The sequence below is a fragment of the Triturus cristatus genome, chromosome 4_2 (assembly GCF_964204655.1).
Source record: "Triturus cristatus chromosome 4_2, aTriCri1.1, whole genome shotgun sequence".
NCBI classification, from domain to species: domain Eukaryota; kingdom Metazoa; phylum Chordata; class Amphibia; order Caudata; family Salamandridae; genus Triturus; species Triturus cristatus.
In genome coordinates this window covers 724,012,042-724,084,130 of record NC_140586.1, presented here as the reverse complement: position 1 = coordinate 724,084,130, position 72,089 = coordinate 724,012,042, and positions in this window count along the sequence as shown.

Genomic DNA, 72,089 nt, shown 5'->3' with positions numbered 1-72,089 from the left:
TAACCGCTGGGCTCCCATAGCGCTGCACTACCCGAAATGACTGCCTACCCTACTGCTGGCGCTGTGCTGGTTAAGCGCTGCCCCGAAGGGGATTGCCGTTTGCTGAGAGGGCTGTGTCCGGCGCGCTCCTGCTGTGCCCCCTCCACGTTGTGATGATGAGCGTGGTAGGCCCAGGATTACCGCCGCTGCCCAGGCACCCTTGATTGCATGCTATTGGGCCGACAATACCCCCCCCTGCCGCCGCGGGTGAACCAAGAAGCGCTGCTGGGGCCAAATCACTGCCACGGCCCGGGCGCTGCTGGAGAAGCGTCACTGTGTGCCCCGATCTCCGAAGCGTGGTCGAGCTCCAAGGAGAGGGAGACGAGCTGCTGTGGGGCTGCACTCACCGCCATGGCTCTAGCGCCGCTTGAAGAGGAGTATTTCTGGCCCCAAAGTCACCGCTGCCACCCCGGCACCACTGTGAGGGAGGACGCCATCGCCCTGTCACCGTCGCGTCCCCCGAAGCCTTGCGAGGGGTGCCGCGGTAACGGAGCAGGCCGCGCTGGACCCGGGCCGCTCGAGCGCACGTTGCCCGGCAACCAAGGAGCCGGCCGCGTCATCGGCCGTGCCCCCTGTGAGCCGTGCTCGGATTGGTTCCTGGGCCAAGCAGGAAGCTCGGAGCCCTCCGAGAGGAGATCGCGGAGGAAAAAGAGCCCAGGAATTCCCCCCGCAGAATATCCGCCAGGCAGAGGAGTGATCTGCACCCCCCCAGGCAAGGCCCCGAGTGAAGGGAGGAGCGGGCTGCCTGAGGGTCGGAGCGCCCAGGGCCCGCTGGCGCCGGTGTTGCTGCAGAACGGACTACCCTCACAAGGACTGGCTGGTGAGTCAAGGGGACCCCGGGGCCTGACCATGTGACAACCGACTCCCAGGCAAGCATAAGGACTGTCTGGGGACTGCCCCTGCGGGAGGGTCCTCTCCAAATCTGCCAGGAGCCTCTGTCTGGGAATTGTCCCCTGTAATGAATCTCTGCCCGGAAAATGTTGGCTGCTTGCCTTGCAGACATGTCGACCTAGAGCGGGTTGCCCATAGTGAACATCTCTGTGTAGGGCAGATCACCGATATTGAAGACATACCCACAGGACCCTGGTTATCTGATTACCTGCCTAAATTGGCCTGAATACCCGGGCAGGATAAGGTTGTGTACTGCAGGATGCAAATACACAACCTTATCCTGCAAATATTTTTCTAAAAGGTCTGACCTGCAAGTCGCCGGAGGCCCCTTTCCCCTTTCACCAACACTCTGCAAACGTGACTCATGGTGCACAACTGGTTGGGGGATAAAGTCCCCTTGGCTGCAGAAGGTCTTTGGGCGCCAACAACCCCTCCTAATATCTCCAGTCAGTCCCCCACAGGGGAATTGCTGAGAAGTGATCGGAGGCTCCGCACCATTTATCCACCACTCTGCAATAACGCCTCCAGGCACACAACCGGTTGATGCTGAGGGTCCTTAGGGGCCAACTACTCCTCCTGTTACCTCCAGTAAGTCCCACACAGCGGGATTGCTGAGAGGTCTTCTGAGGCCATGCCCCTTTTATCCACCACTCTGCAAAGCGCCTCCTAGCACACTACTGGGTGGTTGATGAAGCCCTCTTGGAGGCAGAGCAACCTTGGGGCTCAAGAAACCCTTCTGTTACCTCCAGTAAGTCCCATGCAGCAGGATTCCGGAGAGCTGGTTGGAAGCCCCACCCCCATTCTCCACTACTCTGCAAATGCAACTTGAAGTCCCCCTTGGATGCTGAGGATTCTTGGGGGCCAACAAGCTCTCATGTTACCTCCGGTAAGTCCCACAGAGCACGATTGCTGTGAGGACTTCGGAAGCCAGGCCCCTTTTTCCACCACTCGGCAAATGTGCCACCTGGTGCACTGCTGGTTGAGAGATGAAGCCTCCTTGGGTCCAGAGGGTCCTTGGGTGCCAACAATCCCTCCTGTTACCTCCAGTAAGTCCCATACAGTGGGATTGCTGACAGGTCCTCAGTGGTGAAAAAGAGGCGTGGCGCCTCTTTTTCACCACTTTGCAAACGCTCCTCCTGGCACACGACTGGTTGGGGGATGAAGTCCTCTTAAATGCCGAGGGTCCTTGGGAGCCATGAAGCCCTCCTGTAACTTCCAGTAAGTCCCACAGAGCAGGAGTTCTGAGAGCCGGTCAGTGGCCCCACCCCCTTTCTCCACCGCTCTGCAAGCGTGACTCCTTGTTAAAAAAGCATAGAAATTCACTTTAAAAAACCAAAGTGTACAGGGACATTATGGTTAAGAAATAGAATATGAAAAACCTTAGAAATTCACTGAAAAAAACAAAGGTTGCAGGGATGTTATGGCTAGGAAATAGAATTTAAAAACACCTTAGAAATTCACTGAAAAACCAAAGGTTACAGGAACATTTTAGTTAGGCTCAGATTTCACTCATACAAATCCAGTGACGTTTGGCACTTATAGTTACCGGAGCTAAGTATAACTTACGCCCCCGCAATGCACTATTTATGACCTCACATATAATATCTCTCATAACATGGTCAGTGACATCACAATTTATGATTGTTAAATATATATACGAAGGTACTACAAAAGTTACAATCGTTTACTAGGTTTATGGCTCAAGGTTGCCCCGAGCAGCCTCCAGCTGTGGGCCTAGCTCTGACCAAGATGGTCAGGGGCCCATGGCACTAGGCCTCACCTAGCTAGCAGTGGAAATCAAAATGGCTGTGACTGGGAGTGGGGAGGGTCGGTCTTAGATGGGATAGACATCTCCTATCCACCTCCTTTGCACTCACACACGTTCCCTGCATCTGGCAGTGTCGCAGCAGAGGTCACTCCTTCTCCTACCTCGCCTCAAAGTCCTGGAACGACCTTCTGCTCCACCACCGAACCTCCCCCTCACTTCCGACTTCAGGAAGAGACTCAATACCTACCTCTTCGAATAAGGCCCTCCGTTTCTCAGCTCCTGGATACTCGGGGTGATGAGCCACACTATACAAATGCTGATGGTTTGATTGATAGCTGGATGGTGAAGAAGTCCTTGTGGAAGCTGATAAGGGTTGCAAGGGGAATGTGTGGGCCCGGAGAGGGGAATAAGGAGCGATGACAGAACCTGAAGGCAGATGATGCTGAGCAAAGACTCAGAGCACTAAGGCAACTTAACACAAGAGGCAAAGGGCACTAGTACTCACCAATTTCAGGTCATGGCTCTAATTATCTTTCTCCCAGAGGTGTCTCCCAGCTGCAGCTTGTAATGGAAGAAGTGGTACTAGACATGATTGTATCCTCCCAGCTCTGATAGCAGGTGAGTTGAAACCGATCAGCCAGTCTACGAGAAAAGACTAAGGGCTGGAGATAATTGAGGAATAAGAGGACGAAAAATGCTTTAGTAACAGCTAGGAAGGAATGTGTGAAATACTTTGTACCACTAAAATTGCACCTCCTATTCCAATAGGCTGACAGCATCAATGGTCAGCCACTCAGAGGAGGAGGTGTGATCCTGGAAGTATGTACTCAACCTATGTAATAGATCAGGGTGAGTCGATTACTCAACCGATGCCATAAAAAAACTGCTGCATTAGTGAGTGCTTCACTGCCCTCACCTCTGCCTCATAGACGTTCAATGCGCATGCGAGATTTGAGCGATATTGAAGTTGTCCACCTCACATGCGCAGCGTGTGTTTATGCACTGTAGTGCTGCACTGCTACTTCCAGACTGGGCAGTTTGACTGCCTCAGGTCACTCTTCCAATCTCCATCTTCTTCCTCCAAAACTAGAGGGGCTTTGCCCCCAACGCCCTCATACAGGAACCGCCCCTGTTAGATATCGCTGGCACAAACACAGGTTGTTAGGGTGTGAAAAAGCTGTCACTCAATTGGTATTGCCTCGCTGGGAGGCTAACCTGGCTTGAAATTGCAAATTCTATTTCATTGAGATGTCCCCAACAGTATTGAGAAGATTGTATTATGTGATTCAGTAGGGTGTCCAAATACAGGCCTTTGTGATTTTTATGCCGAAGGTGCCAAACCACTACTGGCTAAACCTTGTCCCTCTCTTGCAAATTAACCAATATTATGCTTCAACGGTTACCCGGGCTTTCACTGTTCGCCACTGTACTTTCAACACAGTAGAAAGTAGTTGCGGCTCATTTTCCTAAGACGAAATATAAGAATTGTTAGCAAAGTGCATGATGTGCTACATTAATGGAAGTTGGCATCGCATTTTGTCTGGGAGGCAGAAGGAAACGGAAACATCCTTTTATCATTAATTGCTTGTGACAATTTAGTTTATTGAAAGCCGGGTTCGCAGTCATGTCTAGGGTTTTCTTGCTTTCTGTTTTAGTACCACTCGGTTTTTTTATTGGCTGAAACGTCTGCTTCACCTCAAATAGCCGATCCCTGCTGGCAAAGGTAAGACAAAAAAGGTGAGGCTTCGCTAGAGTCCTAAAACCCATGTCATCACCAGGGTCCTCCCCCCCCCATAAGACATGCGTTCGGCGCCATATCTGTTTGGGAAGGTGCCATTCAAACAGCAAGGAAACCATGCAGAATGAGGCTTCAAGGCAGCAACCACACCACGAGGGGCCCAAGCAAGTGACGAGGATACTTGTGAATTATTGGGAGGGTTTGAATTCCAAATCACGGAGACATTCTCACCCGAAATGTAAAAGAAGGGCCGTAGATTAAATAAAAGAATACATCTCTTTACTATCACTATTAAAACTGTGTGTCAGCGCACAGTTGTGTTTATTGAAAGCCTCATTTTGCTGTGCTGCATGGATCTTTTGTTTGTTTCCTGTTTTAATACTACTACGGACTTGGATTGGCTAAAAAGCGTTCCTCTCCTTCCATAGCCCTTCCGCATCATGAATCGGAGAGCTTGAAAGGTGAGGCTACGTTGGAGTCATGTGATCCATTTGGTTAACCAAGGACTCCTGCCCCTGCACGTCCTGCAATCAATGAAACAGCTTCTCCAAGACCCCTAGTCCAAGTGTCCAGCCTAAGGACATGTTCCTATTTGGGCCTGTTAGAACCTAGGACCAGATACTCTGCTTCTCCTCTAAACATCACAGGAGCCATATATCACTGGAGTATCTCCCCTGAAGCTGGCTTGATGGGATAGCTACCGCTAGTCACAACGAAATGAAGTAATGGGTCCTGAAGGCAGCTCCTACTTCCCTTCTGTGTAAACTTGTTTCTGGGTACAAACATTAACCACGTGGGTCGGATGACTGCTCATGGCTACAGGCCTTATCTACCTGGGCAGTATAGTTGCTCCTGAGTACAGCTCTTAGCAAACTTGCCCAGGTACTTCTGGTTACAGTTGTTAGCTCAATTCTTTTATGCCCTCATTTCGTTCCAGCATTATAAGACAACTTCAAACCAACATTACTTCATAAACATCATTACATCTGCTCATTATTGTAACCCACACCTTGTTCCCTGCTCTCTCAACCTACCCTAACAACTTTAGTCACCTCTTCAACCATCACCTCTTGCCCCTTACAGCATCCACCCTATCTGAGCTCTCTAACCTATCTATCTCCAAGCTTTATTGCTAACAGTACCTACCTTATTTCCTTCTTAACCAACATATTATGCTTACCTCTAAGTGTCCTCACTCCTACTCATCCAATAATTACTACTCATAACTTACTGCCTAATTCCACCCACTTGTCTTCCACTGTCAAGGCAAATGCATGTTTCTTCAAGCGCTCACTATCAGGGTCATTCAAGTACACACCACAGCTATCAACCTACTATACTCCCCTTTCAACACATACCATCTCCTACCTGTATTGCAAGCCCACTGCCCCACTGCCTTTAGCACATGTATATTCCAACATGGAAAACATGTTAAAATAGACCAAGCATCCTCACTCTCTCATAAAGCATGTGTCAGCATGTTGTCCAACAGAATAAGAAAGCTCCATCAACTCATCTTAAAAGGAGCCAATGCCAGCTCCTCCGAATCATAAACACTCTCCCCTACAGTTCACCAGCTCCATACATCAAACCAAGCATCCACAAAAAATCTCACCATAACAAGATTTACCCCCCGTTCACCTTTGAAGACCTTTGAACCCCACTTCAATGGCAACCCAGAAAGAAGCACACAGAAGACTATCAGCCATGGCAACATTCGGAGATAGTAATATGCAGATCACCCTCTCCCCACCATTAACACATACTCCATCATCCTATGGAAGAAAGAAAAGTAAAAGCGAGAGATCTTCATATTCAGTCAACACTGTGGCCTCTCCTTTGTTGCATTCCAGCAGACCAACCCCACACCAGCAATTCTCAATATCGTAGGAGCTGAAAAACCCATGGCTCTGAACAACATAATACACTCTCCTACCCAGGGAAACCCCACAACATCACTGCTAAGTCTCTTTGAAAAGGATGGCGACATGATAGATCTTAAAGACTGATGACCTCTCCATAGACAAACCATTCAATAGTTAAACTTACTATTACAAAAAAACCTGGCTTGCACGTGTTTCCTCCCACCTAAGATAAATGCATCAATGTCAGATTGGTATCCCAAAACAAAGAATACATCTCCGACCCACCACCTGACAAAAAATTGGACCTATATTTCATAGAGGAAAGTTGGCTGGGCAGTGATATGTCTCCTGTACTCGTTGCCAGGATATCGGTACTCGACTCAGAATCGTTAGAGCAAAGAGGAGGGGGTCTTGCCGTGATATTCAATGAAGACATTTAATATATATATAAATATCAGTATGTGAATCTCTACTGACAAAATGTAATTTTAAATGCAATTTTATCCTAATGTTCTCATATGCATTTTTACTACTTTACAAACGAAATAATGGAAGATTCACCAATGTCTTTCTGGACATTAAATAATACTTTCCTGTGAATACCAAAATGGTAGTAAGTTTAGGATTTTGCCTTAAGTTAGTTCTGTGAATCGAGCCCTAGAAGTGAAACTGAAGATCTTCTATCACATGATATCAACAAAGACCCAAACACCACCAAAGTAAAGTCGGACACATTTGAATACTCATAATATCTGAGGGATACAACTCTGCAATTACAAAACAACCAGCAACAAAAAGACATCCTCCTTAGCATGACAAACGTACTCCTTGTCATGACACTCCATGCAAGTCATCACCAGAATACTTTCCAAATTATATTGGTTTCATCCCTCTAAACTCACTGGCTCATCATATTTAAACATGAGGCAAAATAAGTTATTTATATTTTTAAACAGCACCAAATAAAATTGTGTATTAGCAAACAACAGTTTAGCACACATTCTATATGGTATGCCCTCCATTCTCTTTAATCTCATAGATTCAATTAGGAACGCAAATTTATGCAAACATGAGGCACCTGCACCAATGAAAATAACAATTAGCAATTAGCTCTAGGCTAAAATATGCATGCAACAAATTGCTATATAAATTCTAATAATGTTGCATAAATTACGACTAACACTATCTGCAAATCATTGTATGCCTTGCCAGTGGCATTACGAAAAAATAAATGCACTGTACAATACAATCTAATTTGACTAAAACTGTATTTCTGATGCATGATAGTAAGGGTGTCTTTATTTCAGTGTTATGGAACAAATCAACAATACTTAAATAAATTACATTTTTCTTATCACTAACTTGATCCCTGGTTTATACCTGATTAACTAAAGCGTTCAGCCATTGCTCCATTTTGTCTATATGGTTATCTGATTCTTGTGTGCTACATAAATAAAATGTATCCCTACCACTGCGTTTACCACAACATGCTTTGATGGCTTCAAAGATAACATTACCTTATGCGCTCTGTGTAATCCCTGATGGAGACTGAATTTGTCTGTTATAAAATGATAGTGGACCACAATGTCGTAACTAGGGAGGCATTCTGGGATATCAATAAAAATGGTAACATTTCTTCTGCTACGCTGGGATATCCTGAAGGTATTCCTGTGGGTCATTTCATTTGAGGTCCAACGAAGTCGAACAGTGCCAGGTCATGGAGGAGATGCTGCTAAAGATGTTAAGGAGGTCGAACAGAAGCATAAAAAGGAGGTGATAATGTGCCAGACTGAGTAACCTTTGAAAGAATACTAACAAATGTAAATAATACAGCCGTCGGGGTCAAGAACTAATTCACAGAAAGCAGAGGACTCGAGTCCAAAGTCAGACGAAGCTTTGCATATTCCTATATTGGTCAACAACAGACAGACATGGTCAGAGTATTCATGATTCTGTGGCGACTACAGGAACTGTTGTGAAAAGAAGCATTCCAACACTACAACTAACACTTTGGGGCCGAATCCGATCTCGGTCGGAAGGGCACCGAATCGGGTTCGGCCGAAAAAACTACAAGCCGTACGCGTGTTTTCCAGCCGACTTGTACAGCTGTACAAGCGAGCAAGTACGATGCGAGCTACATGAAATTCACCGACCGAGTCGTTTCCGGGTCCGAACCGCTCCGTACGTCCCAGTTGGAAGCTAACCGTGGCGTGCAATGGATGAGATTTACAAACGAGCCAGTACGATTCACGCGTCGGACAGCCTTTGCGAGTCGGAGTGTCCGGCTCGCAAAAGCTCCCGGAGTCGGACTTTGGGGGTCCGCGTCGGACCCCCTGACGCCTGCAGCCCTACGACTCGGACACAGGGGGAGACCTATGGGTTTCCCCAACACAGGCATGTACGGTGCGGGTGGCACCGACGCGTACCCACTGTAGGGGGTGCACTTGTTCGAGACGTACCCATTCAGTCAATGGGAGCCCATGTACGTGTTGTACGACCGGCTCCCATTGACTTCTATGGGAGTCCGACCGAACTGAGTCCGACAGCATACGTGCGCATCGTACTCGCTCGGTCGGACTGTAGGGGTCTGGCTCGGTCGGACAACACTCCGGATCCGACTCGGTCGGAGTGCTTTCCGACCCGGATCGGAATCGGCCCCTTTGTGTATGCTAACCTAATATTTACTTGAACTATGCAATATATAAGTAGATCAATGAAATTATCTACTTCTTAATACGCTTTATTAATTAAAATCAATTTACTGTGCAACAAAACCACATGAAAAATAAATTGTTTGAAATGTAAGATGTGACAAGAATAATACTGCTTTATCGAACGTTTCTTCAAATAAGAGCAGTTTCCCAGCAATAATAGTGAATGCTCCCAACTTCCTGAAATAATTCACGCAAATGATGTACATAGGGCATAATTTATGAGCAATTGGCGTAAGGCAGCTCCACAAGTCTTGCTGCACTGCCCTACGCCAGTGTGTAAGGGTAGGAATGCACCATATCTATGAAATACAGTGCATTCATGTACTTTCCTCCTGCACTTGCGCACAATTTGCTGCGTAGCGCATATTTAGGCACCCTTGCACCATGGTGCAAGGGTGCCTCTGTTGCAGGCTGGATTGTTTTTGTGCAGGAAGGGGCACCTTCCTGCATAAAAAACAATCCCAAGAGGCATTATCCTCTTTCCATGTGTGCTGCAGAATACACATAGAAAGAGGAAATATGGAGGAAAAATAAATATATTTCTCCTCGTTACGCCTGCTCTAGGGAGGCGTAAGATATTAGGGCTGCCCAAGGTTTACGCGATTAAACAAATCTGGAGCAGCATCAAAATCTATGGGTGTTGAGGGGGAAAACCCATGCAAAGCCCGTGTAACCCCTCCTTGATGCAGAGTAAGGCAAGCCAGTGACTTGCGCTGCTTTGTCTTACTCCATATCTATTAGCCCATTCAAAGCCACGCACAGTGATTTTGTATCAGTTCATAGATATGATTGAGAAACTTGCGCTGCCGGCGCGTCAAAAACAGTGGAGCTAAGGCGGCGCTAGCCTCTCCTAAATAAGCCCTATCATTTATAGTTTTTGAATTATCTGGCACAGTACATGTTAATTAATTGTGTGCAACTTAAAATGTCATAGATCAGAAGTCTGCATTTCTTTATGTGTTATGAAAACACTGTTAAACCATTTCAAATTAAAAAGCATTTGTGAAACCTGACCAAATAGCTTGATGTCAGTCTCTGAAGGTATAGTTGATATTCTAGTAGATGTTTTCAATGTTTAATTAATACCTATTGGTGCTTGAAAATAATGGGGTCAATCATATTTCAGCACCCTGGTCATCCCTTTCATGTCCTAAAATATAGGAGCTATTCAGAAACATCACGTGTTGTGCCATGGCTGAATTTCAAATTCCAGTGTATTTGCTATTGATTTGTGTCTTGCTCCATGTTTGTGCATTTCCGGGAGCAAACTTGCAACTGACTACTATACCAATCTCAAAAACCATACAAAGTGGAAAACCTCAAGATCTCATTGTAACAGAGACGTCATGATGGTCTAAATAATAGTTACCTTTGCCCTCAAAATCATTTGTCAATCCTGCCACTGCCCCTGGTACAGAATCACAAATTGGGTTTGCGATTCGGTATTAGGACGGGGCGTGTTTAGGGCATCCCATTCTAACACCGAATCGCAGTGGTATGTCTGAATGTATTGTGACCGAAATGCAGTTGCAACACATTCGCATTTTACCACTTACTTCAAGAAGGTGGTGTAAGAAAGTGGCTCTGTATATACTGTTCCCAAATAGCTACAGTGTGCACAGAGTCCACAGTCCCCAGTCCCCAGAGGTTTGGCAGAGGCTAAAGTTAGATATAACTTTACTCTCTAAAGTGGTAGCTTGGTCGAGCAGTAAGGCTGTATCAGAGGACAGTGTAAAGCATTTGTTGTACACACTCAGTCAGCAAATGGTCTCACACACTCAAGAACTGAACTCTAGGTCAATCGTTTTGTATCAAAATATATAGTTGTTTTATTTTAGAACCAAGAATAGGTATCAAAATATACTCTCTCAGAATGAGATACTTTAGTTAATTACTTTCCAACAGGCAGTAGACTTTTGAATGCAATAGTTACAGTTGCTGCAATGGGCAACAGAATTTCAAACACAATTATACATTGAGCTCAATGGGAATTTCTAAGTAAATGCAATTAATTACTTTTAGGATTACTTTTCTAACCTCAGGACTGGATCCTAGATTCAGTCCTGGGACAGTTCCTGGAAACAGGTAAGTAAATAAGTTTTGGTTACAGGAATGAATTTTAAGGAATATTTTTGTATTTTAAAAGTTGTCAAACTTTTTCACATAGAATCACCAATGTTATCCTATGGGAGGAAATTCGCATAGCAGGTAAGTAGGGTTATCGTTACTTTTTCTAACTCAGTGTTGGATCCTGGATCCAGCACTGGTGTATCTCCTGTAAACAGTTGGAAGAAAGCGTTTTTGTTATACAGGCGATTTTTAAGGAATATTTGTAAGTTGCAAAAATCAACACGGTTCTGGGCATAGACTCAGGGGCCTCCCAGGGTCAGGTAGGTACAATTGTTACACCCTCAGCGGCACAGGGGCAGCCGGGTGCAGAGTGAGTTAGGCCCAATGTTATCCTATGGGAGGCAGGGGGCCTTTGGTTGGTGGCTGCTGGCTAGCAGGCCACGAGGCTGTGGGAGCTGGGCTCCTCGTCACTTACTCAGGGCAAGTGGGGAAGTAGATTAGGGTAGAGGTTGCACTGCCAGGGGCACTCGGGCGGCTGGGTGCAGGGTGCTTTTGAGCCTTCGGGCACTCAATGGATTTCAATGGAGAAGCTCAGTGACGAACAAAGGCTGCAAGCTTGGGGACGAAGATTCTTCAGGTGCAACCACCACTTCGAGAGGTAAGTTGTAGGATAGGTATGCACCCAGGAGCAGGGCACAGGGGGCCGCAGGGCGCCGGGTGCAGGGGTGTCTTTTCGCGTCGGGAAATCTTACCCTCAGCTGGTCGCGGTTGGAGGGGTCCTTGGGTCTGAGGCTGCAGGCATCGTCAGGAGCGTCGAGGTGGGTCCTTGGGTGCTGAATTCGGTGTCACAGTCACCGGGGGAACGTCCTCATGGTCTTTGTTCACTCCGGCACAGGCCAGGCTTGGCGGGTGCAGAGTGTGCAGGAGTCAATGTTAGTGACTGATGCCAGGGGCTTGTTACTTGCTTTGAGCAGTACCACTGCTCGTGGAAGTCCCAGTTAGTTAGAGTCACAAGGCAGTCAGGTCTTCCGGTATTTATGAGGTTGCTGACCACTGGAGACACTGGGGTTTAGCAGGAGCAGGTTCGAGGGTCGACAGGCCTGTAGGGCTGGGGCCAAATCAGTTGGTGTCTTCCTCTTGTTAGCAGCTGCACTGCAGGTCTAAATATAGGGGCATTACAGGTAGGTAAAGGGCAGGGACCAATGGGTCCCTTCCCTGGGGTGGGTACACCCCCTATCCTGCCACTGTAACACTGACCAGTCCTCGGGATCGGTTTGATGACTGAGAGGTCCACCTCTTGATCTAACCAAGCCTACAAGCCGTGATGGCACAGGTCATTCTGTGCGGGAGAGCTTGTTTTGGGTATCTCTGCAGGAACGAGAGAAAAACACTCAATATGCATGCACGATTCCACTCTCTTTCTTTCAGTAACGCCCTTTATACTCAGGCACGGAATTCTTGCCGAAGACACCTACCCTTCTCTAGACTCCACCGTTCCTCACAGGGATAGAGCGTAGACCTCTACCACTCATACCAACCCCTGTTAAAGATAGAGCCAGAGAGAATACCATTAAACAAGACTGTGGATATGTTACGTCACATAACACAGCAAGCCACATTCATTCAGTCACATCAGCTCATCCCCTTAATTGCTGCTTTACTCTGTAGCGTAACTGTCTGTGATCCATACGACCTTGGCCTTGTATGGTTCCAGTGTAATGACTCTTACACGGCCTTCTGCGGGACCATAGTAACTAGTAAAACTCGGTGAAGGTGAGACACTCTTAGGACATATAGTAGCAACACACCCCCGCCGGCCGACAATACTGGCCGATCATATCCGAAGCGCAAGCAGCGCTGCCAACCAGGGAACGCCAGCCTCCGCACGAGCAGCAGCTCACCAACGGAGGATGGCACAGGGACAAGAATAATAGTAGCAACACACCCCCACCGGCTGACAATGCTGACCGATCAAATCCGAAGCGCAAACAGCGCTGGCAACCAGGGAACGCGAGCCTCCGCACGAGCAGCAGCTCACCAACGGAGGATGGCACAGGGACAGGAATAAGCAGTGGTGCAAGGCACCCTTGCCGGACCAAGACTGCCATGACTGGAACTGTAGTGGACGAAAGTACCCCAATGCTGTGAATTTCCGACAGCGTTCCGGGACTCAACTTCCTGTTTTATGTGCCTTCTCGCGACGTCGAGCGTGACGCGCTAGGAATTCTGGGTAGTGTAGTTCACGTCAGCGCGGCGGACGGCCGGTGACGTGTTCCGTCTCTCATGTCGTGCGCTCGCAGGAATGGGGCTATGACAGCCATTCTCCTGTGGGAGGGGGGCAGTAGCCTAGTCCTGATTGGGCAGGCCTCCCCATCTTCAAGATGGCGAGAGCCCGGAGATATGCTTCACCTGGCCTCCCCCACCTGAGGGGTAGGGTTGGCAGAGGCTGGCACACCCCCTTTCCTCCCTTGGGGTTTCCCGCCAGCCTTCCCTCCAGAGTGGGGATCAGAACCGGTAGGGGCCAGTTGCTGAGTACAGCAAGTGGCCTGGAGAAGCTCATAAAGGCGGCATGCCTTTGAAGCTTTCCCTGCCCATCCTGGGGGAGGAGACCTAGCACCTCGCCCAGGATGTGCATTGTTGCAAGCCCAGGAGAACGGATGGCTCTCTACCCAGGGATCCAGCAACATGTCTGCTGTGTGGCAGCCTAGGCAGCCCCTCAGACAGGACGTGGATTATAGGTTAGGTTCAGGGGGCAACTCTAAGTTGTCCTCCTTCGTGCATTTGACATTAAATCCCACACTGGCATCAGTGCGGGTTTAATGTGCTGAGAAGTTTGATATCAAACTTCTCAGTCTTCAGTGTAGCCATCATGGTGCTGTGAAGTTCGTGTTGACGATCTCCCAGCACCATGTAATGTAATGTAATGTAATTCGGTTTTGTATAGCGCTGGTTGCACTCCATGGAGCATCTTTGCGCTTCTGAGTACGAGACAGGATCTGATGAAAAGATTCTTATGATGTTTCGGAGATGAAGTGTTATATCAGATTTTTACATTTTGTGTCAGATAACGTATAGATCCAGGTTTTGAGGGTGCTTCTGAAAGAAATTTCTGTGGAAATTTGCCGAAGGGAGGACGGCAGAGAGTTCCAGGCTTTGGATCCCAAAACTGCCAGGGACTTGCCTCCTTTGGTTTTAAGTCTGAACTTAGGGATAGTGAGAAGATTCTCATTTTGAGATCTCAGACATCGTACAGGGGCATAGTGTTGGAACATGTTTTCAATGTATTTAGGTCCTGTTTTGTTAAATGCTCATGCTCACCATATACTCTTAAATGGCAGCACTGTACTTACAGTGCCCAGGAATGGACCTGGGTACTTTAGGGGAACAGGGCCCATGCACCTGTACCCACACCGCTGGCATAGGGCACCCAGCTAGAGGGGTGACTGAGGTATGCCAGGGCAGTGTGTGTTGTGGGCATCGCACACAGGGATGTGTGCCATGTCGACTCTCTGTTTTGTTCTGCACCAAGACACTCAGCCTGCAAAGGCAGTGTGTGTGTGTGTCAGGGTACAGGGCCTCTAAGGGTGGCACAATAAGTGCTGCAGCCCTTAGGGGCCTTCTCTGGTCACAAGGCCCTGGGTACCTAGGGTACAATTTACCAGGGGCTGACATGTGGCCAGAGATGCCAATTGGGTTTAGGCTTCATGCAGTTTAAGGGAAGGAACATAGGCCCTAGGTACCTGATTGGCAGGAGCCCAGGACACACTCAGTCAAAGTACATCAGCAATTCAGCAAAAAGTGGGGGCATACCATGCAAGAAAGATGGCACTGTCTCACAGGTGGCAACCCATTCACAAAGGGGAGGGGTTTCACAAGGAACCCCTTTCTCTTTGTGAATGTTTGTAAAACAAAAAATTAAGAGTAGACAGTGATGCCACGGACCACTGCCTACTCTTAAAAACTTAAAAGAAAGCTTATCATCTTTCTTTTTTAATTGCATCCCCTTTTCCTTTAACCAAGACCTAATTCATAAATATTAATGAGGTAGGTCTATTTGCGACCCACTGGGAACTGCAAACTGTGTTAAACACACATTTGTACATAGGTGTTTGTGATTACCAAATAGCGAATCACAATAATTTGCTATTTCGAAATTGAAAACACTTTCCTACATACATCTGGCCCTAAGAGTGGGCCCATGATTTTTTATCTTTGCTGCCATGGAGCAAAGGAGCACGATTTTACTTTTGTTACCCTAGGACGTTTGGTAAATCAATGACAATGGTGATTAGTCAAGCTTTTAGACCATATTTTTCTTTAGAAGAAAGGCTTTGAAAAAAACCTATGTTTACTGCTGAGTTAGAGGGAAGGTAGTAATATGCTGTTTTATCTCTCATTTTTACATGTATCTGACGCCCCAGGAAAATGGCTGCATATTTTTACATGCCCAGGTCATTCTATGTGAAGATGGGCACACATGCATGCAGAGACATGCACAGTTTAACTGAAATGATATTATGGTCACTATGCAATGCTTCATCCCCTCCAACCTAGACCTGCATGAATCTCATCACATTTGGGCACTCTCCATCCAGCCTCATAGCTGCAGATTATCAACCCAGTACTCTCTTATTAAATAATTGAGTTTGGCAAATAGACCCATTTTGTATTCAGAGTAGATGTTGTTCCACAGACACACCACATTTTGTATTTGTGTTTCCGATGACGTGTTCAATGGAGTCACCTGCTTGTTAGCGTGTACATTAATCTGCTTCCATTAAGTCAAACTTTCTATCCATAAATTATTGCTAATTTATTTTTTCATCTCTGTTCATGGGTTTTTGCACTTTTATAAATCACTCACTGATTTTTGCCCAACTTTTGTCAATGGGGTTTGTATTGGCTGACATGGGTGGCATGTAGTCAGTTCACAGTGTGAAGAAGACTTCAGAAAGGCTGCTACTTTCACATGTCTTGGATTTTTTCTCATCATGACACACCCTTGGTGGTCGCCTTGGGGATAGGCTATCCTTGAACATGAATGAATGAGGTTTATTGTGTGATTACTTAAATTGTTCAAATAAGCAGTGAAATATGTATACATACTGTTTAAACAAATAAAATCAGTAAAGTGCTTGTCTGACATTAAAAAATATTAAGCAGGTAAAAGCTATAGGAGTTGATTATTAAACACATGTATGAAACTACGATGAGGAATTAGAAAGCTTCTCATCTGTCATCACAATCTTGACAAATCTACAGTTCAATTGACTGTTTGCCCCATTAAGACGTGATTAATGCTCGGCGGCAACTACTGGTGTCCAGTACTAAAAAACAAGGTTTTAAAAGGAGCAAAGGGGCCTGATTTAAAAAGGACAGGCACAGATCATATGCAAAATTGACTCCCTGTGATAACCACAAAAGGCCTGATTTGAATTGTATTGATTTCTATAGACTTAAAAACATGTTATAAGGTAGATAAACCATTTTCTAGTAAATTAAAGAATTGCCAGTAATTTAAGTATTAAATAATGAAAATTTTGGGGGAATTATGTAAATTAATGTAATATTGCAAAAAAATATATATTTTTTTAACAATAGTTTAATTTGTTATGTAAGAAAATTAATCTGTTGTGATTTGTTTTTGTTTTTACTGTATGTTTGCAAATGATTTGTAATTTTTTATGATGAATTTATGTAAGATTGTGAATTTCATTTTTTATTGTGTTATTATTGTTTTTTAAAAACATTTAGGGGCCTATTCCAATCCTGTAAAAAGGCTGTACGAATCGTTGTACGGAGCGTTTACCTCATATGACTCGTACCCGGTACACTTTCCTTACAACCTAGGAAGTACGATTCATACAGAAAGCCTATTCCCGTCCGTTTCGTAACAAAGCCTGTACGGGTCAAAAAAACCTACGATTCTGATCCGGAACAGCTTGTACGCGACGTCCGGACGTATTCAGGCAGCGGTTTCCGGCCCAGCAAGTACGAATCATCCCTACGTCACTCCGTACGGCTCTTATTTTACGGGAGTCAAACACAGCCGGAAAAGCAGAGTCCGACGCGAACCGCTACGCAACGGAGCCCCGGTACGCGACGTACACGCCATGAACCCTGTCGTACGTGTCATCCCGGTCCTCTTGGCCTATGACCTGGTGCACCGCACCCGACGCACACGCCGCAGAAGGTGAGAAGAACACCCAGGGGCCAGGGTGAAGGTGAGGGGCAGGAAACAAACCCCATACCAAAACCAAACCTATAATACGGAAGCCATACATTACCACCAGGGTCTGGTCACTTGGGGGGGTGTGGCCAGCAACTCCTGCGTACCGCAACAACGGAAGTGGACGTGTACGCTTCGTTGCACACATACCCCTACGGCACCATTAGAACAGTGCTACGGACCGTACACACGCAATGAATGCGTGGGTACGGTGCGTACCACACGTACCCCTACGGCACAGTAGAACAGTGATACGGACCGTACACACGCAGTGAATGCATGGGTACGGTGCGTACCACACATACCCCTATGGCACAGTAGAACAGTGATACAGACCGTACACACGCAATGAATGCGTGGGTACGGTGCGTACCACATGTACCCCTACGGCACAGTAGAACAGTGATACGGACCGTACACACGCAATGAATGCGTGGGGATGGTGCGTACCACACGTACCCCTACAGCACCATTAGAACAGTGATTCAGACCGTACACACGCAATGAATGCGTGGGCACGGTGCGTACCACACGTATCCCTACGGCACAGTAGAACTGTAATACAGACCGTACACACACAATGAATGCGTGCGTATGGTGCGTACCACACGTACCCCTACGGCACCGTAGAACTGTGATACGGACCGTACACACGCAATGAATGCGTGGGTACGGTGCATGTCACACGTACCCCGTTACGGCACCAGTACATTTGGGATACGAGGCGTACACATGCCAGGAATGTGGGCTTAGAGGACTGGCCCAGCATGTTACCTTCATATTGGTGTGTGTGTAGGTCCAGGCCAGCAGTGTACTGCTCCAAGGGGGTGTGTAGGTGGGTGCATATGACTCCCAGCAGTGTCCAGGCATATGAGGGGTGGGTGCAGAGGACTCCCAGCAGTGGTCAGAGATATGAGGGGTGGGTGCATATGACTCCCAGCAGTGGTCAGAAATATGAGGGGTGGGTGCATATGACGGCAGTGTCCAGACATATGAGGGGTGGGTGCAGAGGACTCACAGCAGTGGTCAGAGATATGAGAGGTGAATGCATATGACTCCCAGCAGTGTCCAGACATATGAGGGGTGGGTGCATATGACTACCAGCAGTGGCCTGAAATATGAGGGGTGGGTGCAGAGGACTCCCAGCAGTGGTCAGAGATATGAGGGGTGGGTGCATGTCTCTCCCAGCAGTGTCCAGACATATGAGGGGTGGGTGCAGAGGACTCCCAGCAGTGGTCAGAGATATGAGAGGTGGGTGCATATGACTCCCAGCAGTGTCCAGACATATGAGGGGTGGGTGCATATGACTACCAGCAGTGGCCTGCAATATGAGGGGTGGATGCATATGACTCCCAGCAGTGGACAGAGATATGAGGGGTGGGTGCATATGACTACCAGCAGTGACCTGCAATATGAGGGGTGGGTGCATATGACTCCCAGCAGTGGACAGAGATATGAGGGGTGGGTGCATATGACTCCCAGCAGTGTCCAGACATATGAGGGGTGGGTGCATATGACAACCAGCAATGGCCTGCAATATGAGGGGTGGTTGCATATGACTCCCAGAAGTGGACAGAGATATGAGGGGTGGGTGCATATGACTCCCAGCAGTGTCCAGACATATGAGGGGTGGGTGCATATGACTACCAGCAGCGGCCTGCAATATGAGGGGTGGGTGCATATGACTCCCAGCAGTGGACAGACATATGAGGGGTGGGTGCATCTGATTTCCAGCAGTGTCCAGACATACGAGGGGTGGGTGCATATGACTACCAGCAGTGGCCTGCAATATGAGGAGTGGGTGCAGAGGACTCCCAGCAGTGGTCAGAGATATGAGGGGTGGGTGCATATGATTCCCAGTAGTGTCCATACATATGAGGGGTGGGTGCATATGACTACCAGCAGTGGCCTGCAATATAAGGGGTGGGTGCATATGACTCCCAGCAGTGGTCAGAGATATGAGGGGTGGGTGCATATGACTCCCAGCAGTGTCCAGACATATGAGGGGTGGGTGCAGAGGACTACCAACAGTGGTCAGAGATATGAGGGGTGGGTGCATATGACTCCCAGCAATGTCCAGACATATGAGGGGGGGGGGTGTATATGACTACCAGCAGTGGCCTGCAATATGAGGGGTGGGTGCATATGACTCCCAGCAGTGGACAGAGATATGAGGGGTGGGTGCATATGACTCCCAGCAGTGTCCAGACATATGAGGGGTGGGTGCATATGACTCCCAGCAGTGTCCAGACATATGAGGGGTGGGTGCAGAGGACTACCAGCAGTGGTCAGAGATATGAGGGGTGGGTGCATATGACTCCCAGCAGTGTCCAGACATATGAGGGGGGGGGTGTATATGACTACCAGCAGTGGCCTGCAATATGAGGGGTGGGTGCATATGACTCCCAGCAGTGGACAGAGATATGAGGGGTGGGTGCATATGACTCCCAGCAGTGTCCAGACATATGAGGGGTGGGTGTATATGACTACTGGCAGTGGCCTGCAATATGAGGGGTGGGTGCATATGACTCCCAGCAGTGGTCAGAGATATGAGGGGTGGGTGCATATGACTCCCAGCAGTGTCCAGACATATGAGGGGTGGGTGCAGAGGACTACCAGCAGTGGACAGAGATATGGGGGTGGGTGCAGAGGACTCCCAGCAGTGGACAGAGATATGGGGGGGTGTACATCATCATCAGATTTATTTATTTAATGCGTGTTTATATAACGCGGACTTTACCTGAAGGTGTCAGAGCGCTTCACAATAGGAACAGTAATGATACATAAGGAGAAAAATTACAAGTGAGCATGTTACAAAAGCAAACGTTACGTTACATGAGGCAATAGTGACAATTGTGCAAGTATCAAGAGCAAACAAAATACAAGAGGTAGCAAACGATACGTTACAAAGGGAAAAGGTGACGTGTACAGGTTACAAGAGCATACAAAGTACTCAAAACACTAAAACAAAAGTTACGTTACATGGTGGTATGGACGCATCCCTAACTTTGGACTATGATTTCAGTGCTATTACAACACATCACTGACAGCGGTGTCCCACTCCCAGGAGGATGGATGTCTTTCACACACTGCATAACACACCACATGTGGGTGTGAGGACATATAACACATGCATACCCACCCATGGCGGATGCAGCACAATACACACCCTGATTTCATGTCAACAGACTGTATAGTCATGTAACTGCATCCAAAACTAAGACAGCCAAAGGGAACACAAACTGTCACGCACATCCCAGGACTGATAGGAATGTTCAGGTGCTGGTCCAGACACCAAGAGGTTGTCTCTCATGGAAGGAATAGTTTTCAATTCCACCAGATACAATGCCCACAATTGTGAGTCAGGTGCCCAAATACCCTGCATAACAAGTACCATTTTTGTGGTAGGCCGTTATTACACACATGCATAGTGCTGAAAAGGGCCAATTTGTCCCTGAAGGCATTCCTACATACCCAAAACACAAGTACAGTGACTAGCAAGGATGGCACAGACGATTCAGCAGGAGACATCGGTGAGCAGGTATTGCCATTGTTGAAGGGATCCGTCACCAACAAAGGTAATGTGGACACAGGTCAGCACAACAATTGTGCAACTGTTTGCAGGGAAGATGTCAGGTGCCACAGAGGAAGGAACACTCCTTGGGACAATGTCTCCAAACTAAATGAACACACACTACCATTGATTCTTTGCAGAGACATTGTGATGGCACACTGCTACCCTGGTCCACCTCATGACCATCATACAAAAACATTTGTCAGAACCCTAACACATTACCAGAACACCAACTCCAGGAACCTCATCACCAACATCAAGTACCCGAAATGCAATAGTGTTGAAAGTAAAAGAAAAGGCTTTATTCAGCACCAAAAATAAATACATTCAAAAGAGACTATGTACAAAGTCCAATGGCCAGTCAATTTCTCAAGTCCAAGGGTGGACATAGGGGACCGCGTCCACCCCTACCTTGCCTGCACAAAGGAACCTCAAGGTTTGTCAACCGGGTGGGGGCATCATCTGTGGCAGGACCAGGCACCGCAGGGACAGGAGGGAGATGGGTAGGTGTGGTGGGTGCAGGGGTGGATGTCTCCACCACAGGGGGTGGGGCAGCGCCAAAGGTGGAGGTGAACTTGGCGCTGCACACTGCTGCTAGGGCCTCCATCCTAACCCCTGCACCTGAAGGTCCAGGGCTAACGGAGGGTGTGGTGGGCGAGGGATGGGGTGCAACGCTCTTGGGGGAGGGGTGGACATGGTGGGGGACTCAACTGCCATGCCCGGGGACTTCCTCGCCCGCTTGTGGGGTGGTGGCTCAGTGGGGGCGAGGCCCAGCTCAACCATATAGGTCTCCTTGGGTGAGAGTTTGGCAGGGGAGCTAAGGGGAGTGGTTTTGGAGGAACAGGGTTGTGAGGACTGCGGACTGCGACTGTGGCTGCGTGTATGTCATCTGCCCCCAGACCCTGTGGGTGTGCCTACATCCCCCTGAGTGTGCGTGCCAGGAGGTGTGCGTTGTGCCTTACTTGGGGGTGTGCTGGATGTGTCTGGTGGGGTGCGTGCCCGTGACTGTCTGGGTGTGTGTTGGGCAGGCATGGGAGAGGGCAGTGTGGATGGGTCTGGGGTGGGGGGGACGGAGCGCTGCAGGAGAGAAACTGCTGCCATCAGGGAATAGTCCATGGACCGCAGAAACCTGCGTTGGTCAGACATCGTTGCTGACATGCCCTCCATGAACGACACCATCTGTGTGAACAGTTTAGTGTGTCCATGGAGGACATTCAGCACCGATGCCTGCCCAACCTGCAACTGCCGCAGTATGTCCACAGACTCTTCACTAAGGGCAGCAGGGGTGACAGGGGCAGGGGGTGCGGTGCCTGGGCCGAAGGAGACATGGTGGGACTCTGCACGGACAGAAGGGACGGGAGCAACTGGGAGGGCGGAGATGGTAATGGAGGATGCGGGGACAGATGTGGGGATGCTGCCAGTTGGTGTTGCAGCCTCCGCCTCCTCAGGGAGGTCAGCCTCGGACCCGTCGGCGTAGTAGCTGCTCTCGCCTCCAGACAGGTGTTCCGACTGACTCCCCTCGCCCTCCGTGCCACTGGCTCCTTCTGACTCCCCAGCACTGGTGGCACTGTCGCTGGGTCCCTCCTCCAGGTCCATGCCGGTGTCTCCCTCGGTTGCGGATGATGATGCTGTGGGCAAGGAGAAGAAACCGAAATGCATCAGTCACCTGTATACATCTGACACATGAGCACAAGAACAATTGGTCACAGTGCATATCAGGCAATGCATCATGAGTAACAGCTAGATAACTCCGCACATATGTAAGCCCTGTACTGCTCAGTTGGTAGACCCACTATGCCACTTGGACACCAGGAAAAAAGAGAACACAAAAGGCCACAACTTGAATGAGAAATACACTGAGAAGCTAGTATCTGTGAACCGGTGAGCACAGCAATACAATGAAGTCATGCCACCTCTTGTTTACCCTGAAAGAAACAGTAGTGGTGCACCCAACGTAAACTGACACACCTCAATACGCAATGTGTCACCACACTCAGAGACCTGTAAGTACTTTGGAACACAAAAAGAAAAAATGTTGCTACCTTGGGACTCACAATACTTTACACAATCTACATGTTTGGAATGTGCCAATTTGCCATTTCGTGAAAAGAACACTCATGTGCCTGCATTAAATATGTCGCACAAGGCAGTGCACACAAAAGTACATTTACACTGTCATTGAAGAAGCTGGCCCCTTTTCTAAGAAGCCACTGTTAGAAATTAATGGTGTTGCAGAAAGTACATATACATGGGCCCACGGAGGTCTTGATGTCTCGAGACTCGTCAGTTTGTATCACCAACAACAAAGGAGTCTCACAAAACCAAGAGCACTGTGGGAACATGTATATAGAGAATCTGCAACACCATTGGCTTCTTAGAAAATGTGCCAGTGTGTTCCATGAAAGTGGAAATGTCGTTTGTTGTGCACTTCCTTGGGAGACTTTTTTCATGCAGGCACATCAGTGTTCTTAACACAAATCATCAAATTTCCACATTTAAAACATGAAGAACTGTCGACAAGTGCTGTGAGTGCCAAGGTACAATTTTTTCAGAGTAACAACTTGAATTATGTCAGTTGTCACATGTCCATCCGTCACCTGATTACACAGTTGGCTACACATATGACCTACTGCCTGTCATCTTGAGTGGCACACATGTCCACACCCAGGACAATGCATAAGCTAATAGGCCTGCAATTGCAAGCCAGAATGTACACACAGATGTCAGCACAGAAAGTCCAAACAGCGTTGCATCTGAACCACACACAGGTGCTAAAAATTTATGAGCAGGAATCATGTTTTTTAAAAACTGACACAGGCTGCAAAGCACGATCATTAAGCACTGGCCAGCATCACAGGGGCACTGCACGGTGATTCTTTGTACAGCCAAGTCTCACACACAAGTCAGACCTGGCAATGAAAAATCGGGGTTGCACATGTATGCCTCTCCCGCACACCCCACCCCATGCCTGGGTCAATGTGATTGATACAGATCAAGAAGTGACACCTCTTATTCAGGGTTACAATAACTGTGCTGGAAAAATAGTTTCATTTACACAACATCACCTCGTGGGGCTGGCAACACATATTTGTGACTAACAACCATCAACAGATTGTTGTGAATAGCCACACAGGCACTGCCCAGTGGGAGTATGCACAAGCAAAATGGTGTATCCCTGTCCAGTGGACACATGTAGCACACATTTGCAAAATACTAACTAGGCCAGGGAACAATGCCACAGAGGCAGACCTATGCCGAACCCACCGAGAATGTGCACAGTGTTGGATGACACACATGATTAGGAGGCCAGGGTGTCTCAGGGGACTGTAGTGGGCACACTGCTCCGTGGTCCTGGAATGAGCTGACTGTACCATGTTCAATCGTCATGGCAATATGCATATATCCCACTCATGCACATCATGTCTGAGGCCACAACATTGGTCATGCATGCTGCAAGAGTGTTCCGTTGAAAGCTCACACTCCTATGTTGAGAATCATCATCAGTGACAACAAATATGGACCCCCAACATAGTGAACAGGTCATGGCACAGGCAAGGTACCAGCACAAGTCACAGACCACCCTCCCACATGATGCAGAAAGCAATGTGCACTTAGATTTACTGGCACCCTAGATGACCATGTGCAAATGTGATTACACACAGACCAGGGGACACACGCCAAGGAGGGGAAGGGATGAAAAAGAGCACCAGGTGACATTGGGGAACAGAAAAAGCACTGCACATATAAACTCTGGGAGTGTATCCAGGCTACAGAGCACTTCCAAAAGCTGGCGACACATAACACGACAAACAGCCATGTACCTACCCCCTCCTTGTTACAGTCTCTCCTGTAACTGCCTATCGAGCTCAGGGAATACCACCGCCAGGACACGTTTCATGTGGGGGGTCAGGTGTTGGCGGCCGCTGTGGGGGCGAGGACTGTCGAGCCCCAGCTGGACCTGGGCGATCCACCGGGTCCAGCACCGGATGTCCTGCCACCTCTTGCGGACCTGTGACAGCTGCCGACTACGCTCCCCCTCAGATCTCACGGCCCTGACGATGTTTTTCCAGATCACCCTCTTCTCGTAGGCAGTTACCTGTCAGGATGACAAAGTGACACAACATCAATACACCTGCTCCATGTCCCAGAGACACACATTTGAACATCATTGAAATGTTGAACAGGGCATAGGATGCAGACAGGAATTACATCATACACAATAAGAAATTGGCCTGTGTGCAAGCCCCAATGCACTACATGGCATTGAAAGTCAACAGGTTGGCATGAGGGGTGCGACACACTCACTGATCATGCCACACACTGTGAAGCACATGCAACAGCAGGCTGAAGGCCAGCACGTGCCAAGCAGTCACATGCCCCACTCCACTGACGCACCATCAGCATACTAGACAGACACACCCAAGCACAGATCAATCGCCTGTCATTGACGACAGCGGATACAACCCTCACTCTGCACATGTGCCACTTGCCAGTGGGGTGTCACTGGTGTCATGCTAGCTCTGCAAGTCAGACACATAGCACGGCTTACTTGTCACATCAGATGGGTTGATCTGTTGCCTCCTCCATGCAGCTGTGGTGCAACACTTCACATAGACACTCACCCACATGACAAGGAACATTCACACACATCAATGTCCATGAGGTCATACACATCTTTTGGACACTCTCACCACAGGGCCACTCCACTCATACACATCTGTGGGTACAGTCACCTGTCACACCGGGGGGACCACTGAATCACCTCAGGACAATAGGAAAAAAAAACAACAAGGATTTGCCAGGCTGAAAGTGTCATGCACTATGCAGTGAAAGTCACAGTAAGCACAATGCTAGTGATGAGTGCACACAGGAACTACATCATGCTCTGCATGAGAGACATCAGCATGTCCCCCCCCTGGGACCCACTCTAAACTACATTGCATGTCTGTCCCACCTGGACGCAATATTGACAGTCACACAACAGGTGCATAGGCAAAGGTAGTGGACTCAGCACTCACCTGCTCCCCTGGTCTCCCATACAGCTTGGTGTACTGTGGGAGGAGGATGTCCAGCAAGGCCTGATTCTCCTACTGGGTGAATGGCTGGGTCCTCTCCACAGTACGTGACATGGTCCAGAGGAAGCAGAGACAGCAGCAGTGTGGTCGACTGGAAAGTTGTGCAGGCAAGTGCCCTCTCATGGGTTCTGGCTGCCTTACATCTGTCTTGCTGAGGGGCATTCATTTAGAGGAGTACATAGTGATTGGTCAGACTCATTTGCATCCTACGTTTACTCCAATCCCTTTAAACATACACCAATGACTTTGAACATACACCAATGACAGCATTCGCATCGTTCAAATTTTGAGCATCATGTCAAGTCAACAACCGCTTTGCAACATTGTATTTTGTGGCCAACTGACTGTTCCAGGACACATGATCGACACTTTTCAACTGAAAACTCTGTCTCCATGACAACCAGCATGCATTTAGGGCCTAATACTTGTCCCTTATGTGTCCCCTATGTCATTTTGAAATCCACACACAGGTACGGTGCGTTTCACAGGTACCCCTACGGCACAAGTACAATGGTGAAACAAAGCGTACACACGCGATGATAGCGGGTGTACGGTGCGTTTCACACGTACCCCTACGGTACAAGTACAGTGGTGAAACGAAGCGTACACACGCAATGATAGCGGGAGTACAGTGCGTTTCACATGTACCCCTACGGCACAAGTACAATGGTGAAACAAAGCGTACACACGCGATGATAGCGGGTGTACGGTGCGTTTCACACGTACCCCTACGGCACAAGTACAATGGTGAAACGAAGCGTACACACTCGATGATAGCGGGTGTATGGTGCGTTTCACATGTACGGGTATGCACTGGTTCACACGTATGGGTACGCACTAGTAGTACAGTGCGTTTGACACCTACGGGTACGCACTAGTTCACACGTACAGGTACGCACTAGTAGTACAGTGCGTTTGACACCTACGGGTACGCATTTCACATGCTTACAATGGTAATACAGGCGCACACATGCCAGGAATGGAGGGCTACGAGTCGCACAAGGAAGTCCATCAAGTACTTGTCATTGCATACTGTTATGTGCAGGCGCGAGGTGTGGCAGCCAGTGATATTGCACAGGTCATCTCATCTAGTTGCACAATCGATGTGTGATGACCTGTGGACACATGTCATGTGTGATGGGGCACTATGTGGTACACATCACCTTGCCACTTGCCACGTGTGTCTGTAGTCCAACTGTGTCATGCACAGCAGGAGTGGGATGGCACAGTCATCACCACCCGCACCTGTATCCTGATGCCAGGGACAGGGACACTCTATTAACTGACATGTCACGATCTGCGTGCCCCTTTGTGACTATGTCAGGTGTGTGTAATGTGTTCCCATGAGCTTGATGTCAGTGTTCCGTCAACTGCATCTGCTGTCGGGTCTGTGTGAATCGAACATCATATTTTCCCAGTCATACATGTCTGCGTTGTCTCAATGGCTGTGTCTTTCTCTTTTCACATGTACCCCTTCATCGCAATGTGTTTGATATGTACATTTGACATTCCTTGTGACCTGTGCGTGTGCCTTGCAGTCAGCTGTGTGGATGAGATGACATCCTTCCAATGCAGCTATGTGGTTGTGTGTCATTCCGGTGATATCTGAGGCTCTTCACTCAGACTGGCCACCAACTCATTTCAGGGCATGTCATGTAGACTTGACAATCAACAGGTGTATCTGGCTTTTTGTAGGAGTGCCAGCAAGCTGGCATATGTGTCCTGTATGTATTGAACACACTCGACTCCATAGTTACCTGATGTGTATTAGCAGTGTAGCATGTGCTATGTTCATTGACATTGATATTGGCAGACTCTCAATCTTCATTCTTACAAAGAATGTCTTGCAGGGCACCGCCTGTCCCAAGACCAATGCCAGACTTGGATGCCATGAGGGAACGTGCCTGCATCCGATGTTACAGATTCACTCAACAATTGATTGAGGACTTGACCGACAGGCTGGCACCACACCTCCAACCGCGACATAGGTATCCTACTGCGCTGACCCCAAAGATGAAGGTGATGGCAGCCCTACATTTTTTTGCCACAGGTACGTTTCAATTCACCATAGCTGATGTTGGTGGCATGTCACAGACAATGTTCAGCCATATCCTGTGTGATGTTTTAGCAGCCATGTTGGAGCACCTTGATGAATTCATCACATTTCCTACTCCTGAGGAGTTGACAGGTGTCAAGGGTGATTTCTATGCCCTGGGAGGGATGCCCCATGTCATTGGGTCCATTGATGGTACACATGTGGCTTTGGTACCACCACAGGCACAGGAACAAGCCTATCGCAACAGAAAACATTACCACTCGATAAATGCCCTTGTGGTGTATCTTGCTAACATGCTGATTTCCCATGTATGTGCACGTTTTCCAGGATCAGCACACAATGCCTACATCATGAGGCATAGCAGGGTGCCACAAATGATGCTGCAGCTGCACAATGAACGAGCATGTCTTGTTGGTGGGTATACTCTGTTTGTCCTGTGTGTTGCGGTATCTTTGGCTCTTACGGCATCTCCTGACCCACTTTTTTACATGATGTTTCCATGTAGGGGACTCTGGATATCCCAACATGCCATGGCTAATGACACCTCTCCGAAAAACCCAAGAACAGCTGCAGATAACAGGTACAACAATGCACACGGGCAGACCAGTCGAGTGATTGAGAGGACGTTTGGACTCCTGAAGAGCCGATTCCGGTGCCTGGACAAGACAGGCGGGTCCCTCCCTTATGCCCCGGAGAAGGTTTGCCGAATCTTCATCGTGTGCTGTATGCTGCACAATAAGGCAGTTGAGAAGGCAGTGCCACTCATCCTGGATCTGGATGAGCAGGAACATCCACCCGTGGAGGATCAAGGGCTTGCTCACGAGGCTAGTGATGAGGAGGAGGATGAGGATGATATCTGGAGTCAGCTCATACGCAACTTCTTCTCATAATGGTGAGTCACTGGGTATGAGTGTGCAAGCTTGTAGCATTGAGTGGCATGTGTTGCAATGTGTGTGTCCAGCTGACTGAATGCAAAGTGACTTTGATATGTGTTCTGATATCACTCGATTGATGATGTCATGCCACACAGTTTTGCAGAGAGACTTTCTTTGAAATTTACATGTGGCCAACATTGTTCATGTTTTGTAAATGTCCATGTGTGCGGCGAGAATTGTTTTAGGTGACTTCTTGTGTGTGTGTCATTCCCAGGTTTTTGCGCCTGTTGTCTGCTCGTGTCATCTTTGTCCTCCTGCTATTCCTCATGAGGATTGCAACGTGTGCTGAATCAGCGTTCCATGCACGGACATGTGGAAATGTCAGTTTGGGTAAGGATAGCATCAAGGCTTTTTGGTGGTGGTACGGGTTGGGAATATGTGGGCCTGCTTCTGTGCATGTTGTGGTACCATGCATACATGTCTTCTCACCATGGAGCATATAACATGTAGCATCACTCCCATGATGACATGATAGTCACCCTTCTTGACTGTCATCTGGTGGAGTGTGGCGTCTGATGAAGGCATCAATGTGTTTAAACCTTGCCTCTGAAACATTGCGGATGCTACGGGTGGACATAGTGTGGGACATCACAACAACAGGCTCTATGGGGAATTGCAGCCTCTCCGTGTGCAGCAGGATGTGTTTGGCTCATCCTCTTGACTTGTGTGCCAGTTCATTGGGATTGACATCATCCGTGTCGTGAAGGGGGGGGGTCCAGGTATGTCCCACATGTTCTGTCAACTGACCTGTGAGTCTGTTCACATGGATGCATTTCCCTTTGTGTGTGTATGTGGAAAAAAGGTGTTCAGCACAATCCAAAGTGCCTCATCTCTGTCACTGCAGCTCTTGCCAGTTTGCATGAGTCATCTATGGCATACTTGTCAAATTTTGAGCATATGTGTATGTGTACGGCAACATGCATGTAGTTCTTCATGGCTAATAATATCTATTGTGCATGAAGTCCCTGGTTGTGTATGTATTTGTGAAGGTTGCTCCCCACAACGGGACGTGAACACATGCTGATGGTGTGTCTCCTGTGCGCAGCTCTGCATTTTGTTGCCTGACCCTGTGACCGTCATTTTTGGTGATTGGTCATACATTTTCTCGTAGTGACCCATGAGTTACCTGACACTGCTTCCTTTACATACACCTGTTGCACTGTGCCTTTCTGACCTCCTTGTCTTTGTGTGCTACTTTTTGCCTAGTTTATCACCCCTTCTGCCTGCTTCTGCGTCACCTGCGGCACAGCCCTGCCGAGTGCCCTGATTCTGCAACCCACACGCCACCAAAATGCTCCTCCCTTCCCCTCTCCACCCATTCCTAATGCAGCCAGCAGCTTGTCTGTGCCACTGTTGCGCCAACGCCGTGGCAAAGGCAGGACCGTCTGCGCCTGCAACGTGCACAGTGCCCGAGCCTCTGGTCTTTGCATGACCCACATCACACAACAGGTTCATGCTGCAGCCAACCTCCAAGCAATGTCCTCCACACAATCATCCGCCTGCTATCAGGCAACCCCTAAGCGCACACACGACACCTTCGCATGCAGAGTGTGCAACTCAAACTGCCTACACAGCGCTGTCCAGCCAACCAGACCCTGTCAGAACAACCAGGTCATATGCCTCCTACTCCACACCCGCTCCGTCCACCAGCACGCCATTGGACTCTGTTACCTCCTCAACACGACAGGCCCACACATCACCGTCATGACAGTCACCTGGACATAAGCATCTTCAGCACACGACTTCTTCATTGCCATCTCAGACGGATACAAGATCACCCACAGGGACGGCATCAACAATCCCGGAGGATGAATTGCAATTTATTCACAAGTGCACCCTCAGAGTCACAAATCCGGGTTTGCAGCAACTCCCTGGCAACCCTCAGAGTAACACTCATCTACAGATATCCAGGCCTACATCCACAATTGCGCTAAGCCATCAACACGTACATCTGCACGCACGCCCTCACCTCCACAGGCTACATGTGACTGGGGGCCAGTAACTTCTGGCTGGAGGAGAACCACACCACCATCCATCATTGGTCCATCAACATTTTAATTGACATCTCCGACAAGCAACACACTGCCCCACACCTTGCTAATGATCCCCCAAAGATGCTTGACGTAAGTCACCACAGACAAGCTGTGTGGGACACTCAAAACAACACCACTGCAACACCCTGAAACCTCTTGCACTGGATCAGCAACTGATCCAACAATCGTGACACATTGACGGACTTTCCTGTGAAGCACAACAATAGTTAAGGCACCTGGGACAAGGCTGACCTACTGGACTCATACAGACGTAGCCGGACTCTAGTGCACACCTTGCAACACAAAGAGCCATCATTTACCTTACAGGCCTGGTAAAGACCACACACAGCCATCACCATATCATCAGCAAGGACAAGTGGAGATCATTCAGATAGTGCTGAGACACCAAAACACACAACATCAAGGAGCTCATCAGCATTGTGAGTGAACTGACAGCAGATCTCCATCCAAGACACCTCAACATTGGAAGGCAGATCACATCCCTTGCAACTTTGTACCACTGCTAGCTCATGGCCATACACAACAGCCTTGGCACACAGAGGCAGACAGCACTATTATCCGCAGGACAAACCCCCCTCAGGTTCTGGACTCCCGTCAGCAGCAAGTACACCACCTGGCTCATGTGCACCATCCACTCTGGCTCTCCATCAGGCCCCTTCCCACACAACATCTCAACGACATCATTCCCCATCATTGAAGCCCACGTCAGCGCGTCCTGAATGTCTCCTTTGAGTTAGCCACATTCCATGGGTGCTGGAGGCCTGCTTCCCTACCCAGCAAATGTCATCCGGAAGTCATTCAACAAGCAACTGACAAATTTCCTCCATGCAACCAGCTCCAGGTAACCGGCACCAGATCATATTCCACAGTAATCACACCACTGCAACCGTCCTCATTGCCACCACCAACGACAACTTTGCCCTGCTCAACAATGGTGAGCCCACCCCCCTTGACCTCTCAACGGCATTGTACACCATGTGCTAACACATCTCCAACACTGGTATCCAGAGGAGGGCCCAGGATTCAATCAGAAAGTAGCTCACCAGCAAGGCCCAGGGACTCTGCCTCCACCCTGCAGCATGTAGTACACTGGGGTCATGTGGCCCATGCCCCAGGGCTCTTCTCTGGCGTGACGATGTCCAATGTTCCCATGACCCCCCTCTCCACCATCACATGCGCACACGACCTCATCATCATCTCGTATGCCATTCACACCCAGCTGCTCCACAAACTCACCAAAGAGCCAGCCATTGCCAGATCCAAACTTCAAGAAGGCATGAGATCCATTGATGAATGGCTGGACATCAGCCACCTGAGGCTGGACTTGGACAGGACTGAAGTCATAATCTGAGGATTGTCCCCTTACGGCTGTGTCAACTCCTTGTATCCCACTGGTCTGGGCACCGCACCAGAACCCAGTGGCCACGCACGCAAGCTGGTGTTCATCATGGACCCATCGCTCACAATTATCATGCAACTCACCACCATCTGTACCTCATGCTGCAACACCCTCCGCATGCTGCAAATGATCCACAGATAGATCCACTCCAAGGCAAGACAGACCGTCCCCCAGGTCCACGACACCAGCCGGCTCAACTACAGCACCGGCCTCTACGTAGAACAACAGCAAAACTGCAGGAGAAGTTGTCCACATCCAGGGTGCATCCGCACACCTCATCTTCAACATCCCCAGCCCCAGCCACATCACCGTCCACCTGAGATAGCTAGAATGGCTCACTGTCTGCTGCAGGATCACCTTCAGACTCCTCAACCACACTCAGGAGGCAGTCCACAACCCCAGACACAAAACAAACCTTGGACATCTGTCATCCAACACCCCGTTGGCCCAACTCCGTGCAGCCCACCTTGCCCTGGCCACCATTCTTCACATCCACATAAACACTGCATGCAGGAGATAGTTCTCACACCTCGCCAAACAGACCTGGGACTCCCTCCCCGGACACATCAACATGACCCATGACCGCTACACCTTCATTATACTCTTCCAAATTGGTCTGTCTGAGCAGTATTGCAAGCCCCCCTCAGCAGTTTGAGGCCATCACGGGTGAGTATTGGGCTCCATGTCTGTATTTGGTGATACATTGCGACACATGTGTGTCCTCGACCGGACTCAGATCCAAGTGTATGGATGGCTGGAGTTAGTTCCACACTCAGGCATACTTTGACATCTCCCCACACGTATGTTGTGGACTCATGCTAAATGACTGCAACATAAAATGTTACGTATTAACGATTTAATTATAGCTCTCTGGCGTGATTTGTGCACCGAAAAAGGTGCAATGCAGGGACCATAGAATCCAAAGTTCACAGGGGGAGATGGGATCCTTGCCATTTGAAGTCATCAGAGTCCAGACCACAGTGTTTGGCATCATTAGTCAGACTGTGACCAGCAGGTCCATGTGGCAGATGATGTCAGTCAATGAGATGATGCTGTCACACCTGAAGGCCAGGTGCCAGGCCAGGTGACCTGGGAGATGTGGATGGTCCGCTGCCTCTCACGGTCTTTTCCTTGGACGACCCACCTTCCTCCGGGGACCCTCAGGTGCAGGCCTTGATGATGCTTGGGACGCTCCGTCGGATGAATCCTCCTCCTCCTCCTCCTCCTCCCTCCCTGTGGCTGGTGGTGGTCTTCGCCTGGTGGCACAGGGAGGGTTGCCCATGTTGTCGGCGATCCGACGAAGTGAATGGCTTATGTCCCTTTGCACGGCCAGGAGCTCAGCCAGTCTTGCCTCCATCCGTCCTTGGTGTTCTTGTTGACTGGCGTGTTGCTCGGCCTGCTGGTTCTTGATCTCTGTGAGGATCAGCACTACCTGGCTGAACTCTCTGGTGTCACGCCGGTATGCCTCCATGATGTTGTGTATGTGTGACATACCGGTTTCTTCAGCTCGCTGGTCAGGTTCTTGCCTCCGCCTGCCTCCACTCCCACCACCCCTGCCCACACGAGCCTGGCCTGCCGTTGTGGGCACATCGGGTCTACGGGACCCCTTAGGGATGGCAGTGGCAGTGTTGTCTGCCTCCTCCTGGGTGCCCGGCGCTCCTTGTCCCTCCTGGTCAGACTGGCTCAGTTGTTCACTGCGGGCAGGGCTCCTCGGTGTTTCCTGGGATGTGGCAGGAATGGGGGTGGTGGTTGGCACAGATCGTCCTGAACCAGGTTCTGCAGGGGCTTGGACACCAGAGGGTCCAGGTCGGTCGGGGTCATCCGCGGAATGTTGAGAGGCGTCGCTGCCGGTGGGATCAGGTTCCTCCCGGGCCAGGGACAGAGGGCCCGATTCACAGAACAAACTTAAGACAAAATCCTAAACTTAGTACCATTTTAGTATTCACAGAATGCACTTACTACTTCTGGTATTCACAGAATGAACTTACTACTTTTGCGATTCACAGAATAAACTTACTACTTTTGCTATTCACAGAATGGATTTACGACTACTAACTTTACGTCCGCACTCGGGCCGGAAATTCCGGCCCGGAGGCGGAGCTTCCGGCCCAGAGGCGGGGCTTCTGGGCCGGAGGCGGGGCTTCCGGGCCAGAGGCGGGGCTTCCGGCCCAGAGGTGGAGATTTTAAATCTCCGCCACTGGCCGGAATCCCCACCTCCGGGCCGGAAGCTCCGCCTCTGGCCTGGAAGCCCCGCCTCCAGCCCAGAAGCCCCGCCTCCGGGCCGGAAGCTCCGCCTCCGGGCCGGAATTTCCGGCCCGAGTGCGGACGTAAAGTTAGTAGTCTTAAATCCATTCTGTGAATAGCAAAAGTAGTAAGTTTATTCTGTGAATCGCAAAAGTAGTAAGTTCATTCTGTGAATACCAGAAGTAGTAAGTGCATTCTGTGAATACCAAAATGGTACTAAGTTTAGGATTTTGTCTTAAGTTTGTTCTGTGAATCGGGCCCTGTGAATCTTCACCCCCATTGTTGGGGGTAGATTCATCACGTTGCCCTGTGTGTGAGAGACAGACAATGTTAATGCTGTTTCATGCAACATGCATGTATCATACACATTCAGTTGCGTGCATTTGGTGTAGTTGGGGTGTGGATGCCATTACCCCCATGTTACCTAAGTTGTTTGTGTACTCACCAGGCTCTGGAAGTCCTTGCAGTCCATGTACTCCCACCGGCGGAAGCAGGGCCATCACCTTCTCCTCCCAGGGATGGAAATGTACTGGTCTGCGGGGCGCACCACCTCCAGTGATGTTGCTCTGGATGTAGTCATCATTCATTTTGCGCTTGACCGCACTCTGCAGATCGTACCACCTGGCTTGGCATTCATTCCTGGTCCTTCTGATGGGTGCAACAGCATTCACTCTATCGACGATCCTCTGCCACAGGCGTGATTTTTCAGCTATGCTGGTCTGTCTGACCAATGTTCCAAACAGCTGTTGCTCAACTCTGATGACTTAATTGACAAGGATCTCCAGCTACTCCCTTGTGAACTTTGGATTGTTGTCTGTGGGCATGGTGTGGGGTGAGGGTGTGGATGTGGATGGTTGTGGGTGTGTGGGTCTGAATGTGACGGTGTGGGTGTGAATGTGAAGAGGGGGAATGTGTGAAGGAGGTTGTGTGACGGTGTATATGTTAAGGTGGATGGGTGCAGTTGCTGGTGTGTGCTCTCTAGCTGCAGTGAGTCTGTTGCAAAGGCTCATGGTTTGTGTGTGTGGGCCCTTTTTATTGGTCCATTTGTGGGTGGGCCTCAGTTTGGATTTTTGGTGGGTGTTTTATAAGGGGTGGTTGTGAGTTTGCCCCTCTGTTTGCCTGTTTGGATGTGTCCAGGTCAGTCATTTCCATTTTTAGTGCACTGTAGATGTGTTTTGTGGTGTTGTGCGAGTCAAATAGACCCTCCTTGTGCTGTTTTACAGTGTCCCTGGGTCAGGACGGTACAGGGGTACGTGTCGTACAGGCACACACCCTCATGCATTGTGTATGTGCAGTGCGTACATGGCCATTGCTATGTACGGTTCGTACACCGCCATTGCATATGTACGGTGCGTACGCCGCCATTACATATGTACGGTGCGTACACCGCCATTGCTATGTACGGTGCGTACGCCGCCATTGCATATCTACAGTGCGTACACGGCCATTGCTATGTACGGTGCGTACACGGCCATTGCTATGTACGGTGCGTACACCGCCATTGCATATGTATGGTGCGTACACCGCCATTGCTATGTATGGTGCGTACACCGACATTGCGTATGTACGGTGCGTACACCGACATTGCGTATGTACGGTGCGTACACCGACATTGCATTTGTACAAGTCATTCCCCGTGTACGGGACGTTTTCTGTACGAATCGTAAATCGGAAAGCCGGTCCAGATCGTACTTGAACGCTCGGACTGTCTTTTTACGATTCGCATGGAAAAGTGTCCGGGTCCGTCTCATACAAATTTTCCCGCTACGATTCGTACGGATCGGTCGATCCGTATGTACTTTTTCCCGTACGAATCGTACTTCATGGGTCGGATGTGACTTGTACAATTCGTACGGGAATAAATACGGATACGAGTCGTATGGGAAGATAAAATACATGATCGGAATCGACCCCTTAATTTTGTGTTTTCTATTTATTATATTTAAAACATAAATATGTTATATTTAAAAACATATATATTTATTGTTAAATTTATTTTAAAATGTTATATATGTTAAGGAAGAATTTTATTTCCATATTAGTGTTTAATGTTTAAATAATTAAGCTTTATTGTGTAGTTAGGTTATTTTAGTGGTAGTTTAATGTGGTTAATGATTGTTTTTGTATTGCTTTATATGGGATTGCGTTTAGTAGGCCTGGTTGGAATTTCAATTAGGGTTGAGTAATTGACTAATTTTAGTAGTTCTGCGTTAATCTTGATGCAGAATTAACGATAATTATGAGATTACTCCTGCTCGCGAATTTTGGGTTAAAAACCCTACTGCATGAGCATTTTAGTGAGCACGAGTGGCAGCTCATGGTCCCAAATTATGTTCTGCTGCATTTAGTGCTATATCTTAGTGCAGAAATGCATTCTTGCATCTATTTTACAAGCAGCATTTCTTTCTTCGTAATATTCTGGGTAAACCTGCAGAATTCTTAGATAATTTCACATAATTACGCTACACGGAATTATGAGAGATACACCCACCCCTAGTGCTTAATAAATATTCCCATTTCTGTGCCCAAAAACATCCCCAAGATATTTATTTTGGAGTGAGAACAGTAATTATGACCCTTCTGGTGTCCAAAAGCTTCCCCAATGTGATTTAGTTTGGAGTGGGAATAATAAATGTACCCCGTTTCATGTCTAACACCTTCCCTTCAAAGGTTTATTTTGGAGTGGAAATAGTAACTACAACCTTTTTGGTTTTCAGCACCTTTCCCAAGTAGTTTGCCCTTTCTGGTGCCGATTACGATCCGGCAAAAACCGGGTACGAACCGTCGGACGGAGGCTTTTTTCCGTCCGACTCGTACCCGGTCGTAAAACTTTACAAACATGCAAGTACGATTCGCACGGAAACACCATTTCCGTACGAGTCGTACAAAACACCGACCGACGAAAAGATACATACAAATGGGATCCGGGGAATGCGCCGACGTGACGTCGGGACGCTCTCAGGCCGCGTTTCACGACCCAGGAATTACGATTCGAACCGACAGCAGTCCGGACGGCAATATTTTTACGGCACCCAAAAAGTGCCGGAAAAGCGAAGTACGGCACGAAACGACCAGAGTAGGTGGCCCGGTAAGCGCCGTACCCCCCCCCCAGCCCCGCATGTACTCGCCGTACCCCCCCCAGCCCCCGCATGTACGCGCCGTACCACCCCAGCCCCCGCATGTACGCGCCGTACCCCCCCCAGCCCCCGCATGTACGCGCCGTACCCCCCCCAGCCCCCGCATGTATGCGCCGTACCCCCCCTGGGGGGGGTACGGCGCGTACATGCGGGGGCTGGGGGGGTACGGCGCATACATGCGGGGGCTGGGGGGGTACGGCGCGTACATGCAGGGGCTGGGGGGCGGTACGGCGCGTATATGCGGGGGCTGGGGGGGTACGGCGCGTACATGCGGGGGCTGTGGGGGGGTATGGCGCGTACATGCGGGGGCTGGGGGGGGTACGGCGCGTACATGCGGGAGCTGGGGGGGGTACGGCACGTACCGGGCACCTGTTTGGACGTCTCCATGGTTGCTATTGGAGTTCGGTGCGGACGGTCTTATAACCATACGGTTGTACATTCGGACGCCCGGGACGGATCGTGATTCCCCGGTCGGACTTCGCTTTTCACGTTTGTACGGTAAATCGTCCGAGGACGTGTCGGACACATTTTCCGACCTGAGGACGTGTGGGGAATAATTCCTAAGGCGGTTCGTATGGACTTTTTACCATGCGAATCGTGATTGCCAGTTTGTACGGCACTTGTACGATTCGTACGGTAAAAAGACCGGATACGAGTCGTACGGGAATTTTTTTTACCGGATCGTAATTGGCACCTCTGTGTCTAACAACTCCCCTCAGGTGGTTTAATTTAGAGTTTGATCGGTAATTATGAGACTTTGGTGTTCTACGCCTTCCCCAATAAGCTTTAGTTTGAAGTGGGAATAGTAAATGGAACTCCTTAGGTGTCCAAAACCTCCCCCCTAGATGATTTATTTTGGAGTGGGAACAGCAATTATGACCCTTTTGGTGTCCATCACATTCGCCAAAGTAATTTAATTTGGAGTGTCAATAGAAAATATGGCCAACACCTTTCACAATATAGTACTTTTGTTTTTGTAGATGATTGTGGTATGGAGTTTGATTTTAAATCACACTAATAAAAACAATAGTTTTTTAACACATTTTTATTTGTAACATTATATTTGTTTATTTGACATTTTCTCATGTATTACTAATATGCAGTGGTTTTATAGTAGTAAAGCAATTGGCAACTTACATTAGAATGTACAGGTATTTGTGTAACATAATATTTGTTTTGTGATATTATTTTATATTCAACATATATTAAGTATAAACATGTTTCACATTTTTAAATATGTCATATAATACTTTTTACACATATGTATTTTTTACACCTAAGTTGCTTGTAGATATTATTACATTTTTTAGACAGTTTGGGGCTGATTACGATGTCGGTCGGAGAGCATTCCGATCGACTCCGTGTCGGAATCGGTTCCAACCGACTTGGGTTCGGCGAGTCCGACCGACCGACTATGATGTTTCTGAACACAGTTCGATCGGACTCCCATTGACTTCAATGGGAGCCTGTGTTCCGACCGACAACACAGGCTCCCATTGAAAAATTAGGTGGTCGCGGGAAACCTTACACCCTGTCGCTGGCACCCCATGGTGCCTGCCACACTGTGCATGGTTGGAAAGAGGGGTCCCATGGGTGCCCCCACACCCCCAACCAGAGGCCTCTGGGTGAAGGGGAGCCTGCCACGGGCCCCCAAAGTCAGTTTCCGATAGCCGGTCAATGTAGGACAGACCGATTCGGAAAGGCTGTCCGAATCCGACATCGTAGTACGTCGGTCGGAAACTCAGTCCATAGACATGTACGATTCGGCTCCGATCGACTCAGAGTCTCTGAATGCCGGTCGGATCCGATTTAGAATGACTGAATGGTTGCCTTTCCATCGTAATCGGTCATGTTTCCAAGTAAGTCAGAAACATAGGTTCCGACATGGGTTCGGAAAATCTGAATGCCGTTCGGAACCTTTCCGACCGACATCATAATCAGTCTAGGCCTGTTCTAAAATTTCTTTCCGCTCGCGGAAATTGCGATAATTTGACATTTTCGCGTTCCGTGGAGAGCGTGAATATGTCAAAATTTCCGCTATCCGCATTTTACCGGAAATCTTTTGCTTGCTCGCGCTGTAAATTAATACATTCTTGCGTGCGCGCAATCGCCTTACCTGAATCCCCGCGTTCGCCGACAAGTTTTCCAGATCCGGTCGCGTTCTCCACGAGATGTTGGATTGTTGGTAGCCATTTGCGCTGTCTCGCGACAGTTCGCGCCCGCAGTAACGTCATTCGTCAAGCGATCATGTCTTTCTTCTCGTGTTCATGTACCGCGAGACAAGTGAAAACAAGATGGCAGCACCCGCGAGCAACCGCATGGGTAAGGTCTCGAGCCGCAACCACGCAGAAAATACCACGAACGGGCGGGAAAAAAACTTCCGCATCTTCGTGATATTTCCACGTGTTTGCAGAGATTTTTAACATTTTCGCGATAATTTGCGAAAGTGAATTTCGCAAATTCCGCCCACCCTAAATCAGTCCCTATATTTTCACAAATATAAAATAGTACTAATATTTAAAATTATTTATTTAAATAGTACTTTTTAATATATATGTAACATTCACATAAGTATATGCTTTGTTAACTTTTTTACATTTAATCACCACTTTTTCATTTTTTTAACTTATATATAATACATTAACAATACAATTTTTGTTATATTTGATTATACTTTCATGGTAAATAGTATTTTTTTAATTATTATAGGGCATCTACTTTTTTTATTCAGTTGACCTAATTGTTTGGCATTTTCAGAAAACATTAGTTGAGGTTGCCTGCTGCTGCTGACTTTCTGAAGTAAGATGTAATTTACTTTATTTTTAAGAGTTTGTGGGGTGAGGAATGTGGGAAGTGGCAGCAGCCATCGCCTAGTGTATTGTTTTGTTGTTTTTATGTTGTTTAATGGTAGATAGTAGTTAAGTGTTATGTCTTGTAATGTAGTAGGCTTAAGTCTAGCTTGTGAAGTTTAACTTCTAAGGGGTTGATTCCGATCTCGTTCGGAAGGGCTCCGAACGCGATCCGGTGGGAAAAAGGTACGAGTCGGACGCGTGTTTCACGACCGACTCGGACACCTGTACGAGCGAGCAAGTACGATGTGATTGTACGCGTTTGTTCCGACCAAACCGTTTCCGTATCCAAGCCGCTCCAACTGACTCGTACGGACAGGATTCGCACCGCGCAATGGAGGCATTTCACGACCAAGCGAGTACGATGTACGCGTCGGACAGCCGGATCGAGCTGAAGTTTCTGTCTCACAAAACATCCGGGAAGCTGCCTTTGGGGGTTCATGTCAGACCCCCCGTCACACGCAGCCTTACGACTCAGACAAAGGGGGCAACACAGGCATGTATAGTGCGGATGGCACCGAGGCATACCCACGCTAGGGGGGGCCCTTGTGCGAGACATACCCATTCAGTCAATGGGAGCCCATGTATGCGTTGTTCGACCGGCTCCCATTGAGTTCTATGGGAGCCTGACCGAACCGAGTCTGGCAGCATGCGGCCGCATCGTTCTCGCTCGGTCGGACTGCAGGAGTCTGGCTCGGTTGGAAAACACTTCAGATCCGGCTCGGTTGGAGAGCTTTCCAACCCAAACTGGAATCGACCTGTTAGTGTAGGTGATGTGGGGCTTTTTAGTGAATTAGGTAGGCATAACTTGTGTAATTCTGTGTATTTCACAAAATTACATAAAACTTTTACTGAATTAAGGAGAACTACGTGTGATGTGTCACACACCCTTTGACCTTTGTGATCTCACAGGAAGTGGCATTCATGACCTTTGATCTTGAATGTTCTCTAAAAGTGATGTTACTTAACCTTAACCCTTATAACATCAGAATAACTAACAACATTGAAATTCCATAACTGGATGATTAAGTACACATTACAGAACATAGACAAACATCTATTAGATACCACCTATAGTTGTGTGCTGTTTAGCTGGCATGATCTTTGAAAGTGGTGGGGAATAATACTTCCCATAGATTGTAGTGAGCGAGGAAATAGAGTGAGCAAGACATATTCTAAGGAGATTCATGGGGTTTCTCCTTCTTCCCCCAAGAGAATTCTGAACAAAGTGGGATCAAATAGTGCAAACTTTAAAGCACAATATTCAAATAAATTTTCTAATAAGCCATAGGCTCTGAAGCGGCACTCTCAAAGGTAACTTGCATATTCAAATCCTTTTACAGTGTGCCAAGCCAATGAAAATGTAACACTCCCCAGATGACTCCATTCTGTTCAAAATGTGCTAGGGCTGCCCAATATATCAAAAATAACTTTCACCATTTCAGCATCAAAACTTCGTAAATAATGTCGTCCATTTACCAGACCTGATGCTTATGTCAAAAATGACAGGGTCAGCTTTTTGTTATTGTTACCCCCTCCCATTTGCCATGATTACCCTCCTTTATGCCAAGAATTGCTTCAAATGTGCTAGCATCAGCAATTTGCAATAGAGGTCCCATGAATCCAAAAATTACCATCAGTATGAGAGGGCCAATTTGCAAGCCCTTTTTTCTTTCAACTGATTTTGCCACTTTTAAGGCCAGTGATTGCAAAGGGATTTGCCAAGGTTCAAAGCAATTAGAAAGCGAGGGGTTGCAAATGCAACCCCTAAATGATGTCTTTGATGTTGCACTACTGATAGCAGCACTTCTGTGCTGAAATCAGACTGCCATTGGTTCTTCACCCTGTTGGTACCATGGTTCTAATGCCTCTGCTCAGGGGCGTAACACAGGCCCCAACTGTCCCCACCGTGCGGGGGACCCCAGGGCTTTAGGGGCCACACTCGGCACAGTACTTTCGCCCGAGAGTTCCTGATAAAATTCGGAGCGGGGTCCCCTCCATGTATCTTGCAGAGGGCCCCCTCAAATTTTGTTACGCCACTGCATGTGCTGCTTTACTCACACCTGTGTGCTGCCTGCTGGGAGTAGACTGTTTTTGTCTTTTACTCTGCCTGTGTTTTTGTTCTATTGCGCATGTTGCAACTGATAGCAGTGCCCCTATCCTAGGGCCAGACTACCTTTAGCTCTTCACACACCAAGGTGCCGATCACGATCCGGCAAAAACCGGGTACGAACCGTCGGACGGAGCATAATCTCCGCCCGACGCGTACCCGGTCGTCAATTTTTACAAACAAGGAATTACGATTCGCACGGGTACACCATTACCGTACGATTCGTAAAAAAGCCCGACCGAACATAAAACACCTACCAATGCGATCCGGGAAAGCGCCGACCTGACGTCGGGACGCTCGCAGCCAGCCATTCACGACCCAGGAATCACGATTCGCACCGACGTCACCCCGCACGGTGAATATTTTGCGGCAGCCAAAAACTGCCGGGAAATCAGGACGACGCGAACAAGGACCACCAGTACGCGACGGACAGACGACGACGCGAACAAGGAGGACCAGTACGCGACGGACAGACATGGACCAGAACCTACGATTCATCCCTGCCCTCATAGCAGTACACCTCCTCTACAGGTTATGACGCAGACGCCGCAGAAGGTCAGAATAACTAAGGGAGGGGGGAAAGTGGGGTGGGGTGGGGGTGGCACGACCAGGGCAGGCCACAAAACAACCACATAAGTCACACACCACACATGGCCTGGACATACCTGACTCCCATGCCCTGGTCACCACGAGGGGGTGGGGGCGTGTCCTGATAAGCCAGCGACCGCCACAACGGAAGTCCGTCACCACGCGAACCGGCAACACAACCAGACAGGTACGTCCCGTACCCACGCCTGAAGAGCGTGGGTACGAGTCGGACCACGCCCACACACGTCACCCCAACAATGGCGGGACGGATCGCACCCACGTGGCAAAGGCCTGGGTACGGGCCGCACAAACATCACATAGCGTGGGGACGGATATGTACGGACCCTACCCCCACCCCGTATGCAAGGAGCGTACCCCCCAGCCCAACAGTGCAAGTACGACCCGTACCCCCACCCGCGTATGCATGGAGCGTACCCCCACCCCAACAGCGTAAGTTCGACCCGTACCCTCACCCGCGTATGCATGCAGCGTACCCCCCATGCCAACAGTGTAAGTATGACTCGAACCCCCACCCACGAATGCAAGGAGCGTACCCCCCAGCCCAACAGTGTAAGTACGACCCGTACCCCCACCCGCAAATGCAAGGAGCGTACCCCCCAGCCCAACAGTGTAAGTACGACCCGTACCCCCACCCGCGTATGCAAGGAGCGTACCCCCCATGCCAACAGTGTCAGTACGACCCGTACCCCCACCCGCGGACGTACGGAGCGTACCCCCACCCCAACAGTGTAAGTTCGACCCGTACCCTCACCCGCGTATGCATGGAGCGTACCCCCCATGCCAACAGTGTAAGTACGACTCGAACCCCCACCCACGAATGCAAGGAGCGTACCCCCCAGCCCAACAGTGTAAGTACGACCCGTACCCCCACCCGCAAATGCAAGGAGCGTACCCCCCAGCCCAACAGTGTAAGTACGACCCGTACCCCCACCCGCGAATGCAAGGAGCGTACCCCCCAGCCCAACAGTGCAAGTACGACCCGTACCCCCACCCGCAAATGCAAGGAGCGTACCCCCCAGCCCAACAGTGTAAGTACGACCCGTACCCCCACCCGCGAATGCAAGGAGCGTACCCCCCAGCCCAACAGTGTAAGTACGACCCGTACCCCCACCCGCGAATGCAAGGAGCGTACCCCCCATGCCAACAGTGTAAGTACGACCCGTACCCACACCCGCGGACGTACGGAGCGTACCCCCACCACACCAGTGTCAGTAGACTCGTACCCTCACCTCGAATGCATTGTGCGTACCCCCACCGTGTATGTGCCAAGCGCACATATCCTGAAATCGGAGGTGTGTGTGCAGAGTCCACCCAGCAGTGCCCTGAGACAGGAGGGGTGGGTGCAGAGTCCTCCCAGCAGTGCCCTGAGACAGGAGGGGTGGGTGCAGAGTCCTCCCAGCAGTGCCCTGAGACAGGAGGGGTGGGTGCCCATCACTCCCAGCAGTGCCCTGAGACAGGAGGGGTGTAACACATGTGTGTGAGGCCAGAATTATCCACATGCATACTGGCTACAAGGGAACATGTCCCCATGAACTCATGTCAACAGACTCCACACACAAGTACAGTGATCACCAAGGATGCCACGATTGTCGCAGGTGGAGACATGGCCCTGCATGCATGGCCAAAGTAGAAGGGCTCCGTCACACACACAGCTCATGTAGACACAGCTCTGCGCTAAACATTGGGAACACCCTGCAGGGAAGAAAGCTGGGTACACAGAGGAAGGAATACACCCTGGGACAAGTGCACCATGCAGTAACTGCTTACATGAACAAAGAAAGTTAGCCAACACCTTGTGATGGCACACAGATCACAGGGTCCCACCAATGAGCAGTACACTACTACATATCCCACACACCCAAACCCTTACACACCACCCAAAACCATGTAGCAGCCCCACCAACACCAATACCAGCATAGCAGTAGTGTGATAATGAAAACAAAATTAAGCTTCATTCAGCATGAGCACAATGTCCGTGGATCGCAGGCAGTTCAATATTCACAAAGCCCATAGGGCAGTCAATGATTCTCAGCTGGATGGGGGACACAGTGGGATGCGTGTCCCCTACCTTGCCTGCACAGTCAAATGGCATCGTCTTCCACACTGGTGAGGGCATCAGGGGGGGGGAAGCAACAGGCACCGCAGGGACATCAGGGCAAAGGGGCGGCGTTGTGGGTGCAGGGATGGAGGACTCCACCACAGGGGGTGGGTCAGTGCCAAAGGCGGAGGCCAGGATGGCACTACACACCTTTGCAAGGTCCTCCAGGGAGTCCCCTGCACCCGAAGGGACCTCAGGCCCCAAGGAGGGGGGGGGGGTCAGAGGGATGGGTCGCAGCGCCACCGGGGGAGGGTGGAGACAGGGGGGGAGACTCAACCACCCTGACCGGGGACCTCCTTGACCGCTTGCGTGGTGGTGTAACTGTGGGGCTCAGGGACAGAGCGGCCATGAAGGAGTCCTTGGGGGAGATGTGGCCAGGAGAGCTGAGGGGAGGGGATTTGGAGGGAGTGGACTGGGTGGAATGCGGACTCCCACTATGGCTGCGTGTCACACGTTTGCCCCCCGACCCAGTGGGTGTGCCTACCTCACCCTGTGTGTGCGTGTCAGGAGGAGTGCGGTGGACCTTCCCTGCTGGTGTGGTGCCCGTGTCCGTTGATGTGGGTGCATGCCGACGTCTGGGTGTACGTGTGACAGGCATGGGAGTGGGAAGTGTGGATGGGGCAGGGGTAGGTGGGGGGAGGTCGCGCTGCAGGAGACCCACTGCTGCAGTCAGTGTGGAGTCGATGGACCTCAGCAAGTTGCGTTGGTCAGCCTGCGATGAATGAATGCCCTCCAAGAAAGCCTCGATGTTGGTGAGGGTTTTGCCGTGGGCATGGAGGACATTAAGGATCGCAGCCTGACCAACCTGCAGTTGCCGCTGGATGTCCACAGACTCTGCATTGGCGGCAGCAGTGGAGACAGGGGCAGGGGGTGCGGTGCCTGGCAGGAAGGAGACATGCTGTGACCGGGCACGCTGGGAAGGGACACGAGCAAGTGGGAGGTGGCTGGTGGAAACTGAGGGGGCGGTGCGAGGTGTTGTTCCGCTGTCAGCTGCTGGTGCAGCCTCCGCCCACTCGGAGACATCGTCCCCGGACCTGTCAGCTTCGTAGTCTGATGTGCCAGTCGACAGGTCCTCGGCCACACTCTCCTCCGCCTCTGTACCACTCGATGTGCCAGACCCGATGTCACGGCTGGCACTGGTGCTCGGTCCCTCCGCCTGGTCTGTGTCCATGTCTCCCTCTGTGTCCCCCGACGATGCTGTGGGCAGGGTGGAGAGACAGAAATTAATCAGACACCTGTACACATCTGTCACATGAGTCCAATCTACATAGGTAACATTGCATGGCCTGAAAAGGAAGATCCCTAACATCTACTGAACAGGGTACCGATGTAGGGCATGAAACACACAGTTGGTTGAGCCACCATGCCACTGAAATACCATGGAGAGCATGAGACAATAGCTAAACACAGGAAAAGGAGTCTGACATAGCACCCAGGCCCTGGGGACAATCCAGCACTGCATCTGCACCACACAGCGTTGGCGAAAATACCGATGACCAGGGACCATATCCATGAACTTGAGACACATGCTGCATAGGTAATGCTGAAAACATGCACAACATGACTCTGTCACTGCACATTGCGTGTGTGTCCAGACACATCACACACTGCCCAGACCCAGCAAGTGGTAATCAGGATTTAACACATAGGCATTGCCCGCCCCAACAAGACCCTACACGAGGCAAATTGTTGAGACACAGGTGGCACCAACATCTCATAGTCTGGGTGATACACACAGGGGCAGGCAAAAAGCAAGATTGGACGCCAAACAGCCAAGGTGCGCCTGTACAAATAATGAGGTACCAGTGCCCATCCTCAGATGAGTATAACAAGACACACAGGCACTGGCAACTGTGAGTATGAAGAAGGACAATCAGGTCAGGCTGCACAGTGGACACCTGTACAAAATAGCACGTCTATATACATGGTGACAGGGGACAATGGCACAGAGCACAACTTACGCTGTAGACACTGACAGTGGCCACGTTTATGATGACACATACACCACTGAGGAAAAGGTGCCCCAGGGGACAGTAGTGGGCACGCAACTACATGCTACTGAATGGTAATGACTGCAACACACGTCACCATCCCTGCACTATGTGTATCGCACACTCATGCACATCATGTCACAGGCCACTACATGGGACATGCGCGCTGTAAGGCATGACACATGAGAGACCAACTCCCATGTCTGGAGTCAGCATCAGTGCCAACTGACATGGAACCCACATGCAGTGAACTTGACAGTGCACAGGCAATGTCCCACAACCTGTTACACACCACCCCCACACATGATGCTACAGACATTGTTCCCGTGGACAAAGCGCCAGCCTACATTACCCTGTGAAGGAGTGACTACACAGAGACCAGGGAACACATTGCAAGGAGGGGAAGGGTGGCAGGGGCACAGCGCTATACTGGGGCAAACAGGATCTGCACAGCACCTTTAAACCCTGCCAGTGAATTCATGCTACTGTGCCCTTACAAATGCCGGTGACACACAACAAACACACATGTACCTACCCCCTTCCGGCTGCTGCATCGCCTGTAAGCGCCTCTCCAGGTCTGGAAAGACCACCGGCAGCACACGCCTGTGGAGGTGGCTCAGACGGCGGCGGCCGCGGTTCTTGTGGCTCTCAGGTGAGTCCCCCAGCAGGAGCCGTGCAATCCTCCGCGTCCAGCACCGGATATCCTGCCAGCGTTTCCTCACCTGGGGCAGGCTCCGCCTCCGACCATCCACACCCCTCACGGCACTGACGGCGGTCAGCCAGATCTGCTCCTTGGCAGTGGCGCCTACCTGTGAGGAGGAACAAGTGACACCACATCAATACACCAGCCACATGTCACAGAGAGACATATGGGTACAAATTAGCTGGTTACAACAAGGCATGTCATGCAGCCAACGCATTGCACCTTTGTCATAGGGACATCATCCCCTGGTGAGGGAAAAAGCACTACGTGCCACAGTGGGTACACAGGTGGAATGATGGCAATGTCACAATCAATGATCAAGGCTCACACTGTGCATCACACCCACCCCTCCTGTCTCAGGGCACTGCTGTGAGTGATAGGCCCCCACCCCTCCTGTCTCAGGGCACTGCTGTGAGTGATAGGCCCCCACCCCTCCTGTCTCAGGGCACTGCTGTGAGTGATAGGCCCCCACCCCTCCTGTCTCAGAGCACTGCTGGGAGGACTCTGCACACACCCCTCCTGGCTCAGGGCACTGCTGTGAGTTCTAGGCCCCCACCCCTCCTGTCTCAGGGCACTGCTGTGAGTGATAGGCCCCCACCCCTCCTGTCTCAGGGCACTGCTGTGAGTGATAGGCCCCCACCCCTCCTGTCTCAGGGCACTGCTGGGAGGACTCTGCACACACCCCTCCTGGCTCAGGGCACTGCTGTGAGTTCTAGGCCCCCACCCCTCCTGTCTCAGGGCACTGCTGTGAGTGATAGGCCCCCACCCCTCCTGTCTCAGGGCACTGCTGGGAGGACTCTGCACACACCCCTCCTGGCTCAGGGCACTGCTGTGAGTTCTAGGCCCCCACCCCTCCTGTCTCAGGGCACTGCTGTGAGTGATAGGCCCCCACCCCTCCTGTCTCAGGGCACTGCTGGGAGACATCAGGCACCCCCCCCCCTGGGACCCCCCCGACAGTACATGGCATGTGTGTTACACCTGGACGCAATGGCAGAAGTCACAGTCACCACATAGGGACAGTCTGTGGCAGTGGCCTATGCACTCACCTGATACCCTGGTCGCCCATACAGCATGGAGTACTGTGGGAGGATCACATCCAGCAGAGCCATGTTCTCCTCCAGGGTGAATGGCTGTGTCCTCTCCACAGCCCTTGACATGGTTCCAGGGAATCAGTAGCAGCAGCTGGGTCGACGAATGCAAAGATGTGCAGGCAAGTGCTCCCTCATGGGACCTGGCTGCCTTATATGTGCCCTTCTGCCCAGTCTCATGCACAGGAGTACAGAGAGATTGGTCACTCACATTTGCATCCTATGTTTCCACCAATCCCTACAAACCTAGCAGTCTGTGGGTTCTCTATCGGTTTCATTCTCCTGCATGATGTCAGCCCCACAAACACATTGCAACAAAGTAGACAAATTCCAACTGACTTCTGCTGTGCACCTTCCAGAACAATTTCGAATTTTGAACTTGGTCTCCATGACAACCAGCATGCATGTAGGCCTTAATACTTGTCCCCTATGTAATTTGGAGCATCACACACAGGTACGGTGCGTGTGGGGGCCCTAGGGCACCCCAAATGCATGGCAACGGCCCGTACATGCATGCCTACGCTCTCCATCACTATGGGTCTGCACGCGTATGCGTACCCGTAGTGGTACGGACCGTACACTCGCATCTACGCTCTCCATCACTATGGGTCTGCACGCGTATGCGTACTCGTAGTGATAGTGAGCGTAGATGTGAGTGTACGGTCCGTACCACTACGGGTACGCATACGCGTGCAGACCCATAGTGATAGTGAGCGTAGATGCGAGTGTACGGTCCGTACCACTACGGGTACGCATACGCGTGCAGACCCATAGTGATAGTGAGCGTAGATGCGAGTGTACGGTCCGTACCACTACGGGTACGCATACGCGTGCAGACCCATAGTGATAGAGAGCGTAGATGTGAGTGTACGGTCCGTACCACTACGGGTACGCATACGCGTGCAGACCCATAGTGATAGTGAGCGTAGATGTGAGTGTACGGTCCGCACCACTACGGGTACGCATACGCGTGCAGACCCATAGTGATAGTGAGCGTAGATGCGAGTGTACGGTCCGTACCACTACGGGTACGCATACGCGTGCAGACCCATAGTGATAGTGAGCGTAGATGCGAGTGTACGGTCCGTACCACTACGGGTACGCATACGCGTGCAGACCCATAGTGATAGTGAGCGTAGATGCGAGTGTACGGTCCGTACCACTACGGGTACGCATACGCGTGCAGACCCATAGTGATAGAGAGCGTAGATGCGAGTGTACGGTCCGTACCACTACGGGTACGCATACGCGTGCAGACCCATAGTGATAGTGAGCGTAGATGTGAGTGTACAGTCCGCACCACTACGGGTACGCATACGCGTGCAGACCCATAGTGATAGTGAGCGTAGATGCGAGTGTACGGTCCGTACCACTACGGGTACGCATACGCGTGCAGACCCATAGTGATAGTGAGCGTAGATGCGAGTGTACGGTCCGTACCACTACGGGTACGCATACGCGTGCAGACCCATAGTGATAGTGAGCGTAGATGCGAGTGTACGGTCCGTACCACTACGGGTACGCATACGCGTGCAGACCCATAGTGATAGTGAGCGTAGATGTGAGTGTACGGTCCGTACCACTACGGGTACGCATACGCGTGCAGACCCATAGTGATAGTGAGCGTAGATGTGAGTGTACGGTCCGCACCACTACGGGTACGCATACGCGTGCAGACCCATAGTGATAGGGCCGTACACTCGCATCTACGCTCTCTATCACTATGGGTCTGCACGCGTATGCGTACTCGTAGTGGTACGGACCGTACACTCACATTTACGCTCTCCATCACTATGGGTCTGCACGCGTATGCGTACCCGTAGTGGCACGGACCGTACACTCGCATCTACGCTCGCCATCACGATGGGTACACATACGGCAGCACTCCCACAGTGATTTGGGAACATGCACAGGCCCTCTCAGCAGCAGTACGGCGGATTTTACACATCACTGTGGTGATAGGCGACACACATGTAGGAATAGGGCGGACATACTTGTCCATGGATGGACATACTTGTCCAGGAATGGACATCAAGGCATCGTCTGTGCATTACCACATGTGTGGGGCACAGGTGTCACAGGCTGTGATGTGGAACATGCCTCCTGAGTGGAGAAGGCACCAGATGTATGATGAGATGTGTACATGTGTACTGTGTGAGGGTGCAATGTGTGCCAGGCATGCCCTTGACTCCTTTGACATGTGTGCATGTGGGACTGCGCACTTGGGGTGAGCGTCACTGGCATGGCACGGACACCAACACACGGAAGTGTCCCATGATGCCCGGTACAGGGGTCATGACACATGACTTATCACTACCCACAGTGCACAATGTGACTATGCCATATATGTGTCCGGGATTTACATCAGGTTGATGTTGTAGCACCCTCAAAAGCTGCAGCCGTTGCAGCAACCAACATGTGGCTGTGTGTAGATTGTCATTGCACACTGTTCCCAACACCATGCCACATGTGTTATCGGATGTGAGGTGCACATGTATGCAAGGGACACGGAGTAGCGTGACAAGGCCATGTCAGCAAACTCACAAGGAATGTGTGGTGAGTCATGACATGTGCACCTTCATGGCAAGGTGTGTGGGCTGGACTAGTGTAATGTCATGTGACCTGTGGCTCAAGTGTTCCGCTGCCAGTCTCTGCAATCGGCATCACACTTCTGCTGATGTGTGGGTGTATGTCACTCCTGTCTTGCGTCGGGCAGTGCACTTGCACTGGGACACAGCTATTTCCATGGCGTGGCATGGGGAGGTTCTCAATCACCGTGTGTAGCTGGGTCTTGGAAGGAGTGTCACCTTGCATCCATACGTGTCCTGGGCATGTAGCACATGCCTGACTCCCTATGTGGCATGTGTGTATTGCCAGATTTACATGTGCTCAGTAGACATGAGTTGTTCTCGTAGTGCACTCACTCTTCCTTGTCACTTCCAAATTACTGCAGAGCGCCTCCTGTTGCCCGAAGAATTCCAGACTTGGCCACCATGCAGGAGAATGACAGGATCCGGCTCTACCGCTTCACCCAACCGTTGATTCTGGAGCTGACGGCGAGACTGGCACCACACCTGCAACCGCAGCACAGGTATCCTACGGCACTGACACCCCAGCTGAAGGTAATGGCTGCCCTACATTTCCTTGCCACGGGTACCTTCCAAAATACCATAGCTCATGTTGGTGGCATGTCCCAGAGCATGTTCAGCGGTGTGCTGCATGATTTCTTGGAGGCCATGTTGATTCACCTGGATGACTTCATCAAGTTCCCAACCCCTGAACAGATGACTGAGGTCAAGCGTGGTTTCTATGCCCTGGGAGGGATGCCCCATGTCATTGGGTCCATAGATGGGACACATGTAGGTTTGGTACCACCACACGCACGGGAGGTGGCGTACCGCAATCGGAAGCACTACCACTCCATCAATGCCCTTGTGGTGTGTCTGTCCAACATGGTGATTTCACATGTCTGTGCTCGTTTCCCAGGATCAGCACACGATGCCTACATCATGAGGCGTAGCGGGATGCCTGATATGATGATGCAGCTGCGCAACGAACGAGCATGTGTTGTTGGTGGGTACAGTCTGTCTGTCCTGTATTCTGTTTGGCCGAGCAGCACTACCGCTTCGCCAGTTCTAACGATATCCATGTGCTTTCCATTTAGGGGACGCTGGCTATCCCAACATGCCTTGGCTGCTGACACCTCTCCGCAACCCCATCACGCCGGCCCAGCTCCGCTACAACACCGCCCATGGCCGGACAAGGCGAGTGATAGAGAGGACGTTTGGCATGCTGAAGAGCCGATTCCGGTGCCTCCACAAGACCGGCGGCGCACTCCCATATGCCCCGGCGAAGGTCTGCAAGATCTTCATGGTCTGCTGCATGCTGCACAACATGGCAGTTGAAAGAGCTGTGCCACTCATCCTGAATCAACATGACGAGGACCATCCACCCGTGGAGGACGAAGGGCTTGGCAATGGGGCTAGTGATGTGGAGGATGTGGAGCCGCAAGAGGACATCCGGACTCGGCTCATACGCGACTTCTTTGCTTAGTGGTGAGTACCAGTGTCTGAGTGTGCACGCCTTGGTCCCCGTGTGGCATGTGTTGTGATGCGTGTCTCCACCTGCATGTATGGCACGTGAGTCAGAGGTATGTGTGGGTGTGTCACTGGAGTGATGGTGGCAGTGATGGTAGTATTTCCCCACTCATAATTGTGACCTAGCATTTTTTCATCCATACATGTGTCGAGTCAATGCACATGCAAGTGGCTGTGCTTTTTGTGGCTGACTTCTTGTGTGTCTCTCTTCCCCAGGTACCTGCGCATGCCGTCTTCTGGTTGCATTGTTGTGGCACTGCTATTCCTCATGGACATGGCATCGTGGGCTGACTCAGCGTTACAGGCACGGACACGTTTGGAAGTCTCCATGGGGTAAGGGATGCATCTGGGGTGTATTGGGTGTGGCAGTTGTTCACGATGTGTGCACACTGCCCCGGTCGGGGTTTGGTTCCTCTGCAGACATGTGGCATCCCCATGGGACACGACATGCAGCTGGGTACACCTGAATAGATGGGCTGCCTGGTTGTCAGTCATCAGTGATGGGATAGTGGATTGTGATGAAGGCATCAATGTGTGTGACACTGCCCTCGGACACATACGGTTAACATTGTCTTGACATGGCGTGGGACTTCCACATCAGCGGATGTATGGTGTATGGCAGTCTCTCCGTGAGCAGCTGTGGGTATTTAGCTGTTAGCCGACACTTGTGTGCCAGTTCCATGGCTATCACGCATTTGTGCTGCAGAAGGGGGGTGCCAGTGTTTGAGCCACATGTTACTCCACATGATGTGTTCATGTGTACTTCAAGTTGCCTCTGCAATCCCAAAAACATGACTATTAAAGGTGTCCCTATGCCTCCAAGGTGCCTCTTCTCAGTCAATGCTGGTGTGTTGGCACGGTGCATCCTGCATGTCTGGCATGGTATTCCCTGATTGTGGCTATGTGTCAATGTGTCGAGTGGCAAGATGCAAGCTGTGTGTGTGTGCTGAGACTGTGTATTGGGCATGATGTCCATGACTGTGTGGGTATTGTGACATGTGCCATCCCCATGCATCCAACGTTGTCCATGACCCCATTCTCTGCATCCACCGGACTCAAGCTTGCAGGACATGGTTCTGCCACCTGTCTACACGTACCTGGGTGCCCCCCTAGGACACGGGCCAGGATCCCTGACCTCTGCGCATGACTGTTGCTGTACTCAATGTGTCTGTCAGCACGGTTGTTCGGCCACCCCCTCAGCTGGTTCTGACCATCACGGGTGTGTATGGTGCTCCATGTCTGTCTTGCCTAAAAAACTGTGACCCATGTGTCCTGTGCCAGACTCAGGCCCCAGGGTGTGGATGGTTGAAGTGAACAGATGACTCAGGCATGTTTAGACTGTACAAGACACATGTTAGGTAATAATGCTACCAGCAGGCATCTACTCTTAATAGTGTGATTTATTATTGGGGGGGGGGGGGACAAAGTGAGGGGCTTTCCGGGATTAGGGAATCCAAAGTTCAGTAGGGGAGTTGGTGTCCTTGCCATTGGAAATCCTCAGAGTCCATGCCACAGTCTTTGTCAACATTGGTCAGCCAGTGACCAGCAGGGCCATGTGGCAGAGAATGTCTCTTGATGCTGTGATGCTGTTGCTCCAGTGGGCCAGGTGCCAGGCCAGGTGTCCTGGGAGATGGTGATGTAGCAGCCACCCTCACGGTCCTTTCCGTGGACGACCCGGCTTCCTGCGGGGAACCTCAGCAGCAGGCCGTGACGACGTCTGGGATGCTCCGTCAGATGTTTCCTCCTCCTCCTCATGATCCCTCCCTGTGGGTGGTGATGTTCTCCGCCTTCTGGCACAGGGAGGGTCGGCCATGGTGTCGGCCATCCGACGGAGTTCAGCGTGAATCCCCTGGGACGCCGTCACTTGCTCAGCCTGTCTGTCCTCCATCCTCCGTTGGTGTAGCTGTAGACAGGCTATTAGCTCCGCATGTTGCTGGGCCTGCTGGACCTTGATCCCCTCGAGGACGGACACAACCTGGGCCATGCCCGTGGTGTCCTGCCGGTATGAGTCCAGGATGTTACGGACATGGGAAAATACCGGATCCCCAGCCAACTGGTCAGGCTCGCGCCTCCGCCGTCCTCCACTCCCACCACCCCTGCCCACTTGCGTCTGGCCTGCACTTGTGGGCACATCGGGTCTCCGGGACCCCTGAGGGGTGGCATTGGCGTTGTCGCCTGCCTCCTCCTGGGTGCCCGGGACACCGTGTCCCTCCTGGCGAACCTGGCTGCATTGTGGTGTTGGGGCAGGGATCCTGGGTGTCTCCTGGGATGTGGCAGGAGTGGGGGTGGTGGTTGGCACGGTTGTACCTGACGCAGGTGCTGCAGGTGGTTGGACACCAGAGGGGCCAGGTCGGTCGGGGTCGTCCGCAGAGTGGTGAGAGTGGTCGCTGCCGGTGGGATCGGTCTCCTGCAGATCCGGGTCCTGTGAGTGTTCCCCCCCAGTGTTGGGGGGTGCAGCACGACGTTGACCTGTGTGTGAGAGAGAAAATGTTAATTTGGATCCATCCATGTTTCATCCGTTACAAAGTTGGCACATTTCCTCTTGGAATTAGGATCTGTCTTGCATTCCACTCACAGTGCACTTGTGCATGTGTGTGTCCCTTGGGCACCAATTTGGCCCCTTTAACTATGTGTGGCACAGTCTTACTTGCTGCGTCAAGTGTGACTGCAGTCAGCAGTGGAGTGTGCATGTGTGCCGAGCTATGCATTTGCGCCTTCCTTGTAGCACTGTACATGTGCACATGGAGTGGATCCACACACTTATATGATGCAGGTGGCTGTCCTTGTGCTCGTGTACAGGTTGTGACATGGCCCTGCGTTTTGCCATGATGAAGAGGGGGGGTTCTGGCACTGGCCACCCTTGTCTACATGCACGCAGTCCACCTGCTGACGAGCAGACATTCCCACACACCAAAGGACTGATTTGCTCTCCCTGTGTCTCCCTCCTTCTCTGTCCCCCTCTCCCTCCCTCTCTGTCCCCCTCTCCCTCCCTCTGTGTGTCAGCCTCCTCCCTGTGTCCATCTTCCTGTGTCTCCCTCCCTCTCTGTCCCCCTCTCCCTCCCTCTCTGTCCCCCTCTCCCTCCCTCTGTGTGTCAGCCTCCTCCCTCTGTCCATCTTCCTGTGTCTCCCTCCCTCTCTGTCCCCCTCTCCCTCCCTCTCTGTCCCCCTCTCCCTCCCTCTGTGTGTCAGCCTCCTCCCTGTGTCCATCTTCCTGTGTCTCCCTCCCTCTCTGTCCCCCTCTCCCTCCCTCTCTGTCCCCCTCTCCCTCCCTCTGTGTGTCAGCTTCCTCCCTCTGTCCGTCTCCCTCCCTCTCAGTCCCCCTCTCCCTCCCTCTGTGTCCCCCTCTCCCTCCCTCCGTGTGTCACCCTCTGTCACCTTGGCCCAGCTTCCTGGGCACACACTGTTAGCAGATCTTTGAGTGGCCCTTGGCCTGTTGATGTGAGTTTGTTTCTGATCTCCAGGCACCCATTTTGTCTGCTGTGTGTCTGTGCGCTGCTGCTGTGGTGGTGTGTGCTGCCACTCTTTCACACTGTTGGCTGTTCATTAGCTGCTGGCATGTGCAAAACAGTGCCTTCACCCCCATGTGTTGATGCAAGGCGTCCGCCATTTGCTGGCAAGTCATTCCTGTGTTGGGACACAGTGTTTGTCTGCCTGTGACCTAGGCCATATGGGCAGAGGGCATTGTTGTCTGCTTTGGAGTCGCACTATGTGATTCTTGGTGCCCAGCCTCCCGCCATCCGGGTTACCGTGTCATGTGTTGTTGTCTTCTGTGGCCTGTGACTTGACATTGTCCAGCTGGGTGCATGGGGCATGGTGGCAGCAGTGGCATGTGCCTGCTCATGGAGTGTGGTTGAGTAATGCGATGGCTTGTGGTGGTTGCGTGCCTGTTATTAATTTTGGTTGTGGTTGCAGTTCCCCCCATGTGAGGTGCGTTGTTTGTGTACTCACCCGGGTCTCGGAGTCCTTCTACTCCTTCAACTGCCTCCACCGGCAGTATGGCCATCACCCTCTCCTCCCAGGGATGGTACTGTACGGCTCTGCGGGAGGGCCCTCCTCCGGTGGCGTTGGCCTGGTCGTGTTCCTCCTGTCTCTTGGCTCTGACCCTCCTCCGCAGATCGTACCACCTGTTCTGGCAATCCTGCTTGGTCCTCCTGGTGTCCGCAACAGCATTCACAGCATCGACGATGGTCTGCCACATGGCTGTTTTGGCTGCCTGGCTGGTGCTTCTGACCAATGTTCCAAAGATCTGTGGCTCGACTCTGAGGATTTGATCAACAAGGACCTCCAACTCTCGGTGACTGAACTTTGGATTCTTGGTAGTGGGCATGGTGAGGGGTGTGGGTGGGGATGGTGTGGGTGTGGGGGGTGTGTGGATGTTGGGGGGGGTGTGGATGGTTGTGTGTGTGTGTGAATGTGATGAGAGGGTGTTTGTGAGGGTGGTCGTGTGAAGGTGTGCAAGTGTAAGATGTGGTGTCGCTTGTAGTCTGGTTCTGTGGTGTCTGGCAGCAGTGGGTCTGTTGCAAAGGCTCATGGTTTGTGTGTGTGGGCCCTTTTCATTGGTCCATGGGTGGGTGTGGCAGTGTTTGAATTTTGGGTGGGTGTGTTATAAGGAGTGGTGGTGTATTGGGCCTCTGTTTGTTTTTGACAGTTGCAGGTCAGTGATTGTGTTATTTTAGTGGTTGTTGGCCATGTTTAGTGGCTGTGTGCCTTTCGAATGGTGTATTGTTGAGTTGTTTTGTTTTGTCCTTGTTGTGTACGTGTGTTTTGAGCGTGTGTACGGTGTGTACATGGGCCATTTGGTTGTACGATTTGGTCCTTGTGTGTGGCTTTGTACAACTCGTACATGCGGTTGTGATGTTGGGGCATGGGGTGCGCTCCGTACTTAGGAGGTTGTGTTGGGGGTGCGCCAGGAACGTACTGGGGTGGGGGTACGACTGGAACGTACTGGGGTGTGGGTACGACTGGAACGTACTGGGGTGTGGGTAGACGGGGCTATGACACGTCCTGGGGTGGGGGTGTGGCTCGCACGTACTGGGGTGTAGGTACACGGGGGGTACGACACGTACTGGGGTGTAGGTACACGGGGGGTACGACACGTACAGGGGTGGGGGGGTGTCCATGGACGATGGTACGACACGTACTGGGGTGGGGGGGTGTACATTGACGGTGGTACGACACGTACTGGGGTGGGGGTACGACTGGAACGTACTGGGGTGTGGGTAGACGGGGCTATGACACGTCCTGGGGTGGTGGTGTGGCTCGCACGTACTGGGGTGTAGGTACACGGGGGGTACGACACGTACTGGGGTGTATGTACACGGGGGGTCCGACACGTACAGGGGTGGGGGGGTGTCCATGGACGATGGTACGACACGTACTGGGATGGGGGGGTGTACATTGACGGTGGTATGACACGTACTGGGGTGGGGGTACAACTGGAACGTACTGGGGTGTGGGTAGACGGGGCTATGACACGTCCTGGGGTGGTGGTGTGGCTCGCACGTACTGGGGTGTAGGTACACGGGGGGTACGACACGTACTGGGGTGGGGGTACGACTGGAACGTACTGGGGTGTGGGTAGACGGGGCTATGACACGTCCTGGGGTGGGGGTGTGGCTCGCACGTACTGGGGTGTAGGTACACGGGGGGTACGACACGTACTGGGGTGGGGGTACGACTGGAACGTACTGGGGTGTGGGTAGACGGGGCTATGACACGTCCTGGGGTGGGGGTGTGGCTCGCACGTACTGGGGTGTAGGTACACGGGGGTACGACACGTACAGGGGTGGGGGGGTGTACATGGACGGTGTTACGACACGTACTGGGGTGGGGGGGTGTACATTGACGGTGGTACGACACGTCCTGGGGTGGGGGTGTGGCTCGCACGTACTGGGGTGTAGGTACACGGGGGGTACGACACGTACTGGGGTGTAGGTACACGGGGGGTACGACACGTACAGGGGTGGGGGTACGACTGGAACGTACTGGGGTGTGGGTAGACGGGGGGTACGACACGTACTGGGGTGGGGGGGTGTACATTGACGGTGGTACGACACGTACTGGGGTGGGGGTACGACTGGAACGTACTGGGGTGTGGGTGGACGGGGCTATGACACGTCCTGGGGTGGGGGTGTGGCTCGCACGTACTGGGGTGTAGGTACACGGGGGGTACGACACGTACTGGGGTGTAGGTACACGGGGGGTACGACACGTACAGGGGTGGGGGGGTGTCCATGGACGATGGTACGACACGTACTGGGGTGGGGGGGTGTACATTGACGGTGGTACGACACGTACTGGGGTGGGGGTACAACTGGAACGTACTGGGGTGTGGGTAGATGGGGCTATGACACGTCCTGGGGTGGGGGTGTGGCTCGCACGTACTGGGGTGTAGGTACACGGGGGGTACGACACGTACAGGGGTGGGGGGGTGTCCATGGACGATGGTACGACACGTACTGGGGTGGGGGGGTGTACATTGACGGTGGTACGACACGTACTGGGGTGGGGGTACAACTGGAACGTACTGGGGTGTGGGTAGACGGGGCTATGACACGTCCTGGGGTGGGGGTGTGGCTCGCACGTACTGGGGTGTAGGTACACGGGGGGTACGACACGTACAGGGGTGGGGGGGTGTCCATGGACGATGGTACGACACGTACTGGGGTGGGGGGGTGTACATTGACGGTGGTACGACACGTACTGGGGTGGGGGTACGACTGGAACGTACTGGGGTGTGGGTAGACGGGGGGTACGACACGTACTGGGGTGGGGGGGTGTACATTGACGGTGGTACGACACGTACTGGGGTGGGGGTACGACTGGAACGTACTGGGGTGTGGGTGGACGGGGCTATGACACGTCCTGGGGTGGGGGTGTGGCTCGCACGTACTGGGGTGTAGGTACACGGGGGTACGACACGTACTGGGGTGTAGGTACACGGGGGGTACGACACGTACAGGGGTGGGGGGGTGTCCATGGACGATGGTACGACACGTACTGGGGTGGGGGGGTGTACATTGACGGTGGTACGACACGTACTGGGGTGGGGGTACAACTGGAACGTACTGGGGTGTGGGTAGACGGGGCTATGACACGTCCTGGGGTGGGGGTGTGGCTCGCACGTACTGGGGTGTAGGTACACGGGGGGTACGACACGTACTGGGGTGGGGGTACGACTGGAACGTACTGGGGTGTGGGTAGACGGGGCCATGACACGTCCTGGGGTGGGGGTGTGGCTCGCACGTACTGGGGTGTAGGTACACGGGGGGTACAACACGTACTGGGGTGGGGGTACGACTGGAACGTACTGGGGTGTGGGTAGACGGGGCTATGACACGTCCTGGGGTGGTGGTGTGGCTCGCACGTACTGGGGTGTAGGTACATGGGGGGTACGACACGTACAGGGGGGGGGTGTACATGGACGGTGGTACGACACGTACTGGGGTGGGGGGGTGTACATTGACGGTGGTACAACACGTACTGGGGTGGGGGTACGACTGGAACGTACTGGGGTGTGGGTAGACGGGGCTATGACACGTCCTGGGGTGGGGGTTCGACTGGAACGTACTGGGGTGTACCTAGACGGGTGGGGGTATACATATACGGGGGGTACGTGTCGGACGTACGGGGGCTGGGGGGAGTGTTGGGCGCGTATGCGGGCACATGTCTCCATGGTTGCTGTAGGAGTTCGGTGCGGACGGTGTTTTTTCCATACGGTTGTAACCTCGGACGCACGGGATGGATCGTGATTCCTAGGTCGGACTTGGTTTTTCACGTTTGTAAGGTAAATCGTCCGAGGACGTGTCGGACACATTTTCCGACCCGGGGACGAGTGGGGAATGATTCCCAGTGCGGTTCGTATGGACTTTTTACCATGCGAATCGTGATTGCCAGTTCGTACGGCACTTGTACGATTCGTACGGTAAAAAGACCCGATACGAGTCGCACGGGGGAATTTTTTACCGGATCGTGATCGGCACCCAAGTGTGTCCTGTTGCTAACTTCCACCGAACCTGCTCCCCGCACGGAGGCCTCATGTTCCATGCTTGGAGCAGGCTGTAGTTGGCTTCTCACACCCAAGATCCTAGCGCAACTACACACTCTGCACTAAAGTTTTTTTGGCTTAATGTGCCAATTTCAGTTCATTTTCTTCATTCACATAAAAATGAGGGTTGCTGTAAACCAGAAGGTTGTTGCAGTGACCCTCACCTATCCAACTCTGCAACTATTTTAACTAAGTCACAACAGTTATAGAAAGTCTGTGACTCTGACCTCAACTAAGCACTGGGACCGGGAATCACTGGCACTGCAGTTCTACTTGCAGTGTCCAGAATAGATCCATATCAGACTAAAGATAATATAAAGAGATCTTACTTTATCTTCTACATGCCTCTGAATTTCTCTCTGGATTGCAAGTGAAGTTAAATGTTTGCAGCAACAGAGGAAAGTAGACGAAAGCTACTGTTTTACACTAGAGAGCTCCGGTAAGGAATCCCTAAAAGATTGGTTGCTAGGTGACCATTAAGCAGATGCTGGCTGATGGTCAATTGAAACATTTTGTAACAGTTTACTGCTCCAGTGAGCTCAGCTAGCCTGAGGCAAAGAAGCTTCCTTTTTATTTTTGCACATACATCAGATCTGGCTTGTTTTTGGTGCTGCATTTACATCCTCAGATTCTAGGGGTTGCATTAACAACAGGTCAGTGCTAGGGACCAGGGGTTGCAAGGAAAAAAAACAGGAGTGACCTCTAACTGATGTCCTATGTAGTGGCTATAGAATCATTTTCATAATAAATTCGATGTCAATAGTTGACCAAATAAATCCTTCCACACCAGGTCCTCTCAGTTAATACTGCATGACACTCAAATATATTGTGCTGCAATATATATATTGTCCAGGCAATATATATAAATTTGCAGTTTAGTCATTTCTTTGACCACAGATATGTATCTGGTGAAAGTATTGCCCTATGCATTTTATTTATATATTAATTTTATTTACACTTTTGATCCTTTTCTGCAAGTGTGTAGTGTCGCTCCAGTGACGTAACAGGAGCGACTTTGATTGGGATAGTCTACACAGGACGCAGGGGTGGGAACCTGTAGTGCAAATGTTTTGGGTTGTCCTGCACCTCATGGAGCATAAGTAATAAATACTCCCCAGCCGAGCGTGGTGGTCAGACAAGAACCGGGCCGGGGAAGAGTTTGACAACAAACCTTTCTCTGTGTCTTTTGTTACCCAGGCCATTGGGCCTACCCCCATCCGGCCATCCTCATCTTGGTCGTGGCCCCTCTTGGGTGCCACCTAATCGCAATACGACATTGGTGTCTTTTCCATTGCCCCCGGCATTGTGTGGCGGCCACGTACTTGCAGTGAAGTACGCAGTTCTTGTTCCACATGACTGGTTCAGCCCAGAGCAGCCCAGTGTGCATTCTGCAGTGAACAGGGGCCTCCAATGACGTGTGGTTTGGACAGAGCCTCGGTGCAGAAGGCAGGTATTTCCCCTGCCAGGGGGTGAAGACCAAGACTGAATATCGGTATTGTCCTTGTGGGGCTGAGCATGTGAGGAAGTGCCCCCTGCTGGCTGTGAACAACAGGCGAGTGATAAATTAAAGAGGAGCCAGATTCAGTGTAACATTGCTGGTCTCTGGGAAATAGTGCACACAGAGACTGAAGGGGATGCCTTGCATGGTCATCCTGCCCCTGAAGCAGAGTGTGCTTGTGGCGGATGATATCTGTGGGTAGGCTGCTCCCTTTTACTGGACACAGGGAGGCGTAGAGCTGGTGGTATTTTCTTGGCACAATCAAAACTTGAGAGCGAGAGGAATAATTATGCAAGAGACATTATAGTACTCACAGAACCTGCATTAACACCATGGAGAACATACCAGCAGTGGTGCTTTTCACTGTAGAAGGTGCTCCGTCGGAACAAGCCCCTAAGTGGAAAGAATGGGTAGAGAGAGTGCTGCTGATCTTTCAATCAATTCAAGTAGACAATGCACAAAAGAGGGTGCTGATCCTTCACTTGTGGGGAAGAGACATTTACAAAATCTCGAAGTCCATTAATGAAGCAGCTTCCAAGCTGCCCTCATAGCGGCTCTCACCACTCATTTTGAACCAATGGCGAAGCAGGACAATGAGAGGTTTGTGTTTCGTCAAGCGATAGACCAGGTTGATGAATCAATCAATGTCTTTTGTGCATGCCTGAAGGAACTTGCCATTACGTGTGGTCTTAATTATGAAAATGAGGAAATAAGAGGGCATATCATTCAGGGATGTGACTCTGCCAAACTCCGGGAACAAATTCTAAAATAGTCTGGAAAGTCTCTAGCGGACATCCTGACAATGGGTAGAACTAAAGAACTCTCCAGAGCCCGCGCGGCTTACATGGAAGCAGCACTAAAGACCCTGGTGAAGACTGAACCAGTCAACAGTATCACACAACATCCCAATGCCAAACAAGGATAGAGAGATGGTACCAAACCACGGACCTGTGGGTACTGCACAGCAAAAAGTAATCGCCCCTCAATATGCCCAGTAAGAGGAAAAAAGTGCGCAGGGTGCAGAAAACTCAACCATTTCATGAGCGTCTGCAGGTCAGGAAAAGAGTGAGTGCAGAGTACCACCATCAAAGATATCCCAGAAGAAAAAGAGAAGCAGTGACATGGATGATGACGAAACTGAAGAACACCCCATCCACAATGTTTTCACCATCAGCACTACCACCCAAACCCCACGCCACTTGCTGCAATGCCAGATACGGGTCAGAGATCACCTCACCAATGCTGTGGTAGATACCAGGGTGACCATCAACATCATGTCTGCCAAAGCCTACCACACCATGAGATCTGCCGCAAAATTGCACTCTGCTACGATCAAGGTATTCGTCTATGGCCAAGATATACCCCTAGGGATGCGAGGCAAGTTCAAGGATACATTATCGTATGGGTCCCACTCAGTGGAGTCCTATATATACGTCAAAAATGAAGCCCATGTAATGCCCCTAGGCTGGCCGGCGGCCGAAGATCTTAGCATAGTAACCTTCACTTTTGGCATACATCAGGAAACTATTGCTCACATCCTCTGCAAATTTTATACCATCTTTGAATGAATCAGGTGCCTGAAGGGCAAGGAGATCCACCTGCATATTTACCCGTCCGTGAGGCCAATAGCCCTCCAACATTGGCACGCAGATTTTCATTTGAGATCTCTTGTAGAGAAGGAATTAGACAAGCTTGAGACTGCAGGTATCATTGAGCAAGTAACAGGACCAAAACTGTGGGTATCACCGATTGTGGTGACACGAAAACCTAAACAGTCTGGTGAGGTGCTGATGCACAGATATGTGTATGCCCAATGTCGTGATATAGAGGGAGAGACACTTGACACCCACTATAAATGACCTGATTAGTGAACTCAGTCGAGCTGGTTGGTTTTCAAAGCATGATTTATGTTGAGGATATCACCAGCTCGTCCTGGATGTGGAATCCCACTCCATTACAACTTTTTCAACCCACGTCGGTTGCGGCGCTACAAGCATTTGAGCTTTGGTATCTCCAGTGCCGCCAAAGTGTTTCAAAACACTATTCAGGAATTTCTGGTTGGCCTCCCAGCTGTTTTAAATGTCAGTGATTACATTTTATTCTATGGAAAGACCGTGCCAGAGCACAATGCGAGATTGAAGAGGGTGCTCCACAGGATTCAGGAGTCAAGTCTAGCTCTTCATCGCAATAAGTGCAAATTACACTTTTTTAGATGCGTGTTCTCGTCAGAGAGAGTGACTTTGGAACCCGACAAAGTCCGAGACATCAAGGAAGCACCTGCACCTGCCTCTGCCACAGAAGTGCAAAGTTCCTTAGGCATGGTCAATTATTGACACTCTCCCATCCAACACTACGTTGGCCTATTTTGATCCCCGGAAGGACATCACCATAGTTGTGGATGAAGGCCCTAAAGGGTTGGGGGTGGTCCTGATACAACGATCCATGGAGGAGGATGAGTAGGTCCCCATGGCCTTTGCAACCCACTCTTTAACCAACACTGCACAGAGATACTCTCAGATCGAGAAAGAGGCAGCAGCCATCCACTGGGGGGTTATGCAAGCAGAATATCAACATACATAAATATTGAGTTGAAAATATTGTGACACAGAAATATCGACAGCAAGAATAGCATGGTCAAAAATATCGGATTTAAGGTAAGAAATATTGTTTTTAAAAAAATCAAGTCAATAATATTATTTGCAAAAATATAGTTGTTTCAAAGATTGATTTTTTAATTAGTGGTATGTATTTTAGTTTATATTTTAAATGTATGTGATGTATGTTTTTAGTGTATTGTTTATGTTTGTTAATATATGGGTTACATTTTTAGTAGTTATCAATTTTAATTAAATACAATTTTGTGTTTTTTAGTTCTGTAGTGAGTTGTGGGTTTATAGGGGAATAGGGTGGGAAGTAGTTTCATTATAATAAATTAATTTAAAAAAATTCACTTAATATTATTTATTTAATTGAGATTTCATAGTGTTGATTGTGTGAAGTAATTTCTTTCTAATTATTTATTAATTGGTTGTTAATTAATATTAATTAATTAATTGGTGATTAATTATGGCAATTGTGTAATTTTTTTAAGGTGCAGCTTGTGGGGTTTATAGGGGTAAAGGGGGGAAGTAATGTTTGATTAATTAATAATTAGTTGTTAATTTATATTAGTTAATTGATTGTGTATTAATTATGAGTCATTTTAGGTGTGGGTTGTGGAGTTTATAGGGGTAAAAGGTGGGAAGTAATTTATGTTTAATCAACTAATAATTCATTGATCATTATTATTAATGAAATAATTGATATTTAATTATGGTATTTGTTTATATTTTTTGGGTGTGGGCTTTACTTTTATAGGGGTAAAGGGAGGGGAGTGAATTAATTTTACTTACTTTATAATTAGTTGTTAAATACTATTAGTTTTTTAATTGAAAATAAGTTTTAATTTTGCAATTAATTTTCTACCAGTTTAATTTTAGCTGTGCATTGTGGGTATTAAAGGGGTAAAATGTGGGAAGTTAATTTATTTTTATTAATTTGTTTTTTAATTAATAATATTTCTTTAATTGCTCATGAATTATATTAATTATGGAAGTACATTTTTAAAGAAAATGTAGATGTGGTTTGTGAATTTTGTTGTGTTGTAGGGTAGGAAATAAAAAAAGTAAATGTACGTAATAATTAATGTTTTTGTTTCTAAATAATTTGTAATTAAAAATATTTCTTTGTTTGAAAATAATTTTTATATCATTTAATATAATATTTGTAGGTATGTGTCATATGTTTTCAACATTATAATATGTTTTGTAAAAAATATTTGAACTTTTAAGTTTTAACATATTTATATATTTTGTTTATTTATTTTGTTTTTAAAATATTTTTGTTGTTAATATCTTGTGTTTTTAATTTTGAACTGACTGTAGTGAGAATATTAATTGTTACCCCTGTGCAACCCAACACTTTCCCTACTGTTGCAATTATTGGAGTGGTAATAATGATTTTTATCCCTCCGCAATCCAACAATTTCCCTACTGTTGCACTCACTGAAGTGGAAATAGTTATTTTTATTCCTCCGCTATGCAACACTAAAATTATAAAATAAATGTAAATTAATAGCTAAATAATTGTTTTTAAATGTATATTAAATCTACTTTTTTATATTAATTGTATTATTTAACATATTTAATATTTATTATTTTATTTTATATATGTATATTTAAAAACTGATATTTTGTACAACTATATTTTTTACATCGATATTTATCTTTTCAATATTTTTGGACTTTCCATTCTAAATATATTATGTTGATACTTTTGACATCGATATTTAAAACTCGATATTGTGATATTGTGATATTTTAGGTGTCGATATTCTGTCGATGAACCCCACTGGGGATGTTGCTATTTCCACCTTTATGTATATGGAAATCCAGTCACTGTGATGACAAATCACAAACCACTAATTCCTCTATTCAAGGGTACTGCTGCCAAGCCACCGCTGCAAATTGAGTAGTGAAAGCTTCAACTCCAGGAATTCAGTTGTCATGTGGAGTATCGCCCTGAGTCACACAACCCAGAAGACTCTCTGTCAAGGCTTCCTCGAGCGGTTACCCTGGAAGAGGAAGCCGACATAGATGCAACACAGTAATATGTAAGATATGAGGTGGATTGATTACATCCCGTTCCACTATCTGTGTATGTTCTATGCCAAGCTTCCAGCCAAGATGAATGTCTTCAAAAAGCTCTTGAGACCATGAAGAGAAATCAATGGCACACCTTCAAAAAGAACCGGTCCTTACTTACACCTGAGGCATGGCGAATCCTGAATAGCTTGTACCACATTCGCCAGGAGTGTTGACCCGAATGGGTTCCTTTTGTGTGGACATCTTCTAGTCATACCCACTGTCCATGCAGATAGAGTAATCCAACTTGCCCATGCCGGACAACAGGGTATGGTCAAGATCAAGAATCGACTGCGCACGAAAGTGTGGTTTCCTTTGAGGGATGAAAAGGTTGAGAAGGTGGTCAGATCCTGTTCCTGGTGCCAAGTAACTGGTGATGCCAGTCCTCCACCACCAGTAGTGACTGAAAAGGGGCCACAGCAGCCGTGGGTGTGTGCCAGTCTTGATTTTGGGAGTCTCCAAATAAGCGCCATACATTTGAGATGATTGATGAGTACTCCAAATATCCGGAGGTAGAGAATGCCAGTGAGGTACTGCCCAAAGTTGGAAAAAGTTATGGCCACACATGGTTTAATCAAGGAACTGCGCACTGACAATAGACTGCCTTTTCAAGGACAATATGGCACCTTATCTCACCTCTTTGGGGATTATGCAAAAAAGGATTACCCTGAGGTGGCCCCAAGCAAATGGGGAAGCCAAAAGTATTATGAGAACTTTGAACAAAGTCATCTGCATTGCCTCAGCTAGCCAACAGTTTTTTGAACTTGAGATCTTCTCCTTCCTGAAACTATCGCCAGACTCCCCATTCTACCACGGGGCAGACTCCAGGGCATGTCTCTATGGGTCGAGTGGTACGGGCAAAATCTCTCACCCTCCGGGATGGTTTCCGGATCCCGTCAATGATCCCTTAGTGTATGATCAACAGAAAAAGTCCAATGATCAAGCTAGCCGTCGCACAAAAGTGTCCGATTTGCAGATGGGTGGTGAGGTACTAATTCAAGATCGCGGCCCTGGTAGCAAGTTTAGGTTGCCATTTGAGTGAAATCCTTCGACCATTGTGTCAGTGCACGGCACTCGAGTCACTGTTCAACATGAACATGAAACTCTCACTTTGAACATTACAGCATTCAAAAGGTTTCATCAGCCCCTCGGCTGTTCCCAAGAAAATGATAATAAAACTCCTGCCATGGATGAACCGGAGGGTGGCATTGAAGGATACTATCCAGAATCGGTGTCAGTGGAGTTTAACACCAAATGCACCCGAGACTCCCAGTGGGGCTGAAGTACCTTTAAGGAGTTCCCCTACCCCTTCCTCTGAACACCATCCCAGCCGCAATAACTGTACTTGTTATGGTCTTTGAAGCAAACGTGTGCCGTCCACTCGGCTGGGAGGTCATTTGGTGTGAGATGGTTCATTGGTGTCAGGTAACGGGTTTGCCCTCTCAGGTATGTGACCTTACCCCGCTGAAATATGAGGGTTCCCTGCCAACATGTGGCCTGTCATATTCAGTTGTCAAGATTAATGTTGCTGTAGTTCTGCTGTCCTCTCTTTTTGTGTTTTGGGGAGGAATGTAGTGTCGCTCCAGTGACGTAACTGGAGCAACCTTGAATGAGATATTTTACTCTGGATGCAGGGGTGTCATGGGTGTTTGCCCCTGCGTGTGTAGCTGTTTTGGGTGATGCTGCACCATGTGGTGCATAAGTAATAAGTACTCCCCGGCAGGTCGTGGCGGGCCGACAAGGCCCATCCGAGGAAGAGTTAAACAATAAACCTGTCTCCGTGTCTTTTGTTACCCTGGCCATCGGGCTACCCCCATCCGGCCATCCGCATCGTAGTCACGGCCCCCTGCGGGCACCGCCTAATCACAATACAACACATTTTGACAACTCCTCCAGGATTAATTATTGCCATGTGCTGCAAATAGGAGAGAAGTATATTGATGTGGTGTAAAATAAAAGCCCCTGTTACGCTGAATCAGATCAAAAACTTACAGTGGACCTAGATGTTGGGATCTAGCTTAGGAATAGTGTGCATGGATGGGTAGAGGTCATAGAATGTTGGGGCATTGTGATGAATAAAGTGGCATGTATGTATTTGAAAGGGAACCAGACAGTTGGCTGTTAGCCTGCATCCCTGTCAGTTCTGTTACAAACATACTCTGAATAAACCTTAAGTTACTACCCTCTTTTTACTAGATAAACAGCAAAAATATGTGACTGTCTGACTATACTTCCTTATTCTTAATGGCAACTTCCAGATATTTTCATCTTTCCTCAGACCATCCAGATGTCCCCGCAACAGAGTTCCAGGGTGTAGTGGGCACCACCGACAATTATCGGCGGGAGATATTGACGCAGCTATGTTAGCGAAAAATGGAGACTGAAGCGGTGGCCTAATGCCAGCTCATTGTGCTCGAAGAGGGGAAGGAGGAGGCAGTGAAAGCTACCACCACCAGAGCTGCCAAGCTGGCATTACACCAAAGGCCTCCAAAGAGCCAACTCCTCTGCAGGTGACAAGGCCTTCTACCACCATTGCCAAACCCTCTGTCACCGCCAACTCCACCATCAGCCCAACCCACAACCCCCTTGAGCACAGAGGGCCTCTAACAGGAGGTGGTGTGAGACCTGCATAACACTAATCACACCAAGAGGGAGAACCAGGGGGGATTGGACATGCTGGAGGAACTCTTAGAAAAGTAATTGTAAGAGGGGTTGGTCTACTGGGTGGTGTTGGTGGGATCAGTTGTAAAAGGGAGGTTGGTTTAGGTGTTTTATTAGGGTTTAGGGTGGTGGGCTTTTCAGTTGTGGCTAGTGTGGATAGGAACATTTGGGAAAGGAAGGAGTAGATTAGTCAGATTAATTTTAGCATTTTTGGGAGTGGGTTGGAGAGTTGCAGGGGTGGTGAGCATTTTTCTGCATAATAAAATATTTGTATTATAAAATTAGTTTTAAAAATATTTTCTTAACCATGCTTTACTATTTAGCTTTAGTGCCCAAGTTAATTGCAACAGAAAGCACCATATACATAGTATGTACCTCCCAGAGACTGTGCTCCACATCTGGTCCAATCACAAAGACATGGTCCAGCTGTGTCCATCCCGATTATCAAATAGTGATTTTAAATGTTTGTTGCAGATGGTGACTCTCAGCTCTTTTAATGATTTGGAAGCTCTTAGCTGAGGAGAAGAATGGAAGATTGAAAAGGGTATAATCCAGGATGGAGGTTCAATAGGTTGAAAAGCTGATAGGATTTTCCAGCTGGTCATGTTGAAATCTACCATTTAAATCTCTCAAAACTATTGACTGTAGAATTGCAGATAGATCCTCCCCTTGCCGAACACTTTAGAGAAAGTTGAAACTGTTTCTGGAACACCCCATAGATCATTTTGCATAGTAATGTTTTCATCTCCCATCGGATAAGTCATAGGTGCCGATTACGATCCGTTAAAAACCGCGTACGAACCGTCGGTCGGAGCGAATTCCCCGTCCGACTCGTACCCGGTTGTAAAACTTTACAAACATGGAATTACGATTCGCACGGAAACACCATTTCCGTACGAATCGTAAAAAACACCGACCGACGAAAATATACATACGAATGTGATCCGGGAATGCTGCGACGTGACGTCCCCCCCCTCAGCCCCCGTAGGTACGCGCCGACCCCCCCCAGCCCCCGTAGGTACGCGTCGACCCCCCCCCAGCCCCCGTAGGTACGCGCCGACCCCCCCGTGTGTACACCCGTGTACGGTGCGAACCCCCCCGTGTACGCTCGAGTCGAACCCCCCCGTGTACGCTCGAGTCAAACCCCCCCCATGTACGCTCGAGTCGAACCCCCCCGTGTACGCTCGAGTAGAACCCCCCCGTGTACGCTCGAGTCGAACCCCCCCCGTGTACGCTCGAGTCGTACCCCCACCCGTGTATGTACGGTGCGTACCCCCCCGTGTACGCTCGAGTCGAACCCCCCCATGTACGCTCGAGTCAAACCCCCCCGTGTACGCTCGAGTCGAACCCCCCCGTGTACGCTCGAGTCGTACCCCCACCCGTGTATGTACGGTGCGTACCCCCCCGTGTACGCTCGAGTTGGGGGGGTTCGACTCGAGCGTACACGGGGGGGTTCGACTCGAGCGTACACGGGGGGGTTCGACTCGAGCGTACACGGGGGGGTTCGACTCGAGCGTACACGGGGGGTCCGACTCGAGCGTACACGGGGGGGTTCGACTCGAGCGTACACGGGGGGGTTCGACTCGAGCGTACACGGGGGGGTTCGACTCGAGCGTACACGGGGGGGTTCGACTCGAGCGTACATGGGGGGGTTCGACTCGAGCGTACACGGGGGGGTACGCACCGTACATACACGGGTGGGGGTACGACTCGAGCGTACACGGGGGGGTTCGACTCGAGCGTACACGGGGGGGTTCGACTCGAGCGTACACGGGGGGTCCGACTCGAGCGTACACGGGGGGGTTCGACTCGAGCGTACACGGGGGGGTTCGACTCGAGCGTACACGGGGGGTCCGACTCGAGCATA